The sequence below is a fragment of the Diadema antillarum genome, unplaced genomic scaffold (assembly GCF_040938485.1).
Source record: "Diadema antillarum isolate AM-2024a unplaced genomic scaffold, OU_Dant_1.0 seq00001005_RagTag, whole genome shotgun sequence".
In the NCBI taxonomy this organism is placed as follows: domain Eukaryota; kingdom Metazoa; phylum Echinodermata; class Echinoidea; order Diadematoida; family Diadematidae; genus Diadema; species Diadema antillarum.
In genome coordinates, this window is record NW_027271843.1 from 147,948 (window position 1) to 220,036 (window position 72,089).

Here is a 72,089-nt window from a genome sequence, read left to right on the forward strand (position 1 = left end):
TAGTTTAGTTAAGTTTTGTTTTTGTTTTATTTCATTTGGCGTTGATTTGGCTGGCCTTGTTTTGGTGGGAGTTTAAAACGATACGAAAAAAAAAATGTCTAAGAGAACTCGAATTAAGTGGTCAATGTCTACGGGAGAGACAGACTCATCATTCCAAGAAAGTATGGTTAGCATCCCACGACATTTTGGGCTTCTATAATTAATCAAATATTTAAGCTTTTTAGTCAAAATTGATAAAAAAGGCAGACCCTTTTTAAGGTTTCAAAAAATCAAACAAAGAACATTGTAAAAACAGCTTCCATCCATTACGACAGTATTTAAGTAATAAAAAGAAGTAGCATAAGCTTTAAAGGGTGTGTAAAGTTCTGGTCGAGGTGAGGATTTAGCTTTTAACGTTTTGCGAGATATTCAGAAACCACTCTATGAGATGTCAAAGAGCATGCAGTTCTAAGGGGTATCAAAAGTTTATTCGATGAAAATCGGTTTTGAAATGGCTGAGATATCCAAAAACAAGGTGAAACAAAGAGATCCTAATAAAGTTGTGGCATGTCGCCTTTTATTATTAGCACTTTTTTTGGATATCTCAGCCATTTGAAAACCAATTTTCATGAAATAAACGTTGAATCCTTCTTAAAATTATATGCTCTTTCATATTTCATAAGAGGCTTTTCATTATCTCACTTAGGAATGTTCAAAACATGAATCCCCACCTCAACCAGTACTGTACAGTCCCTTTAAGCTTTACTACATTAGATATCCCGAAAGTTGTGGAATGATGACTGTGGAACATGTGCCTTAATAGATGTCATATAGTTTTCATGTTATCAGGCTTGTGTGGTCGGAATCTGGGTCGAGGGTCAGGTTTATGTGTGTCAAAGCAGATTCACAACGACTCGATTTCTCGTATTATGGTTGTCTGCCCTAGCACAAAATGGTTTGGTAATTACAAACTGAATTTGGCCCCGAGTTCGCTGTTGCTTTCAAAAGGTTCCACATCGTCACTGTGCATCGAACCCTCGGTAGTACCGATATTTAAAGCGGGAGATATTTCTTCGTTGAATAACTACCGCCCCATCTCAATCTTACCAACAGTGAGTAAAATTATCGAAAGGGCCGTACATCAACAACTGAGCGAATTCATGAAGGCGAATGATTTACTACACCCTAATCAATCTGGTTTTAGACCATTTCATTCCACATCAACTGCTCTTGCAAAACTTGTGAATCAGTGGTCTTTGAATATAGATAATCAAATTTCTGGAGTTGCCTTCATAGATCTTCGGAAGGCATTTGACTCTAGATCATGACCTACTTTTACATAAATTAAAGTGTATAGGGTGTAGTAAGACGACTGTAGATTGGTTTAAATCCTATTTAAGTGACAGACAGCAAGTGACGCAATTCAAAGGAGCCAAGTCCCACCCTTCAACTATTAAATTGGGTGTACCTCAAGGGTCAATTCTTGGTCCCCTTTTATTTTCAATATATGTCAACAGTCTACCCGAGTGTACTTCAGAAGGTGTTATAGATATGTACGCTGACGATACGACCCTCACTGTCAGTGCTAATGACGCAACAGTTTTAGAAGAAAAGATAACTGTTGCACTAAATAAAGTAATGGGGTGGATTAAGAAAAATCGGCTCGTCCTTAACACTGACAAAACTTCTGTCATGATTATCGGCTCCCGTGCTAATCTCGGGAAAATTGAAAATTTCAGTATTTCATTAGATGGTAGTCGGATTAAAAGAGTTCAGTTCACTAAATGTTTAGGCGTTTTAATAGATGAAGAACTGAAATGGTCTAAACAAATCGAAAATGTATGTAAACGTACCCAAAAAAGTGTCTGCATGATAAAGAGAGCGAAGGCCTTTTTGCCCCAACAATCCCTAAAATTACTTTATAATAGTCTAGTGTTACCACAATTTGATTACTGTTCTGTTGTTTGGTCAAACAGATTTCAATACCATACAACTAAGCTAGAAAAAATTCAAAAGAGGGCAGCAAGAATAATTTTGGACAAAACATATGACACACCGTCGGCTGATTTATTCAAAAGTCTTAAATGGATGACACTAGACAAACGTTTTGATTTCAGCCGCGTTATGATGATATATAAATGCGTCCATAACTTAGCACCTTCGTACCTTCAGGTGCACTTAGTTAAGCCTAGTGATGTACATGAACATCATACAAGGCTAATAGACAGTGGAAATCTATGTGTGCCAAGATTTCGCTCTGATTGTCACAAGTGCAGCCCAATCGTATCCTCTGTACTTGAATGGAACAGGCTAGATCATTCAATTAGATCAGCTTCTTCCATATATTCATTTAAGAGATTGTTTAAGCAAAGTTGCTATTTGTAAGTAACACACGAAATTCATTCTGGGCTTTATCATTCCTGTATAATAGCGTTTTTAATTGTTATTTCGGCATTCTGGTGAACTCTTGCTGTGGCATGTACTTTTTATGTTACTTTGCAATGTACAGTATGCTGGTATGTATCTACACTGTATTATGTCATCTTCTGTATATACGTTTTGCTATTTAATGTACATATATGTTCATCAATATTATTCAGGGCTCCATGGAAGACCACTATTTATTGGTGAATGGACTACCCTGACAAAAGATTAGAAATAAATAAATAAATAAATAAAAATAAAAAAACCCTGATTAAGATAATAAGAAAATATGCGTATCAGGGTCTCATTGTCTACAACGCAGTGCGACACGCCTAAGTTGCTTTGGGTCGTACTTGTGTGTTTGTTTTGCAATAAGGACGTACCGTCGGTAGCCTGCGCGTCTGCCTCCTGGTCCAATGAACCCGGGGTCGATTCCCGAGTCTTACTGAGCAATGTTGGGTGTAATCATCCCGTCGGCTCTAGTAAGAGGCAAAACCGCTCTTATAGGACACAAAATTGAGGTCCCGTGTGTGTGTGTGAGAGAGAGTCACAACTCCTCGTATAAAAGATCCCGCCTCATTCATTCATCGCAAAGAGCGGGGTGCTGACCTGGTGAAGTGGCCACAAACCTACCCACCCACACAAAACTTTTTAATGCGTTTATCTTAAAATATGAAGCTTGCACTTTAATGGAAGAAGAAGAGGAAGAAGAGATGTTGTCCGATCTAGTAGTTGTTATTTTATGAAATAATGTACGAGACATGAACTAAACATGTGCAAAATATGGGGGTGATAGGGCGTGTTTTTCTTGAGTTATTGCAAAGAAAGTTGCAGAAAGAAAGAAATATCTCAATACATAGAAGATAAGCTTTAAATTCAACCAATTTTTTATCGTAATCCCGACATCGTATGAAAAAACGAAGGCAACAAAACGATAGCGCAAAGTCTCAGCTACAACATATTAAAATCTGGGAGAAATTCACGGAAGGGTAAGTGAGCTAGTGCTCGATAAAGACAAGCATGTCAATTTTCATATTAAAGAAAATTCCCTCCCATAGAGATAACACGTCATCACGAAGATACAAAAAGAAGTACATATAACCTTTGACCTCAATTTGCACAGACAAGATGGCATCTGAGTAAAAAGTAGTTATTTTGTGAAATGATCCTTGTAACATGGTCTTTGCATGTGCAAAATATGGGACAGATAGGACATGTATTTACTAAGATACAGGATGAAACACTTATGACCTTTGACCCTAATTTACATACCCAAGATGGTGTCTGATCAAGTAGTTGTTATTTTATGAAATAATTCACGTGACATGAACTAAACATGTGCAAAATATAGAAGTGATAGAGGCTGTTTTTCTTGAGTTATTGCAAAGAAAGTTGCAGAAAGAAAGAAATATCTCAATACATCGAAGATAAGCCTGAATTTCAACCCAATTTTTTGACGTGATTCTGACATCGTATGAAAAAACAAAGGGCACACTTACGGTAGCGTAAAGTCTCAGCTACAACATATTAAAATCTGGGAGAAATTTACTGAAGCTTAAGTGAGCTAGTGCTCGATAAAGATAGTCATGTCAATTTTCATTTCCAGAAAAACTGCACTCCCATAGAGATAACACGTAAACTGGTCAAATTTGACAAGATTACTTTCAATCCATTTTTACGAGGTGATACCGTTATCCAATCAAATTATTGTAACTTCATGTTTCAAAGAACATTAAATAAGCTACCTCATACTGAAATCTGGGTGAAAATTGACAAAGGACTAGTGAGATACGCTCGAATGAACTTGAAATTTGATGACGTCATTTTGAAAATTTACTTTTTTTACTTTATTAAGAAATTTGATATCTTTTAATCATTTTGTCAGCATTGCCACCCCATGAAATGACATGTACAACTCATCAGCTTTCAAAATATGTACAGAAAATGGGGGGTCACCGTCCATCCTGACGAGTAAAATCGGATTTAAGATTGTCATTTTTTTGGCATAGTTGCACTGTATATCGCCATTGACGCGCGCGCGGAATTTCAACTTTGACGGCCCCGTATGACGTCATATTGAGTCGGATTGACTTGAAACTTGGTAGACATATTCCTTGACATTTCAGGCAGCCGATAAGTGTGAAAAAACGGGAAATTTCTATTGCATATGAGCTGTGCGTGCGTATATGAGCGCGCGCGTACGCGTCCGTCAAGAAGAAGAAGGAGGAGGCGAAGGAGAAGAAGAACCAATCAAAACCCAGAATTATTTTCCTGTGGTGAAGTGCTGTAGCCGTTTACTGTAATTTCTTTACTATTCATTCATACTGTGTCACGCATGAGCAAGAGGAAAAAATTCTTTTATTGAGCCTTTTTTTTGTGTGTTTTTATAACATAACTGTTTGTTTTGGTTTACCGAATTTTCAAAAGTCTCTAAATCTATGACTGATTCGTAACTTGGAACCTCATTTTAGAGGATCAAAATTCATGTTTCAATCTCAGATTGAAATGAAATATCCTTCAGATTTTGCGCAGGGGCTCGTTTCATAAAGATTGATCGTGAGATTGATCTTACGATTGACACTGTTCGAAAAAGTTACGCTGGATCTGCCATTAGATTTGTGTTCTAAATCAAGCGTTTCTTTAAACTCCAAGTATCTTTATGAAACAGACTTGCGATCGGTATTGATCTCACGCTCGATTCACTAAGTTACGATCAATAAATCGAGCGTAAGATAAATCGTAAGTTTTTGTGAAACAGGCCCAAGATTGATCAACTATTTCTATTATCTGTGTGCAGTGAAATTAAGAATTTCCAATTGAATGAAGATAGGATAATGATTTCTGAAGAGCTGTATGTCTTAAGTTTGTTTAGGACCGTTTTCACCTAGTAATGGGATGCCAACCACGACCATTATTTCATCCTACTTGTGTTAAAACAAAATAAGGACAGAAAGACAAAAAAAAAAAAAAAACAAGAGAAAGAGAAAGACTAGAAATGGGGAAGGAAGAAGAAACCACGTCCCTTGAGATTCTGTCCAGGTGTTTATTGATATGCGTGCCTCATTAATCCGAAAAATGAAATGAGGTTCGTTGTTCCGAAGTTTCGTTACTCCGAAAATGAAACAAAGCTCGTTATTCCGAAGGTTCGTTACGGACCCTATTTATTTTTCGGATTAACGAACCTTCGGAATAACGAACCTTTGGAATAACACCACAAATAATGCTCGGATCAACGATATATATATCTATATCTATCTATATATATGTGTATATGTAAATGTATATACACAAGAACCCCCGGATAAGATGGTATTGACTGTATCTTAAGCAAAGCTATATTCAAAATATTGCTTTGTTATAGAATATTGTAGCCTTGAAAGCACGGCGATCCTATGTTCAAAGACTTGCTGAAAAATCTAGATCACACCATAATAACTAGCCTCAAGGAGCATGGAACGAGAGTAGTGTAGCCTGAGGGGTGGGGTCGGGGTGCGTGCCAATGGTTACCCCCTCCCCTCCCCCTTGCAGCCCCAACCCTATAGCTCTGAGTGGGATTGTTGTTTCTAAAAGTTGACATTTAAGCAGGGCTCACGGGCTCTAATATAAATCAATCATAGTCAAATACGTATATAAAAAGGCATGTTTTATGTGCACCATAGTCCGGTCATACACCATTGTTATATAATGAAAAAACCATCTTCTATAATAGATCACTCAATTTGCGCTTGATCCTTAAATTGGAGACATATTTTGGATGATTACGGCTAGCATTTGTCTAACTCAAAAAGGCAGAATTCTTATCGTCAGTGTTATTCATTTGTTTTTTTATTTTGTGGAGATTAAGCAATTTAACGAGTTTCATTTACTTTTCTTAAAGGATAGGTAGTGAAATTAAGAATTGGTACTTAACTGAGGACATGATGATGATCATTTCTGCAAAAAAAAAAAAAAAATCATCTGGAAACTTGATGGGATAAATGACTAGGGATGGTGAACATTTGACCCTGCGAGGGGCATGAAAAGGGACTTTTCCCCGTGGGTCGGTCAGCCATCAGCCCCCACCCCAGCAGTTATAATCAAAATAATACATTTCGTTCCGCGGCTCCTGCAGAAGAGAATTCATAGCAAAGGCTGGATTCCTTTAATGAACGCATACACGAGACAAAAACGTAATAATGGGAATAGAAAACGAAACACAATCATTGTGTTGGCAAAAATCTAAGCTATCCAAACAGTCGTTTTGTTATTCTTTCTTTTTTATGTGTAGAATGAGATCACACATTGACTACCAATTTAGCGCACATATATGAAAATAAGGAAGAGAAACATACGGAGATGAAGTAGAATTAATCAATCTGTCGTTCTCGTGACAACAGCGTTTAATTTCAAACCTGTTTACAATAATCCTGTATTCGATAGAGAGAAGCCAAAACGAATTGACATCGCATCAGTCAGTTTTGACGCTCTTAGGCTTCCATCCCATGTTTGGTCACAGCCTAGTGTAAAGTCAAGAAGTCGTCAGACTTTTCTCTGCAGATGTTTACATCCATGTCTTGATCTGATGTATGGAATGTCTACAAAGCCCTCACAATTAAATCTTCCGTCCTAGATCCCGTTTTGGGGCCTTCTTTGAACTCCATAAACTGCCTGATTCGTCCACTTATGAACATCATCTGTCCGTCTGAGTAGATATGTATCTTTCCTCAATCTCATAGACTTCGGGGCATATTTTCATCTGGTGTTTTGTCAGATATTTTGTTTTCTGACAAACTATTTTGAGCTATTGAAATCTTTGTATCTGATTTTGCGAAGAGCAAATTAGTCAGAGTGAGAGAGAAAAAAACTCTAATAAAACGCTTGATGAAATGCCCCCTCCGTCTGATCTAGATCAAACTACGATTTAGAACTTGCTCCTCAAATAACGAAACGTAAAGGAATCAAGTGATTAATGGCGACCTCAAAATATACTGTTTTCATGAAATGACCTTTGAATTAATTTTGTTTAAAGTTATAGTTTTACTGGTCACGCTGGCCATCTCTGTTGATAAACGACAAAAAACAACAACAACAACAACAAAACCAAACTAAACAGCAACACCAGTGTCAACTACTACAGTTTCATCCGAAACAAAAATGATACAAAAAAGACAATATATTATCGATCGGTAATTTTACTGTGTGATTACCCTTTGGCCATGTTGATTTCTCGATCCAGTGGTCGCCGTGAACTAATGAGAAGGGAGACACGTCTTTCAATTCTTTTCATCTTTCCTTCATATCTTAAAATAGAATGTGACGCTGAATTCAATTAAAAGAAGAATATGCAAATCTCATATCCGCATTAGCTGTGCTTACGTTGGCGAATTCCCAATATTGAAATGATGACTCGATTACTCTTTATACCCTAATTACCAATATACCGTCATTATGCTCCTCATTATTTTATTTGTGATTAAGTTTACTACAATGATAGAGCAATCTAAATTGACTCCATCAAGTCCATCAACATGATCAAGGCAAATGTATGTAAATACCAGCCAAACATTTTGACTTCCCCTTGAATAAAAGGGAATATGGCTTTAAGTAATTCTCGCATATGAGCTCCGACATGAACTTAAAAGATACGTCCCTGTTTGTGTGCCAATAGGTACATAGCGATATATCAATCCAACCTGGGAGTGTTTCATAAAGCTGTTTGTAAAGTTACGAACAACTTACGAGCGACTGGTGATCAGTTGTGATGTGCTATACTTACCAGAATTTCAATAATTCAGCACAAGAACTGATCACCAGTCGCTCGTAAGTCGTTCGTAACTTTACGAACAGCTTTACGAAACAGGGCCCTGGTATCCCAGAATATGTAAGGCGAATCCCTGCCGGAAAGAGAACAGGGTCCCACAGTATGAAACACAGTGTGAAATCTCTTCATACTATTGAATTCGAGTGTTTTAACATTGAAACAAATTGTAAAACATCGATTTCACTGTGTGAAATATGAACTGTTCCTTATCGTATATATTGCATTAATTCCATCTGGCATTGTTGTATATATATTTTTTTTTTACCCCCCATATGTATTCTTTCTAACGTATCCCAAAATGTGCATTAATGCGATGGAACAATTCATATGATTCATGGTAGGCGGTCAAATTTTGTTTTACATTGCATTTTAAAACAGAATACAGAAATAAACTGAACTGATCTGAACTGAAACCGAACATAACTATAGGGTAATACGTATGTGAACAGTATGTGGCAAACCACACCACATCAGTGTGAAATCATCTTCGTTTCATACTGTTAAACTCGAGCGTATACTCGCCATATTTACATAGCCGACTATGTAACAAATTGTGAACACACTGAGGGACATTGTGGTCTTTCCAGGGATGTTATTCGTCTGAGAAGGATCTTTATCAGGATTTCGGTCTGATAATCTATTCTGAAACTTAATCAATTACTTAATTTCGCAAATTTTACAATATAAAAAAGGAAAGATTTTGTACTAATCTGGCCATGACAACTTCCGCTGTCGCCCCCCCCCACCCCGAAAAAAAATACAATAACAGCGAAAGTTCTCACAATGTGCCAAAAACAAAGCTGGAGGTCATTAATCAAAATCATGCAACCGGCAGAGAATTTTTTTATGGCAAACGAAATTAAGCTGAGGTGCATTATTGCCACGGCGAAATCGTAATTTGCCTTCCGTATTATATGCACTTTTTTTTAAAGAAGAATCTTAGTTCGATTTCATCGCTCTATATCCTCGTGAATCTTTCAAAGACAGTATGCGGTGTATAGGGAAAGAGACCATGGAGAGGAAAGCAATTTGTGAAGGAGAAATAATTAATACCTTTCACCGAAGACTTATAGGATATCCTCGTCTAATAATCAGTTAATGGGGCTCGCAGCAGTCATCCGACTGGAGCAGACATATCACACTGGCTGCAACACAAGAGTTAAAAAGAAATAAAGATAAAATCCGAGCCGACAATATCACAGTTTTTTTCTTACTTTCAGTAGTGTATGGAATAAATTGATTCTACTACTTTGTGTCCGCGAGGGAGGGGCGGGGTTGGTGGAAGATGGAATGAGTTGCGACTTTAATACATCAATCTACTGATAACCATAATGACATAAAAGTGAAGGTAATATTGAAAATAGTGAAAAATGATAGTTGTGATAATTATGACAATATCTCGTGTGATAATGGTTATCGCAAAAACAGTGGTAACTCTTTATTTAGGCTAATAACAGTATGATATTCTTTAAGCGGGGTTCCCACTATCACGATTGGCGCCACGATTGAAATCGTGGTCTTAATCGTGAAGCAATCGTAGTGATCTTATCAGATTGTATCAGGTCTTGAGGTCAATCGTAGCAATCGCGTTAATCGTAGAAAATTTTTGGACGGTTCAAAAATTTTCTACGATTAACACGATTCATTTTTGATCGTAATCATCGCATCAGATTGTCTTGGATTGTATCAAAACGCAGGAAATCTTAACTTATCGTGCTTCTTAATCGTGTTAATCGGGATGGACTTTTTTACTTTCCTTGTGCTTATTTTTTTTTTTGCACATATATTTTGCCCCTTATTTTACCTGCAAATCGTATATATTTTGTATTCCTCGAGGTTGAATAAGGGAGGGGTGGGACAATGAAATATAAAATAACGACATCACTGAAACATCCACAAGAAGTAGAATGTTTCACATACCCCACAAAGGTGGGGCATGGTGCCCATTTGATGAGAAGTAGATTCTTTCCCCCTAGGGATGCTACCTGCCAACTTTTGTAAAAATTCATAATGGCATTTTCAAGAAAAACATGAAATTGTACAATTTGGGCCCTACAAGGACCCCTCCCCACCCCCTCCCCTGGGTCCCAAGGGGGCACCCCTGATTCCGTCATGAACAAACTTGAAACTATACAGTCATCAATGTACTAATTCATAGTATTAACTTAGCTCTTTCACTTCTGGTTCTAGAGAAGATTTTTTTTAAAAGATTCCTTAATTTGGGGGGGGGGGGTTTGGCCCCTCTTGGGGCCCCCCAGGTGGGGTATGGTCCCCACTTGAACAAATTGAGATCCTATCTCCCTAGGAATGCTACCTGCCAAGTTTGGTGAAAATCGGTCAAGGGGTTCCAGTCAAGAAGAAGATGAAAATGTAAAAGCTTACGCACGACGGACGACGCACGACGGACGACGGACGCCGGACGAAGAGCGATCGCAATAGCTCACTTGAGCCTTCGGCTCAGGTGAGCTAAAAATGCATACGATACATACTATGAGAATATGAAATCAGACACACAAGTAATACTATCAGTTCGGCCAACTTTCTTGTATTTAGCGTATATAACACATACGTGTATGTTATATCATATTTTCTTCATGTATTTCAAAGGAAGGTAAAAACATTTTGTCTAGATCTTTTTTTTTCTGGGAAAGAGGGGGCAATGTTCTGATCTTGTGTAATTTTTTTTCATGGTTGTTTTTTTTTTTGGGGGGGGGGGGAGGTGAGGGGAAGGGTGACCAGGTCGATTCAATAATTAGAAATTCTTCAGGTTAAATTAGAGTAGGGACTATCTGAGGTTGTGGCTGGCCTATCCCAATAGGTGATGCTTTCTCTCTTATAACATCGTAATTGTCATTCGCAATGCTGCAAATGTCACGTTGTCATCATTATCAACCTGTCAACCATTGCCATCATCAATGATTGAGGATAGTAGGCCTAATCACTCTGCAGAAGTTAAGAAAACGAAGAAATCCACTATCAGTCGGACTATAATTTCCCATTCGGGTCCAATCGCACCTCAAATGGGGGTCATTTTTGATCCCGATCGTGAAAAATATCGTATCTTATCTCAACAGTCCGCCTTGTTTCGCGGTATTCGTATTGGAACGTATCAAAACGTAGCTGCACGCACCAAGTCGGGGATACCGATCGTAATGATCGTGGTAGATCGGAACCAATCATGGACTCAATCGGAACAATCATATCGAATCGTATCTGAACGGGAGATCAGATCGTGACAGATCGTATTGCTTGAAACAGACCAATCGTGACCATGTCGCATCTAAGCGAACCAACACGTATTGACTCGCATAACCTCATATCCAAACGTGAAATTTTGAACGAGTTCAACGAATCTTCCACGATCAGTTACGAATGTCCAATCGTGGCGTTCGCAATAGATCGCACGATAGTGGGAACCCCGCTTTACCAAAGTAGCCTCTTTAAAGTGATCTCTGTTTAACCCTGATATCTCCGCCCATTTTAAGTGTATGCCACTAAAACCTATCCGCCTGGGTCAAAAGGGACACGGCAGCGGCTAAAAACGTCCTGTCTGTATAGGATTGGTATACTCTCAGGGCGGGACTTGAATCCACACGTTTTTTTTTTCTGTGTGTGTGTGTGTGTGTGTGTGTGTGTGTGTGTGCCTAGTTCAGAGCCTCATCCAACCTACAAAGCAGTTCTTCTGTAGTTATAAGAAACAAACCACCCCGTGAAGCTGCAGTATATATAAAATCTGGAGGATGTTTCGCAAAGAATTTAAGTCAACCTTAAGTTATTTTTTTTTAAAGATCAACTTAGAATTATGGTATTCCATTGCTTTTCCTATTTAGTCTAATTTAATATTTTCATGATTCACTTCAAATTGTGAAAAAATTTACAGAAAAATGATTTGTTCTTGATTTTATTTTGTACGCTTATGCCTGCACGACAAAGTATCCAAAATATTCGTCATCATTGAAGTCACACACAGCACACCATAATCTAAGTCGATCTTAGAATTTCAACTTCAATTCTTCGTGAAGCATGCACTCTCCTGAGTATATTCTTCATGCTTCGTCTTGGGTCATCCTCGATCTGGGCTAGTGTTATGCTTCTTCCCCTCCCCCTCCTTATTGTTTTTTTTTCATTTTTTAATCATTATTATTATTAACAAGTAAAGACAGAATAAACTGACCAGAAAGAATATAAATTATTAGTGGAAAGGTGAGCAAAGAAAATGGGATTCCATCGGGAGTCGAACCCGAGACCTCCGGATTGCTAGACCGGTGCTCTACTTTCTGGTCAGTTTATTCTGTCTTTACTTGTTACAAACTCAAAAAGCTGCATCACTTCGGTGATCCCTCGCATTTATCCCAATCAGGAATAGTGTTTGAAGGGAATGCACAGTACTGGTTGAGGTGAGGATTCAGCTTGTGACGTTTTGAGAGATATTCAGAAACCACTCTATGAAATGTCAAAGAGCATGCAGTTCTAAGGGGTATCAAAAGTTTATTCGATGAAAATCGGTTTTGAAATGGCTGAGATATCCAAAAACAAGGTGAAACAAAGAAATCCTAATAAAGTTGTGGCATGTCGCCTTTTATTATTCAATAGCACTCAATGACCGTAGCAACACGGTGCTCCTATCCATCAGAGTCCGTTATGATTTTTTTTTCTCCTCCATGTGGAGCTCTGTAAACTGTCGTTTGGACACGTTCTTCCAATGTCTGTAAATGCCTTTTTGACACTCATCGATTTTACCCTACAAAGTAAACAGCAAAAATAACTAAATATTATTATTATGATAATCACAAATCAAGAAGTATGCCGTTCTAAGTGCATTCAAATCATATGATTATGCCCATCAGTAAATGTGGGAATTCAGCTGGTAACCCTATTTAAGACGTAAAATTCCCCCATCTTCATATTTGCTCTCTTTTCATCTTACTTATCCTCTAAACTTTAATATCTTACTCTTAAAGATAAATGATACCAAAATATCATTACTTGAATTGAGTGCATGCGGCAATATTAGCAAAACACATGAGTACATTTTGAGGAAAACTGAACATCCGTTCAAAAATTATGGGTTTTTATACTTTCGGTGCCACCTTCGCTGGATGAGAAAACTGCAACAGTTCTTTCAGTCACTGCAGGACTATAACGGTGCTAAAGAGAATATAAAGAGATTTAGACATAACTTAATTCTTCTAACGTAATGAAAGAGCACTGGACTCACATCTTTCAGAGATCAGGGGGAATAGTATTGCCCAAACATGTGACTAACAAGTCGAGGGCAAATGTGCTTTCCATGAAAAAAGATGATAATAATAATAATGTGAAATTCTCTTACATTTTTTTCACATTAAACTTTTTGAAAATTCTCTGCCAAAGCTGGTCAACGAATCGTAAATGTATAAATGATTTACATGGCAAAATAAAATAACTTTTTTCTCCAGATTTTTTTTGGTTTTATTTCGATATCGTTTATTGCTGTACATTCCACTTGAATGCTTGAATAAACCAAAAGAATGTTCAAAACATATCTCCTGTCAAGGAGTACGCATATATAATTTTACCTAAATGTTCGAGTAGACACATATACAAAATATTCACATATACCAAACAATATATGTGTACATAATGTATCATCATACTCACAACATAATATCTCCACTCAACAAGTAGGCCCTACACAAACAAAAAACATAAATAAAACCCTTTGAATAAAAAAAAAAATCACATCTTCCCATCCCCCATAACACATACATAGATCTATCTCTCTTTATCATTAATTAATTAATCTGCCCTATATGTACCCCTCCAACCCAACATCCCTCCTTACCTTACCATTCACAATCAGGCACACATCTATACACACACAGCACACGCAAACACACACGCACACGTAAACGCACACGCACATGCACACATACACACGCCGACGGAACGAAGGTTGAATGTTTCATTGCAGAAAAATAATAATTTCATGATTGATAGATTGATAAATCGCAGTTTGGTTATTAGAGAGATGATTGCTCATTATGTCAGTTCCGTGTTCTTTGATTTTTGATGTCTGAAAATTGTCTTGATGAAGTTTTCACTTTCATTGTGTTTACACTGTTTCTGAGTCTTTGACGTTTGCCCTTGTGGTATAATAGTTGCGTCTTTTCGAATAAAGAGGCGGGCTTGATTACCGGTATGTATGCGACTACCAAGACTCTAACTGTTGACAAAGTGGCTCTGGGGAATTCTAAGGGAGTATGATTTGTCAAATTATGTTGACATCTCGTAGCATGGGCGCTCTAGGACCAACGAAAGAGAGACAAGACTACCACAGCGTCGTGTTTTGACGAGATCATGATTGACTGCCAGCCTTTTAGATGGCTTACATACTTGAAATTATATCCTGTAACCGCTCAATGTTTGATGTATGGGCGTGCGGGAATATCTGTGTACATAGTCAGTCCTATACATGATAACAGCTTTCATCGCTGTATGATAGATTCTTTCAGAAATATTTGCAACAAGCAGTTAACGGTCATCTTATACTTATGATCGGGGAAAATCAATGTGAAAATGATGATGCGAAACTGATGTAAAAAAAAGTGATGCGAACCGGTGTCGTCAGAGACTATCGTTGCTGTCAATGAATGCTTGATAACAGACAAACGAAAACTGTTGACAATAAACATAGTACAGAAAATTACAAAGATGCGTTAGTTCTCACTACTGCATACACGTGATGCATTTTAATTTAAAAACAAAAGAAAGTAGATTAGTGGTTGTGTCAGACGAGCACGAAAACAGAGTATCTTCCCATGGTAACCACCATATTCGATGAATACTCTGGAGAAGAAACTGCACATTAAAGCCTCAATTGTTATGACTTGTGAAACGGAAACTACTATTATATCAGATATTCATAACTTACGTTACATATAACAATAGAACTTCAAGCAATTGTAGATTACAGGTAACATTACTATCGCCTTAGATAAAACGAAACAATTAATTACTCTGACAAAAAAAAAAATATCCCTCATCGATCATTATCCATTCATTTCTTCTGTACACAGCTGACGTAATGCAGATGACGTCAACAATCCCGGAGCACGCCGCCACATGCACCTCCAGCGACCTTTCATATGGACCAGACGATCTGTGTGATGGTACCCGTACCTGCCCGTATGGTGACGACGAATTCCTATGCGGTGAGTTAAGCTCCATTTGATATAATTTCAGCTAATGAAGTGCGAAAGTGCCCTAATCGAAGTGCAGAACTGTAAAGAGCCCTGCAAAACTGATGTAATCAACAGTGGTGGATCCAGAGGGGGTGCACCAGGCGCGCGCCCTCCTTTATTTCTGTTAAAACAAAATAAATAAAAAAAAATGGGGGGGGGGGGAGTGGGTTTGCGCCACCCTTTAATTTTGTTAAGGTGCCTCTCCTTTACGAAATTCCCGGATCCGCCCCGATCAATAGGACCCTATTACCACGGATTCTGCTATGATAATGCCATCATTGCTCCATACTCCAGTCTAATGTCATGTGTCAAGGATATTATCACCGTCTCATTAGTGAGACGAACCTTTGTTTGTTAAAGAGATTGTATAGTATTGGTTGAGAGGGGGATTGAGCTTGAAACTTTTTGCGAGGCACTAAGAAACCACTTATGAAATGTTATAGAGCTTACAATTCTACGAGAAATTCAAAGCTTATTTGATAAAACTCGGTTTGGAAATGACCGAGATATCCAAAAAGAACGTAAACAAAGTGATCCTAATATAAAGTTGGGTCCCACCTTCTATTCGAATACCTTTGTTCTGGATATCTCAGCCATTTCAAAACCAATTTTCATCAAATAAACTTTGAATCCCATTTAGAGTTACATGCTCTTTCATAATTCATATGAGGTTTCTCATTATCCCACAAAAAGGTTGGAAACCTAAAGCACCTTTTCAACCAAAACTATACCATCTCTTTAAATATGCCTACTGGTCTTTGCATCATAAATCTATATGACATTTATTTAGTCTGGATTTACATTACGGGGGGAAATCACTGGAGATAAAATTTATGTCCCATTGTGTATGGTAGGATATTGAACTTTGACATGGGAAATATCTTTGTCTCAATTCTGAGGAAATGCAACATTACAAAGCTATGAACGTTATTTGGGAATTGTTCGTACACAGAACATGTTGGATATCCTCGGAGCTTTGCGCGTACATTTTGGATAGACAAGTTAGTCTATGATGGAATCTCTGTTGACATTGGTTGATGTAAAGCGAAAACTCTGATGTTGAAATACGCCTGCATCAGCAACGAGGAATTACACCTCCCTCGTCACTGATCTCAAAGCAAAGCGAATTAACGCTATTTATGCTTCATTTGAAACTGGTCTCCATAATAACTTGTGACAAGTGATTTTCCTGCCATGACTGGGTGGTTGAATGGATCTACAGCGCTTGCAGTATCTGCCATTTTCATTATGTATGTATCTTTCTTTCTCTCTGTCTCTCTGTCTCTGTCTCTCTCTCTCTCTCTCTCTCTTTATATATATATATATAATGTTCTCATGTCAGAATACCACACAGTTTCGAGCAGTACACTTAAAAATGTAATGGCAAAAGTATTTGGAACATTGTTCATTCAGTTGATACAAGTATGTGATAAGTAGTTGAATATTGTGCAACCCTACAATTTGAAGAAGAGAGTCTTGTAAGGAAAATCGACTCAATTCAACTTTTAAATATACAAATTAACCTTCTTTACGTCCTCATTTACACCGATGAAAGTTAATTTGTCAATTAGTTGCAATAAAAGAACAACTCGACTCAAGAATTCATCAATTTGAAAAATTTCCTTGCGCAGTACCCGCTACATGCTATAAGGATTAGAATCAGGACGAGTTGATGAACGGAAGCTAGGTGGTCCAGTGGATACGAACCTGTCCGGTAATCAGGAGATCCTTAGTTCGAATCCAGCAAGAGTATGATTGTATGCCCATGTTTGTTTGTTTTTTTTTTTCATCATTGCTACTTCTAAAATACCGATTTGTCGGTGCCTATTTACGTTGTTAATCATTTGCAATATAAAAAGATTAAGTCTTTCTCTGAGAAAAAAGTCTTGAAAATTGTCAAGACGTAGAATGTATAAGCATAAACTTTGCTACTGGTTCTCTAGTTTCGAAAGCTAGCACTAAATGGGAGACTTCATTTGATACAGTCTGTATGGGCGTCAACCTCGTTGACAAGTAAAAGCAACAAAATGAATCAAATAAATCAAAATCGCTTGCATGAATGAAAGTAGCCAGCGTCCACTGAAAAATTTTGCCTAAAAAACAACAACAGGCGACTGTAATAAAGGGTAGTATATATAATGTATAATATATACATATATATTTATTTATTCATTTGTCGTAGAGTGACTGCACGTTGATTCGAGCTCAGGTAATTTTAACTACAAAAACACAAAAGATTATTGGCTGAACCCACACGTTCGGCTGTGACTGACCGATTATAGGTCAAATTAAATTAAAGATCTGAAAATGTCAGTTATCGCGTTTTGCGGTTGACAGTCGTGCAGGAAACCACAAATCCGGCTAAAGAGTGACAGCCCCTTTGATTTTATATACATATGTATATATATATATTTTTTTTTTTTTTTGGGGGGGGGAGGGGGGGGGGGGGTCACGAAGGCCAAACTCTCCCCGTGTGCAGACTATTTGGGATTTATAGACGAAAATAAATATGCATAACTTCAACAATTATGACGCGCTCATTTTCCTTTTTAAATTATGACAATGACAATTTAAATTTTCACTTAACATATTACCTAAATGTTAACGGCGAATATCAACTTGACTTTCCTTGAAATAACTTCTTTTTTTATGCAGTGCTGTAGGCCAACGTATTCTAAGGTATCATATCTACACAAACTGCCGTAAAACACAATAATTAAAAATTGTTTTAAAAGCAACGTTTTTTGCTCAGTCTCTAAAAATGATTATTCAAGCTGGATGAGCGTTCGTTTTATCACAATCAATGGAAATTACCTTTACTTGATAAGACTTTCGCCTGCTGGCTCTGCAGGCTTCTTCAGATCGAGCGTTGTGAGAAGGACTTCCCACAAGCCGACGTAGCTGGCGCACACCGATCTGAGAGAATGGGATCGTATATTGAGGAAAGTGAATATTGTCCGAGGTCTCGGTTGAAGGTTCTCCCTTGTTGTTTCCGAATGTGAATTGCTTCCCTTATCCAGCGTGAGGTTTTTCCAGAGTCTCTGGCTAGGATGGAACACTTCTTCCAGTTGATGTGGTGGTTTTCACTGGCCACATGGTCGCTGATGGCTGACTTGTGCATGTGGGAGGTGGATTCCTTCTTTTTCCCTCTTGTGTAGTAGGACGCACTAACTGTGTCTACCTCTAGTTTGTGTTCATTTTTCCTGGTGCCAAATTTTCTAGCTGTTTCTCCAATGTAGCTTCTTTCACAGTTACCACATGGAATCTGGTAAACTACCCCCGCTTGGTCATCGATGGATCGTTTGTCTTTTGGGTGGACTAGGATGTTCCTGAGTTTCTTGTGTGGCCTGAATGCTGTGGAGATGTGGTATTTCTGGTAAATCCTTTGCAATGCTTCCGAGGTACCCTTTACATATGGGATGGTTACCAATTTCCTCCTCTGATTGGTTGGTTTGGTCTGTGAGTTCTTCTTGGTTTGATTATCCCCCTTTTCTTTTTGGCTTTCTTGAAAGACCAGCCAGGGTATCCACACTTCCTGAGAGAGGACTGGATGTAATCTTCCTCTTCCTTCAGGTCTGCTTCCTCCGTGACGATGCTGTGTGCTCTGTCCATGAGTGTATGGATGACCCCTAGTTTTTGATGGAGTGGATGGTGGGATTGGAAATTCAGGTACTGTCCTGTGTGTGTCTTTTTCCTGTAGACGACCATCTTGGTTGTGCCATCCGGTCTTTTTGTGATCTTGGTGTCCAGGAAAGGGATGGAATTATCAACCTCCAGCTCATGGGTGAATTTGATACTGCCTGTGTCATCGACTTGGTCTAGGTGTGCCTTGAGTCTGTCGACTGTGTCCGCCTTTACGATGGCAAGGATGTCATCCACATAACGCTTCCAAACTCTGGGTTTGATGTCATCATGAGCGGAGGCAATGGCTTCTTCTTCCAAGTATTCCATGTAGATGTTTGCGACAATGGGTGACACTGGGCTGCCCATAGCTGTTCCATATTTTTGGCGGTATATCTTGCCGTCAAAGCTGAAGTAGGTGGTCGACAAGATAAATTCGAGAAGCTTTATGATGTCGTCCACTGTGAGATTGGTCCTCTTGTGTAGTTCGGAGTCTTTCTGGAGTCTGTCCCTGACGATCTGAATGGATTGGTCGATTGGGGTGTTGGTGAAAAGGCTCACGACGTCGAACGAGACCAGAACTTCATGTTCCTCGAGTGTGATGTCCTTAAACTCTTCTGCCAAGTCCTTGGAATTGAGTACATGGTGATCTGTCTTCCCTACCACCGGAGACAATATGTCTGCTAATGACCTTGAGGTATTGTAACCGATGGATCCAATGTAATCCACTATGGGGCGGAGGGGAAAGCCTTCTTTGTGAGTCTTAGGGGTGCAATACAGACGTGGTACATTCTCGGCCGTTGGATAGAGGTAGTCGTACTGTTTGGAAGTGATCTCAGATCGGCGTGCGCCAGCTACGTCGGCTTGTGGAAGTCCTTCTCACAACGCTCGATCTGAAGAAGCCTGCAGAGCCAGCAGGCGAAAGTCTTATCAAGTAAAGGTAATTTCCATTGATTGTGATAAAACGAACGCTCATCCAGTTGATTTTCCAATCAGATGAACCTTTTCAGCGAGATTATTCAAGCTTTTGTTCATCATTTTTATGATGAAATGAGTACATTTTCAATAATTTCTCGGCTGAAATTCTGAAGCATTTTACTCAGTACGGTAACAGCCGAAAGAAACATTAATGGGTGTGCAGCTGTGATAATGATAAAAAATCTTATAAACATGAAATCGGTATCTGGTGCGATTCAATACTATGGCCTTTATTGTCAATGTTTTTAATATTGTACCTATCTTCCCTCCGACAATTACATCTACCAAAAGTTATATTCGATGTGAAATCTTGAAATCAGCCTAGTTCTACTGACATTCAGACTGATTATGAATCCATAAATGTTTATAGTTTGAATAACAGTCAAGATTGAAACTTTTGCGCTAAAGGAACTAAAATACTAGTAACACAATTATAATTATGAAATTAGTGACAGGTAAAAAGGTCATGCATTTCATCGTGAAAAGTCAAAACGGCACTTTTACTTAGTATCTCGCCTGTTTCAGGAAGGAAATAGGACGAACCGATTTAGTCATCTGAAAATATCATCTTTGCCATCAACCACTTGAAATTTAAAGTGAAGAAGCGCCATTCGTATATTATATTATAAATAAAATAGTGTACGTGTAATCAAACATCAAAACGTAAGACTTCAGCATGAAAAAAGTGTGTTGTTTGCAATAACCCAATCAACGCTGATTTTTTTTGGGGGGAAACGAGTTGTAAATTCATCTATTATCAGATACGCTTCTTTTCTGATTTTTATCTTTAAAAAAATATGGAAGAATTGAAATTTGATAGCATCATCACTTCAGCTATGAATAGTCCCATATCATGTGGTTACGACCAATATCGCTAGTTTGAACAGAAACGTAAGTTTTGATGATTCCGTAACTTTCTGGTTTTATATTCTACCTTCACAAATCTTCCACCATTTTTAAAGCTGATTCAATTCTACAAGTGACTAAACTTAATGGCCCGAATTCACGAAGGTGGTACAAATTAAACCATGGTTTAAACCAAGGACAAAAACCATGGAGCGCCAAGTGTCGCACGGAATATTTCGTTACGAAATTGTTCATTTCGCCGACAAAACGACCGTTTCGTTAAACGAAATTATCATTTAGTTGCAAAATGTTGTCATTTCGTTACAAAATAGTCATTTCATGGACGAAATTACTGATTTCGTAACGAAATATTCCATGCGACACTTGGCGCTCCATGGTTTTTGTCCATGGTTTAAACCATGGTTTCATTTGTACCATCTTCGTGAATTCGGACCTCTGTGAACATTGTGTGGAATTGCACATTGAGGCATAATTCTACCAGCACAAATGCAAACAGACATCACTACTAATGAAGACGTAATCTGTAGTTACATGTTTGTATTCACAACTGTTTTTTCCTTCTCCTTTTGCTTTCCCCAGATGATGAAGGGACCTGTAAAACACCAGACAATGGTCGTTGTATGAACACAACGGGGACATGTTTTCCTCTTTCTTCACTCTGTGATGGGACTGCCGAATGTGCCGACTCCACTGACCAGCGATTTTGTGGTGAGCAGAATCAGTGTTCCCTCCATCGTACAGTGTGCCTTCAATTTGACATCGTTTTATTTATTTTTTTATTTTTTTCCTTCATAATTATTATAATTCATTGCAGATCATTGTCAGATTTTTGTTATATATTGTCTTGAAAACAGATTGTAGGAAAACACTGAACTGAAGTGAATTCAACAGCGTTACATATGTGTTTGCAAACATTCATAATTATATTCATTCTATGGTATCAAGATCCATTGTAAACCCATCATATATATATATATATTTATATTTATTTATTTATTTATTTATACATGTATATACAGTGTATATATATATATATATATATGTATATATATATGTATATATATATATATGTATATATATTTATTTATATATACAATATATTTGCAAACTTATTCATCTACTCGTCCTAGATTATCAATATCCATAGTCAGCCCCATCAGTGGTTTTGATACCGCTGTATATTGCTGTATCCATACAGCAAAGCAGGGAGGTCACCTCCCTGAGCAAAGCGAGCAAAACACAAAACATACGAAAAATTAATCAAATAATTAACAGCAACAAATGCAGGTCAGCGTGATGTCCAATAAGAAATCCCATGGAACGAACAAAACGAAAAGAATGTTCCTCAAGTCAAATGCTCTGAAATCTGAAATCATTTAATGTTATATTGTACCTCATCAAAGCCGCTACTCTGTGCAAGCAAAGGTTGAGTGACAGATCGATTGATATATTGTTATTATTGTTATTATTATTATTATTATTATTATTATTACTACTACTACTATTATTATTATCATTATCATTATTGTTATAATTATTTTCATTACTATCATTTTGCTCTCTCATTCTGAAAGACCCTGGAAAATGCGACGATTCCTGCACGTCTTGCTGGGCGAGTGGCGCCGTCTGTGATATCGGGACGCGGGACAACTCGCTGGCACTGCAGCTACCACCAACCGTGCGATTCTTGTACGTATACTTCTTTGTTTGTTTTTTCACTCTAGAGAGTCTTAACCCGATAGTGACTTGTGACATAAACGATAATAATTGCCTGATTATCTCATAATCAGGCAATTCTTATCGTTTATTTCACAAGTCTGGAGAGAATATTATTTAATACGTGTGGGTGATTGATCCCCAATGATGGATTAATGATGGTGTGTGAATTGAACGCCTAGGTCTGATAGAGATAAAGGGTTCCGAACAAACGCTATCAAGTTGAAGATATTTGAGGTAAACACCTAACCACTTTGCAAAGTAAATTATCAATCCCTGTAACTCATTAGAATTCATGTTCTTACTATGTAGCCTTTAATATTTTAACTATAAGCAGTCTCACAGTTTTTTTCCCCTCAGGAAAAGGTCCTGTCGAATTTGATTGATCTCGCGCTAATGGGTCGATCAAAAGAAGCAGAAAGATTAAATCATAGCCATCGCTTAATGTTATCTGGTATTCAATCGTAATACTTCTCCGAGCACTAGTCAGGGCGAGTATTTGCATTTCGCAGATCACGTGTGCTATCTCGAGAGCTCGCTAAGTAGAAGTTATCACTTACCTGTAGAGTAAACGGTTAGTCGGCATTTTATTGTAATATACCAGTCGCATAGTCTTTACGTTTAGATGAGTTGCATATATATGAAATAAACACACATGTATTTATATTCACATGAAATTACATATTACGTGTCTATATATATATATATATATATATTATATATGTCAAAAAAGTTCTGCGTCGGTGTGTGATAAATAGATATCAAGAGTAAAAACAGCGGTGTTTATACGACTGTTATATATATATATATATATATATATATATATATATATATATATATGTGTGTGTGTGTGTGTGTGTTTGTACATGTACATAATATTATAAACGTATCTGTGCGTGAATATAATGTGAGTGTATGTTAAAACACAGCATCTTCATAAGATGTGGAAGTAGTTCTTGCAGTGGTATACTTTACACCCGCTTGCACCAATTTATGTATCATACAATTAAACATTGATATGATGGGTGTATGTAAGACCAAAATACGTGTGCCTTCCCTTCCCTCGTGTGGGAATTCTACAGCAATGTAAATTGTCCAAATGATAATGATTAATTTCTTTTGCTTATATTTCATGCTTCAGGAAGCTGTCTACCGCAAAAAATCTTTCTGCAGGCATTCCAGCTTCTTCTCACACGTATCAGTTCCTGTCTAGGCTGTGAGTATATTTTCATTAACCTTTTCCCTCTTTTCTTTTTTTTGTTGGGGTGGGACTAGGTGTGTTCCTCCCGCTTTCCAAATCCATTTACAATCAGGATACAAAGTATCCAAATGTAACAAAAGACATCTAATATTTAGAATTGTCAGTCCTTTTATCAGACAGCTTATGGCTTTTTGTCACATGAAAAGGCAGCAGCATGTTATAAATTGATCACGTGTTCTGCGAAAGTGCCTGTGTGTAGGGGGGGGGGGGGGGGGGGGGACTTAACAAAAATACCATCTCACCGGCTACGAGTCTGACGCACTGCGCCTCATTTATCAAATTCATCGTATAAATTGAACTCGAATAATTCATAGCCTCCCCATGAGCTGTGTGCTACGAAACCAGAACAGTGCTGTTATGATTTTGATTTTTTTTGAGTATATCAAGTGCTCGTGGCTTATGTTAATACATGTACATTTGAAACATATACGTGTGTATTTATGGGTGAACTCGCATTTTAAATAGTGATCAACGTGAAAATGACTTGAGAGTGATAGCATTCACATTTCAAAAATTTGACAGAATAATAATAATGAAAATAATAAGGTCTTATTTACCCAGGGTATGGCCTTTTCAGTGTTGCCACTACTCTACCAGAGGACCCTGCCATCATTTATTATCCTAGCGTATCCAGGTACCCATTTATACACCTGGGTCAAGAGGGACACGGTGGGTAAAAACATCTTGTCCCAGGACGTAAGCACTAGGCCGGATTCGAACTCGGGTCCTCCGACCGGGAGTCGAGAGTCTTATCCACTATGCCACAGCGCCCCCACAAGCAAACATAACTTGGTAGAACAAACAATGGCGCCATGAATTACTAAGTATTGTTAGTTTTAGACTGTCAAATAAAATCAAAAAACAAAAAACAAAAAACCAATGACTGCAAGTCCAGAGAGACCAACCCAAGAGTTCAGATCAAATCAAAGGGATGGAACAGTTTTAGTTGAAATGGGGCTTCAGGTTTCCAACATTTTTTGATGATGATTGTTTTTTTCTTAGGTAATGAAAGACCTTTTATGAAATACTGAAAAGCGTATAATTCTAATAGAAATTAAAAGTTTATTTGAGGAAATGTGGTTTTGAAATGGCTGAGATATCGCAAACAAAGTGCTCCCAATAGAAGGTGTGACCCACCTTTTACTATAATATCGCTTTGTTTTACTCTGTTTCTAGATATCTCAGCCATTTCAAGACCGATTTTTATCAAACAATATTAAGTCCCCTTGAAACTGTATGCTTTTTAACGTTTCGCAAAAAAAGTTAAAGGCTGAATCCTCACCTCAACCAATACTCTGTCACCCTTTAAGGCATTGGAATATATGTGTTCTTATTCGTTAATTTGTTCAATTTCATGTGCAAACATGGAATTATGCCGCATTATGCACCATTTCCTTTTTAATCAAGAGAAAGTATAAATCTGTATAGTTTCAGCTGAGCTTTTTGTGTAGTTTTCTGCACTCTAAGCACCATCAATGACATGTCATGTATACATAATTTGCAATATCGCGGAAGGCTAAACCGGATTGAAATTACTGAGACTACAAATTTACCGCCTTACACAGCAGCCTCTGTATTATAGAATAGGTGGACGCGAACACCCGTGCTCATCACAGTCTCCCGCATTTTTGTTCTGTTTTTCCATCTGAATAATTGCATGAACTTTTTGGATCATTTGCTGTTGTGTCATAAATGTCCGTATGTGGGGTGTAATCAGAATCTTTGCTTAAGTTAATCAAATCGCAATAACAAAATGTGAAATCGTTGTTCACTCGCATCCAACCAACTTCAATATCGGTTTTATACAAGCATTGGGCAGAGTATAGTAGCATAGCAACAGTTTATTGTCGGTTTCATTATGTAGGTATTAAAACCAAAATGCACTGTCCATGAATATGATTGGAACAAAATATGTTTGTATTTTATTTTTTTTAATCATGTTTTTGAGTTTCAGTGAGATGGTCTTTTCATTACAAACCTTGGAACAAAGTCATAAACTTATTTGAGGTTCATTAGTAAGCCTCCGCATCATGCCTAATTGGTAACATCGGCGGATAGTCACATCCAACTTAATGATAATCCGTGCCATCCACTGCAGCTGTAACAGTGTCTGGCAGTCACAGAAAAAGAAATAAAATAGCTGATATTAGGTATTAAATTTTGATATTTCGATCGTTGTCTCAATAGTGCACACATTTCGTAGAGGCCGTTTGGTCGCGATGTGATGAACAGGAAGCGACAAAGTAGCAGCAAAAGCGGATTGAGAACAATGCTTACAATTTGTTTCAGTGGTAATTCCAAAGGAAAATTCTAGCATTTGAGAGCTTAAATTGCTCTATACCATGGTTTACATTCTGACTTTTAGCAGTTTTTGTCAGTTAATTGTGTGTGTGTGTGTGTGTGTGTGTGTGTGTGTGTGTGTGTGCCCTCGGTGGAAATGCAAAAAATTATCAAAGGAAAGAGTCCTGGGTTCCGTGCTCTTTGCTCAACAACTGCTGATGGGGGTGGAAGTGAGAGTGTCATGAAACCACCATAATTCCTAGACGAGCAATTTGTCCTAATTGCGTTGGTTGATCAAATTTGGATATTCACACCATAAGCTGCGACCTTCGGCACCCTAATTGCCTTCTAAACAAAAGTGGTGATAATATCTTTTTATTTTCTTTAAGTGTTTCCGGTTGCCAAAGGCAAATCCATTTTCATCAACTCACTTGTTTAAAGCCTCAATTTGACTACTCATTACATGTATTTGATATTTGTATGTCCTTTATCTCCTTCACTTTCTCTTCCTTCCGCGCCTAGAGCACTCTGCAGAGTGGATTTGGCGCTATATAAATCATATCAATTATTATTATTATTATTAACTCCTTACGACAAAGACATCATGTGCAACGCAGTCGTTTTTCATCGCATTCGTTGGCGTGACATCGTTTTACTTATAAAGTTCTATAATATCGCGAGTTCGTTTTATATCACATTTTGATTTTGTTTCATTTGTTTGATTCTCTGTCTTTCCCCGTGTACAATATCTTTACAGACTGCTGTCATCTAATAACATTTCCGACGTGGGATTATTTACTTTCATCAATTCGACTTCCCTACGAACTCTGTAAGCTCAATACTTTATTATCGATGTGTTTGTTCTTCTGAACTTATGAATATAAATACTTCAATTTGCACGGACATATTGTAGTTGCTTTTGCCATTAACAAGGACGATCATTCGCGTCAATATAAGCAAGTACAAAAAAAAATGCTATGTACAAATGCTATGTACAAATGACTCTACAAGTATTGTTAATTGATGAAATTACACGCAACAAATCCGATTGATATCTAATATCATCCCCCTACCTAATCCATCGCCTCCTGTAGGAATTTTGGTTTAAAAATGTCATTTTTCATCAGACGATTAACATCTCTGAATTTCACTGTAAGTCTTGCACTGGAGAAAGGTGGAACTCGTTAGCTTTATTCCATCTGCAAGGATTCTGAAAGAATTTGAGGAGTCAGGAACTTTTATCCTCTCCCAGTTGCCAATTTAGGGATCAGGTGTAAATGTTGCAATTTAGAGGCTTCTGAAATTCAAGAAAGAGAAAGAAAGAGAGAGAGAGAAACCATACGTCAACAGAAATTCTTCCTTCTGAAACATAAACAAGAAGTACTAAATGATTATCAGAATTGAAGCACTAAACCACAGGAATCATTTCCAGGGGATAGATGGTTTAAAGGGATCGTATATTTTTGGTTGAGACCCAATTTCAGGTTTCTAACATTATTTAGTGAGATAATGAGAAACCTCTTATGAAATATGAAAGAGCATGTAATTCTATGAGGAATTCAATGTTTATTTGATGAAAATTGGTTTTGAAATGGCTGAGATATCCAAAAAAGAGCAATTTTAACAAAGTGTAATACCCACACTCCATTACGATCGCTTTGTTTTACTTTGTTTTGGATGTTTCTGTCATTCCAAATCTGATTTTTATCAAATAAACTTTGAATTCCTCTTAAAATGGTATGCTCTGTACTATATCATAAGTGTTTTCTTCGTATCTCGCAAAAAGTTAAAAGCGCAATTCTCATCTCTACCAATACTGTACCATCCCTTTAATAAGCTTATCTAAGAATGTAGCAGTCTCAATGTCAGTTAAATGAAAGACCCCCCCCCCCAAAAAAAAGATATATATATATATATATATATATATATATGAAATGCATTTCATTGTATCATGACTGATAAGAATAGATCGATTACGATTTGAGCAATGGCATAACCTTGAAATACCTGTTTGTCAAGCCAGCCAAATGTCCCCACTTTTATACTCGGAAACAAAATTTTGTGAACGAGTTTTGAACTTTTTTTTGGTCCCAAATTGTCCCACGTGGGAGATAAGGTCTTATACATTTCATGTTGTATATACCACTTGGAGTCAGTTACTGTAATTTGGGATAGTTATTGACATAACTTACGATCAATGAAAATTATATAAGTAGAGAAAGTATATATGCTGTGCTTTAAACATTTCTTTTAAAAAAAGTACATTGATTATGACGATACCGACGCATATGTAGAAACCTGTACTTACGACTGCATATAGGAGGGAGCGATACAAATCTGACCAATAGCGCCAGAATAGAAAACCACTTAAAAGATTGACAAATATCTTTCACATAGTATGAGGAGAGGCGAATAAGATAAAGGCTTGAGATAAACCACGAAAAATATCAGAAACATAAAATCTTTAATTATGATTAATATAAGAAAAAGAAAACGCAATTCTCTGTAGTCAACTCAGGATTCTATCAATTTTAAGAAGTAGTAGAATAGATGTTATCAAGAAAGTAAATGCATGCCGCCAAAAAATGACAATTAAGTCGCGTGATTTGTGTGTATAAGCGCATAACATTATGTGAGTCTGGTGCAAATTTACAGTATACCTTCTTAATTGGCCGAGTCCCCGGTCAAATTAATACTACAACTTCGTTTGTACACACAAACGTATGGACTCCTGCCCCAGCGTTTCGTGCGTATTGTTCATATGTTGCTAGAGACATTATCATTTTTCCATACTTTATTTCTTTCCCAGGGATTTGTCCTACAATCGCATCAATCGAATCGAAAGTGACAGCTTTGCTGGGCTGGGAAACCTGCTCAGACTGTGAGTGAAAAAGAAGTGAAGTTGCATGATATCAATTCAAGATTGCTTTTGAAATATTTAAACACAATAGAATACTTTCCAGGAGTCCCATTAACTTTTCATATGAATAGAATTACAACCTCTTTAGGTTAATTCTTCTTTTATTTGCTTCTGGCGGTATTTTTTCCCCACAAGGACTGAGTAGAATTTATATTCAATGGAGGTTGTCCATTAGGCATTTGACAAAGTTTCCTTTACATTTTAAAGTCTTCCTCTTTAGAATTAATTTCAATTGAAATCATAGATAAAATTGTCATAATATACAACTTTCCATTTCCTGAGACTGATATACTTTTTTTAAATAATATGAATTACCTTTTACATGAAGCCTTATTGACGTGAAATCATCATCGTCAATTATCCTCGGACAAGTGAAGAATCACTTAAGAGGTTTTCCTCCAGCGAATTTTCCGCCTCAAAATCCCTTCTCTGTATTGAATGGAGAGGACGTGATCTAATGACTCTTTTCAGTTTTTCAGATTCCACTGATTTTTATTTTTGCTAGTTCTTACAAATCGTACTTCTAGCTATGCATTCATCGATGGAAAGATTGAGTATGTCAGTTGGAATGAAATGAGTATATGAATATAAGAACGACCCAAGTCCAATTTTTGGCCAAATTCAGTTTGACATGGGAAATTGTAGCTTGTGCATGGACTCATCTTGTGTATAAATGATAAATCCTAATTACCCCCGGAAGTGCCTGAAATAAATGAGTTAAATCTTATATGAATGTAAGAATGAAGGACTTGGGTCATTCTTACATTCATATTATAGCGCCCTCTCTCGTCCTCTCATCTCTATAGCAGAATTTCATGTATATGAATGAAAGAACGACCCAAGTCCATATGAATCAAAGAACGACCCAAGTCCATCACACAAAATGGCGTCTCTACAATTAATGTTAATGTTAATTGTCATAATGATATATGTTCTAATTTGTATATACAATGTTGCCTTCCCATCACAGTTAAATAGAATATTATTGGACAAACAAAAAAGATATGAAGTTTTTTTTAGTTTACTCGAAATGGTCTTCCATGGACTTGGGTCGTTCTTATATTCATATACTCAAATATATGAAGTTATACATCTATATCGTTTTTAGATATATTATGAAACCTGATTAAGTTTTTAGGTATTTTTAGGGAAAAGCATATTAACAGACAATAATGGTGTTTTCGCTATAAAATGTATTCAGATATTTCTTCCTGGGAATGACTTTTGATTTCAGTTCATTTTAATGATAATATTTGCAATAATATATTCTTCTTCAACATTATTATCGGTTGATTGGACAAAATTTATTCCACATTTGCTCTATTTATCCCCTGGTGCTCAAACTAAACAATTGAGTATTTACGTTATTTCTGTCCCCCCCCCCAAAAAAAAAAAAAAAATTCATTCATAGCAACAATATCAAATGCAACTAATGACTAAGGATATATTGTTGAAGAAGCTTGCCCCTATGAAGGTCTATAGTTCAACAGTTTTGCTTCTCTTTTCCATTTCCAGGGCACTATCGTATAACGATATATACACGCTTCCAGAGAAAGTATTTTTGCATCTGACTTCGCTGCAGAACTTGTAAGTTCAGTAAAAAAAAAAAAAAATATATATATATATATATATATATAACTATATATAAATTTGAGTAATATTTCTATAATTTATATAAATTTGATTTGTATGAAATATACTTATGTATATGAAAGGAGTCCTATACAATATAATGTGTTATTTCATAAATTCATGATTATATAAAATGTACTGCTTGTATGTATTGTATGCAATGTACTGTTAAGTATTTTTGTAATGCGGTGCAGTTTGAACATGAAAGGTTACCTTAATGATTACTTTTTTAATGTTTAGATATAATGCAATTTAGTAAACAATGGTGTGTTTTTACGTAGTCAAGTACGTAGTCAAGTATTCAAATAGTGAATAACGTGATAAATACTGACTAATTAATGCTTACATGTATGCATCATGACATCGTGTTGGAGGCAATAAATTTCTGGTATGGAATAGATTCCTTACTTTTATTTATTTTTTCTTAACACAATGTAAACAACGCTACCTACATGTACATAATGCAGGCCTACCTAGAAATCTTGAGACCTATCTTAAGAAAAAGAATTCAATTTATTTGCATTAAGGAAATATGCATTGCATATTTATATAAAATTATACAATAATTCTGTCTGTGGCGTAGACCGATGTGGTTAACGATGACGAAGAGTTTAAGGATGTGAAATTATTCGGTCAACAAGCTGATTGTTTGGCTCCAATAACAAAAGTTCAAGAGTTTATCCATTTCCCTGAGATCTTAACAATAGGTGTGGATGGAGGTTTGTCTGAGACTTAAGGGATAGAGTATATTTGGTATAGTACCCGACTTTATACTCTAAGGCCACATTTTGTATCATACTTATGATTATATTACTATAAACGTATCATACAAGAGGTTTACTGCTTGTTACTGTACAGTTGGACCGCTTGAATTCCAAACTCTTAAGAGCAATACAAAACGCTGTTTAACTTTATCTATGTTCTTTATGTCTTTCTATTTCTTTCTTTGCAGAGATTTGAGTAATAACCACCTAACAGCAGTTCAGGCCCATGTGTACACCGCTCTGCCAAGATTACAAATTTTGTAAGCCTTATATTCATAATACACAGACATCGTCTATCAAACCAGAGTAACTTGTTAGAAATATGGACATGTTATATTGTTGCTTTTTGAAATACAAATTGCGTTGTATTGCGAGAAATTTTACAAGAAGGATTGTAAATTTGAGATACATTAAACTTTAAATTTACAATTTTCCCATTAACTGTTTGAGGTGTGAATCACTGTACGTATGTTCCATGTATCATGTTCCTTAGTCTCTATATACTATTTATGCATACTTCTATTTACACTGAATAGCTGAATGACTTGCTGCTATTGGGTAATAGCTTCGAATAGTAAACTGTCACGTTATATCACATGAATGAACAGTCCCCGGCATTGATATACCACCCCATACATGCTATACACGTGAGACACAAACAAACAATAAAACAAAACAAGCATCGATTCACATTTGCACTATAAAGCAAGCACTGATTGTTTCTTATCAGGACCCTTAAACGCAATTACATCGCTGCCATAGAGCCGGGTGCCCTGAACGGATTGCACGAACTTGCAGAACTGTAAGTAAAATTACATGATCGGTATATCAAACTCCATCAAATGCATGTCGCAGATCAAATTTCATTAGATAAGTGAAATATATCTTTGTGATGCTGTTCAAGTATTTCGTGTAGATTTCATGCTACTGAATGAAAGTTTGATAGAGAAGACGGACAATATTTCAGCTTCTCATGAGAAACCGTTGCCGTGCAGTCATTATAATCGATCTACGTTACTCGCTATTAAAATGTACCGCCTGTTTGACATTGTGCTTTCCTTGTCTTGTACGTTTTCTCTAGATAGTCTGCTATTTTGGGCAACAATTATCTATTTACGTCTTAACGTTAGATAGTTCAGGTATTTGGTAGAACATTTTGTTTGTTTTACCATATCACATTCTTGTCTTCACGATGTACGAATATATCTATGATATCATTCATCACTTGTATTCATCTCAATCTCTTTCATGAACTGCCTTCATACCTTAAGAAAACAATTCTCTTTCCTCCAGAGGGTGAGCACTTATGCTGCCTTGATTTATGTTCTTGTTTATTTTTTCTGGTTTTGAGACGATGGGGAAAAATCATTTCATTAGTGGCCTGTATATCCATGCCTATAACTTTAATGCATCCATTTTTCTTCCTTTAAATTTCATTCGGGGTTTACTTTTCTAATTAGAGTGTCCTCTCGTATCACTTCCTATTCCTATTTTTTTTTTAGATATTTGGACTTTAATATCATCGAAGATGTGAACAGACCTATGTTCTCCGATTTACCCAATCTCGTGTGGCTGTAAGTTTGGACTTTCACTTTTGAGCGCTCATTATGACATCACGCTATAGACATGGTGACACTGAATTGCACTCTCTCTATATTATACGCCGGTCATTGCCTAGCGCTGATATCAGTAATTACGTTCGGCTATCAAATTAGCATGCTAGCATATAGCGAGGTCTCGGCTCATTCATGAACAGTAGTCATGTGACTCATGTCTGATATTAAACATCGTGAAAGGATACCCCATAGTTAACAAACACACACATACACACACACATCCACAAGCACTTAAACGCAACCTCACATAGACGACTGTTGATCATCCCTATTCTTTACTATTTTGAATGCTTCTCATTCTAAGTGGTCGGTTATTTGACAAAACCCTGCCGGGCAATACCCATCAGCCGTAGCTCAACAAGACAATATACGTATAAATCACCACTAGTCGAAGGCGTACACTGAGATGAGAATCACTTTCCAATGAGCATATAATCAGATATTGACCACCATTTTAAGCTGCTGCCGAGCCTAATTTAACTTGAAAAGGCGCGTTTGCATTGATCGCTCTCATAGGGTTCCCATTTGTGCAAACCTTAAAAACAAATTTGTAGGGACGTTGACTGTCGGAGTTAATTGCTACTTTTACTTTTTGTTGTTTTAGTCTCTTTCTCTCGTTCCGTATTATGCCATTTTGTATATATATATATATATATATATATATATATATATATTTATATATCTACAATGCATGAAGAGTTCATACTGCATGTTTTACCCCAGCCATAATGGACCATTGCTTATAGATATGAAAAGACGTTTAGATGTTGCTTAGCATGTTAGGTTTGATAAGTAGTGACTTGTTAAAAAAAAAAAAACTGTTAGTTTCGTTAGATATTCAGAGTAGTTTTATCATTTATAATCACAAATTTCACTCTTTGCTATAGTCGAATTTGTGTTAAAATTGTTTTCTGATGCGTGTGGAAAGTAAAATGCATGCGATGATTAATTCCGAGTGGGGAAATAAGTAAATGTATAGAATAAATTCTAAAGTGGGTTTTATACATTGGTTGATGTATAACATAGGAAATCTCCTGCCCTAAAAGAAGGAATGTTTGTACTGAAATTTTTTGTACCTCTGCTGTCGATAGGAGCTTCTCAACGTTTTCCACCTTTGATAAGAGGTATTGATATAGCGTATAGACTCTGTATACCTCTTCCATGTGCCCAGCCGGTCCTTATCACATTTTATATTATAAAAGAGATGTAATCAGACATAAGTCAGGTATCGGCCCATGAGAATTGAGCAATCAATGATTTATGTTTGATTTTTTTTTTTTTTTATTTTTGATCTCAACATTTATGCAATAGGGCCCAGATGTGAGCAAGTGCACCTTTATAGGCATTTGAATAAAACAGTGTGTGTACTTCGCATGATTGTGGGGACTTCACATGAGCGGAATGCTCCCCAGAAAAGCAGCGCCAGTGCACAGCTGGTGTATAGCTGTTCCCTCCTATTTAGTTATTCTTTTGTTTGTGTGTTTGTTTTTTATCTCATGCGCTATCTAACAGGGGCCTTGATTCCAACAACATTGAGATCCTTCGGAATGGAACCTTTCAGGACCTGATAAGCCTAACTGATCTGTAAGTAAATGGAATGAGAGGAACATAATGACGATATCATGATTCAGGGATATCTTTCCGTTCCAAAACACGTGAAAAGATCTATTTGCTATTCACATGCAACTCAAAAGTGTCACCCATTGAGAATGTTTACTTGAGCATGCTACCAACGACAACAACAAAAACAAAAACAAAACAACAAAGAAACAGTAAACTTCATTTGAATCGATGGCAGTGAAAGCATACTCCAACTTTACAATTTCAAGTATTGTATGTATACGTAAGCCCCCCCCCCCCCATGCTGAAAAAAAAACCAGTGTCCCACAGTGTGTTCACAGTGTGTTTACATAGTTGACTATGTGAAAATGCTCGAATTTAACAGTGTGAAGATGATTTCACACTGTGGGGCAGTATTCACAGAGTGTTCACATAGTAATGCTTGATTTCACACTGTGACATGATGACTCACATTGTGTTCACACTGTTAAAACGCTGGAAGCTAACAGTGTGAAGAGATTTCACACTGTGTTCATACTGTGTTTCTCACACTGTGGGACACTGTGTTCTTTCCAGCAGCCCCCATCCCCCCCAAAAAAAAACACATAAACAACACAAAACAATAAGGACAGCAATATATATGTAAATGTAAGATCACGTAATTCTAGAAAAGACAACGAAAACTAGAAGCTATGACATACAGATAGCATTACACACATTATTTGTCGCAAGTAATAGTTACTGTAAGTTGAACACAATGTCTGTTATGTGAGTGCGAAAAGAATACAGCAGGTATTATTGTATACAGGAATTAGAATATATTATAACAGTGCATTGGTGATGGATATAGGCCTGTATCGTTTCACGGCAGCAAAACATTGATGATGTCGATGGTTGTTATACTGATGGTAGAATTGACAACAATCCCCGTTGTATCGTGGTATAAGTCGTAGTATCCCCCTATACAAATAAGATATTGCCAGTGAAAGCAGAGTCTAGTTCCAGAAAATGCAGTTCTGGGATTGGTGTTACATTTTCTTATATCTTTATTCTTTTCTGTGTTAGTATTCAATAACAAATTACGTAGAATAATCAATTATCTTTATTTGGGAACTTTTACGTTCATACGAATCGTTTTCGCTTTGGTTGCAGAATTTCCTAAAAGCCTCAAAAGTGTTAAAGGTGCATAGTCCCGGTAGTGTAGAGGGCGCTGTTGATGATACTGCCGAACACCGTTAGCATTGATACGCAGATTGCCGAAGTTGAGCTGTCATCAAGAGTAAAGCGCATAGGTGATGCTCAGTAACGTTTGCCTTCGTTGTCTTCTCTGCGCATCGCGCAGTCTGTAGTAATGCCAGAGTGTATACATATGTGCTTGTTATTATGGCATCACAAAAGAAGTTTGCTAAAGCTGCCATCCCCCTCAGCCGAATCATGAGCCGAACTGTGATCGGACCACTGACTACAGTGAATCGGACTTCTTTGAACTCGGGGAAGTGGGCCACAGCGTAAGCGCTAAAGAGGAGTCGATAGCGTAGGTCTCTATAGGAAACTTGCGCCGTGCGCCCGCGTACGCATTCTTGACTAAAACACCGGGACCATGTACTTTTAAAACATTAACTAATCTGAAATTGGCAACACATTTAAGAAGGCCGAAGTTGTTGTTTTTCTCTCAAACCGAGATGTTTTGTTTTGTTTTTTTATCTCTACTTTTGTACATGTGTAATAAGGTTTCTTGTAATCTCTCTCCAATGATATTTTTCAGCAGTGCTTTGAAATCAGATGTGCCAATGCCATGGTGACAAAGGAATCCTGCATATTCCAATAACTTCTCCAGGCACATGATGGGTAACATTTTGACATTTCTGCAGGACTTCACAATGAAACACAATTCTACCTCTTATTTGTCCACATAGAATCCTTCGAAGGAACCACATTAGTTACATTGAGGCTGGGGCAATGCGAGGGCTAGACAAGATAAAAGGGGTGTAAGTATTAATGCTTTTGCGTATCTTTCTTTCCTTTGATATTTTACATCACATATTTCATTCCCATAGTCACCAAGAAGTTTAACTATATGTCACCAATACTCCTTGAGCTTCATTGGCTGCCTGTGCAACGCAGAGTGCAGTATAAGATCTTACTGCTTACTAGTACTTATAAGGCTGTCCATAACTTGTCTCCTGGCTACGTGTCTGCGCTTATCAGTGTACGTCAGCGACGACCAGGACTACGTTGTACTGGACTGACTCTCCATGTTCCCAATACCCGCCTAAAGATGTATGGGGATAGAGCCTTCTCTTCTGTTGCGCCCCGTCTGTGGAACTCTCTACCAATCCCACTTCGGAATTGTAACAGCCTCAGTACCTTCAAATCTGAACTGAACACCTATTTTTTCCAGCAACTTTGTAAATGATGTGTTACACATTGTGAAAATAGCGCCCGAAGATCAATAAACAAGATAAACATGTTTACATTTATGGCCGTATACGCAGGCATTTCTTATTTTGCTGTCAGCGGGTGGGGGAGAAACAAGCGAGAGAATGCAGCGACCGAGCGAGGGTAGTGTGAGGGAGTATCTCCAAGTCGGGGAAGCTTGTGCATTATTTTTGGAATCTAAATTCAAAGATCTCATTGCCCACTTTTGGTGGAAAATGTTGAAAATTTTCAATAGAAATGCAAAAAAAAAAAATAATATTCAGGGCAGTGTAAATGGCTAAACCGTAGTATCCGTTACCTTTTGGTCCGCGTGTGCGTCTTCACTGTGTACTAGTAGTCTATGGTAAGTAGACCGAAGGGGCATGATGTGGAATATTTGTGAATTTTTCAATAAAAAATTAAGAAAAATTAAAAGTCATACAGGACAATTTGAATGGCTAAATCGTCGTATCTATCACTTGTTGTTTTGCGTTGTTTCCTTTTTTTTAGTATTCTTGCCACAAGTTTCTCTTTTTTTTTTTGCATTTTGGAATTGAAATTCGACAATCTGGTGCACACTTTTGGTGTAATACATGGAAATATATCAATGATCATAGAAGAAGAAAAAATCCACCACATTAACCATTTCATTAGATTCGTTGGTTGAGGGGTGGGGTGGAGACACATCCCCTGTAAATAACGCCCGGATCGCCGCCTATGTCTGTACTAATGTTCCGTACAGATACAGTGCACTCCCGTTACAACGAACACGGTTATAACGAAATTTCGTCATAACGAAGTAAATATTCTGGTCCCAAAATTATCACCATTAAAGTCTATGGTACAAAATTCGCTTATAACGAACACGGTTACAGCGAAATTTCCGTTATAACGAAGTCTTTTCCGAGCGCCACAGACAAAGAAAAACAAAAGAAATGTGCTCGGTTATAACGAAATGCGAATTGCTTTCCAAAATACGTAGCGGAACAAGCATTTATAGCGTCTCTGCATGGGTGAACGCTTCACACCACTGTGTGTTCGCTCCTTGTGTCACGCACAGTTTCTGAGGGGAACTTGCGTTTATTATTGTAATACAGTTATCCCATCACATTTCACATAGCTTTCCAGTGTATGATGAGTATTCAGCAAACATAATATGATATATATATACGTGGTTCCTTGTTTTCGTTATATATTGTATTTGTTCGGTTATAACGAAATTTCGTTATAACGAAAGAAAACTGCCGGTCCCGAGCATCTTGTTATAACGGGAGTGCACTGTAGTGACATTTCAGAAATATGCCATTAAACTTGATGTAAACTTTTAATTTGTTTGATATGAAAACATGTGTGGAATTACTCGCAATTTGAGAAATATCCTTTAAATATCCTCGTGCAGTTCTTTCACCGGGAATGCGATCACCGAACTCCGTAGAGGCATGCTCGACGGACTATCGGCAGTTGCGTGGATGTAAGCACAACGTATGAATTAGTGTGTGTATGTGTGTATGGACGTGTCTGTGTGTGCTTGTTACAATAATGTATAATTGTTTCTAAACGAATATGAAATGAATGTTTATATATACACACAAGCATTTTTCAACAGGAATTCAATTGCTAACTCTCTTGGATTAGTCTGCGCCTTTGAATGTTTCTACAACAGATATATGGCACTATACAAATGCTGTGGATCATCATTATCATCATCATCACAAGCACACACACACACACATACATGTATACATATATATACATATATATGTATATATATATACATACGTATACAGTTATATATATATATATATATATATATATATATATATACACATATACATATATACATACATAGTTATATGCTAAGACTTTAAATGTAAAAACCGACATATCCATTTTTATCGACTTGGGATATTTGAGATTGAAGCTGCTAAAAAACAAAGGAAATAATTAGAATATATGTGATAATTTTGATAACTCAAAAAAATGTCTTGTTATATAACGAGTACAGTATCATCGAAAGATTAATTTTTTCTCTGTTTGATGACCTTATTTCAAAACTTTGAAAATCTGTAGGGTTTTTTGCGTTCAAAAGTCTTTATGTATTTTTATATGTATATGCATATATGTATATGATATGTATATTTGTGTATATAGGCCTATATATGTATATCTATATATACATCATATATATGTGACCGTGCACCTCAAAACGAACATAAAGTCGCACACACTGATTTTGCGTGAGGACTGAAAATACGTGAAATGGGTCAACCTAGCCGAACTTGACTTTTTCATATTTTCTGAAAGAGCGGGTCTTCTTTTACATTATGCTAAAATTTGGTATCACAAAACGGGCAGGAAAGTGTGTTTTTTTAGCAGTTTATCTCGAACATTTTTGGTAGAATAGTGTGATAAGGTGTGTCTATAGAATCCCTTTTTCATTTCTGAAAAACCTTGTCCACACTCTTCACTTTCAACTCTAATGACTTTTGAAAAGACAGTGCTACTGCTTTGAAAGTTGGCATTAATTATGGACAGAATGTGTGACTGAGGCATTTTAATTTCAGTTTAATCTGATAATCCCTTCATTGTTGTTACTCTGGTGGTTTACTTCCTGTTTTTTGTTCCATTCATCGCACAGCCAGCACGGTTTGGTACAGATTAAGCGCTTGAATAGACACTGTACTTCAGAGCCTCTTTTCTCAGTTCACACTTTTTCTGAGTTTGTGCTTTCTTTCCAATAGTTAGATAGGTTAGGAGAGTCCATTTGATTTGAGTCATACATCATTTTAAAGCTTAAAATCTGTTCTTTCAGAATATAGTCTTAACTAAAAATTCATGTCTGGCGATTTTTTGTTTGTTTTGAGGTGCAGGGTCACATATATATATATTATGTATATCTATATATACATCATATATATATATATATATATATATATATATATATACTTACATACCCAATATACGCTTTATTTTATCAGAGCTTGTGTCAGTGCATAAAGCGGAAGGGAGTGCAATAAACCATTATTGTGTTGTTTTGGTCATGCATGCTTGTGTATATTGTATGTTAACAACGTGATGGCTATACACTACAATCAGTATGCTTGGTGAGCTGAATTTAAAGAAAAAAAAAGAACTTTTGATATACTTGAATGTTGATCGATGGTTAACCGAGTAATAAAAGAATAAGGAGAAATACGGAATGCGACACTGCCACTATAAGACGGAACAGAGAAATACACATGGTGAAAAGAGTCTAGTGTCAGTTTAACGCAAGTCATCGAAACGTTTTCTCTTGTCTGTTCAACAGTTCATTCCAGCGGAATCCACTCGCCTACATCGAGCCGGGGACCTTCGATAATACACCGGAAATAACACATCTGTAAGTTCTGTCGGAGCACATGACTGAATAGTATATTAAAGGGAGTTCGTCTGTACAAGTTTAGCAGGGTAATATCTGGAAAAAACAAACAACAACAACAGGTAGTTACTGGAGACAAAAAGTGGAGTTTAAAGAACGTTAACAGTTCTAGAACGCATCACTTTTAAGAAGCAAAAAAAAGTTTTTGAATTGGCAGTGAACTTCTCAGAAAAGCAATTACATAAGAAACAGTATTTTCCCGGAAGGCTGGCTATGGGTATATTGATTATATCAGCAATCAAACTTCTGTGCCTAAGGACATTATTAATCTCGGAGATGTTATTGATGCTTATTCTAGAACTTTATAGGACAGTTCTAATCCATTGACCTCTATTGTTTGGGTATTGATTGATATCAATTGGCCTATTAAATTTACGCTAAGTTCGGTTAATCTTTCTCAACGGCAACATAGTACATTGTTAGCAGACTTTTGTTTTTACAACGCATAAAAATCTGAGCCGAGTTACAGCATTATTTGCTCCGGGTTCCTTAGAAATCATGAGAACACGTAGACAATTTGTGGTTGATTTGTTATGTGGCTGAATATGATTCTCACACGTGACTTTTCACTCGCGTTTGGCCTCTAAAGCATGCAGGGAATAACGTTAACCCTTTAGCAACTGAAGATTCCGTACACAATGGCCTATTGCTGTACTTGGAAGGTACAGCAATATAATTACTCTCATTTTGACAACTTTCTAAATTATTGAAAATAGATCACTGCTTGTTTATTTTTGTCTATTATAGGTTATGTTTACTTGAAAGCCTATTAAGACTTTACCAAGAGACTTGTGTGTCAAAGAAATAATTCTGATCTACTTTTGTTGACCTTTGACCTCTTTCAAATTACGTAATTATATATTCTACATGAAAAAAAATAGTGAAACATAAAACTACAAAAGTGCTGACGGGAGGTTTCGGGCGGTTTAGGGAGTAATCTGACGGACGGTTTCGGGCGGTTCAGTTACTAATGTCCCTGTTGCCATGAACCACGACGATCTCTACATGACTATACGTCACGTGACTCTCTCTGTGTTATTCTTCACCCCAGGAGTCTGATCGAGACGGAGCTGGACCACCTGGAGCCCGATATGTTCAGAGGAATAACAAAACTCAAAAGACTGTGAGTACAATCTGTTTTCCTCTCCTTTTTTGTGCCTCAGTAGTTCAAAATCGATCAGAGGGTGTACGACGTACCAAAATGAGAGTGTGAAGTGTTTGCAGGTAATAATCTCCAAAGCACTAAAATAAAGGTAAATTGACACATTGTGTGTGAGGAGTAGGACAAAAGAAGATGCCAGTGAAGGAATATATACGAATCGAGCGAGTATGAATGATATGTTAAAAAAAGAAGTCAGTGTTGTCTTCCTGGTTACCCATATATCAAAGTAGTAATGAACGACGAGTGATAAGTTTTACTTATTCGGGTCACTTCATTCATTTCAGTTATTAGCTTTCCCCTTTTTTTTTCTTCTCTCGCTGTCTCTCTGTTTGAATAATGTGTGAGACACTATTATAAGGAAATTTACTTCTTATCAGTTCATGCGTCTCCCATGAAAATGGATGGTGAATGTAATTTCCATCCTATTAAACATTCCATTGTAACAACTGGAACTGGAAAAGCCTGAAACTGAAAAATTCGAGGTACATCAAAACTTTACATTGCGCCGTATGAGTCTTAATTTTGCAAGATTCAGTGAGGTATGTAATACATGTATGTCAAGTTCTGCCGACGAAAGTCCACAATCAGAACTTGCGTAGAGTCAGTAGCATTTTATTTGTTCTTTTCCCTCAAAGAAAGTTGAAGGGGTATTGCATGCTTAATCACAATCACGAATCGGAGCAAAAAATGAATCGCCCGCTCTGTTTCATACAACACAGGTCGACAGACGACTACCGTCTTTGCTGCCTATTCAGTAACACCACCGTGTGCTCTGCCGGGAGCCGTTCGGCCCTGGATTCCTGTCACAGGCTCATGCCTAACACTGTCTTACGGATTGCTATGTGGATACTGGGTTTCAGTGCCCTCATTGGTAACTCGATGGTCCTATTCATCAGATGCAACAACAAACGAGATAAGCGGCTGCACGAGCAGCCATTCTTCATCACAAACCTTGCCATAGCCGACTTGATGATGGGTGTCTTCATGATCATTGTAGCTTCAGCTGACTTGTACTACGGACACTACTATTACCTCAGGGCTTCGGCATGGCGAGAGTCCGGTCTCTGTGCATTCGCCAGTCTTTTGGCAGTCTTGTCGAGCGAGAGTTCGGTGTTCCTGCTCGCAATAATCACGTTCGACCGGTTCGTCAGTGTCGTCTCTCCCTTTGGAAGACTTAGATGCCACAGTTCGTCTGCTCGTGTGTGCGTCATAGTCACGTGGATAATCACCCTCATTCTCAGCACAGTGCCAATCATTGTAGGGTTCTTTCTCCCAAACTTCTACGGCTTGTCGGATGTCTGCATCGGACTGCCACTCAGTACCGACGAATCTCGGGAAGGGACTTTGGAGTGGTCACATGAGCAAGGCCTCACCATCTACGTACCGTCTGAGGGAGGAACCATGCAACCAGCGTGGATCTACTCCATCGTTCTATTCCTTGGGATCAACCTTATCCTGTTCCTTTTCATCCTGGTGTGTTACGTCATCATATTCGTCAACGTCCGCAGATCTACCAAGGCAATTGGGGCCTCGAGTCACGTGAGTTCCTCGCGGGATCAGGAGATCAAACTGGCTGCCAAGATGGCTGTGATCGTCGGGACGGACTTCTGTTGCTGGATGCCGGTCATCATCATGGGTATCCTAAGCCAGACTGGCCTCGTCGAGTTGCCTGTCGCCCTCTACGCCTGGTGCGCCGTCTTCATCCTCCCAATCAACGCCTCTTTGAATCCTTACCTCTACACTTTCGTGGAGTACTTTGGAAAGAACAAGTCGAAGACGCAGCAGTCGTCGATTACCACCTGTTCAACCATCGACCATGAGACGCGACACGACCAGAGTACAAATATGTGAGGACTGTATGCATGGGATGTGGTGATTACGAAAATGCACTAGGCCTAAATGTTTTGAACCACTTCACCACTACATATCCTCACTTGTCTCACCACCCCATCCCCTCCCTCTACAAAAAAAAAGGAAAAGAAAAAAGAGATAGGCACTGCTAATACCATGTGTATTTCTCTGTAGCAAAGTAATAACCAGGTACAGAAAATCTAGAAGTATGAAAAGACCGAGAAGGCCGAAGTTTTGACCCTTTGAAGACTTTCAAGCACTATACTAATAAATTGTAAAATGGCGAAAAGTGTCCTCATAACGAATTTATTACATCCGTCCTTTTATTGAATGCACTACAACTTACAAACGCCTTGAAACGAGATACATAGCACAACTGTAATGCGGAGGTTTATAGTGCCCAAACACTTTTCTTGTTCGTGATTGTGATAAAAGGACTGTATCCAGATAGGATGGAAAGGGAGCGGTTCTTGTGACTTTTATGATACATTCCGATTCTCATACAGAGAGGGAATATGCACTTGTTATTGTCTGGGCTTTATAGTGGCTTAAGCTATGTTTTATTGCAACTGATTGACAAATTGCCCCACATCGACGTCGATTTAGGGTAATTTGTCAATCAGTTGTAATGAAAATAAGTAGATGTAAGAATTTCATTAATTTCAATAAGTTATATTTTATTCGATTTGTAAATACATTTTTTCACATACATCAGTTTTACTCTTACGAAGCTCTTTCCGAATTTTCCGTTTGGTGTATTTTTTTTTCAAAAAAATGTGTCATGTTCTAAACCTCCCGTTTTTTTACATAATGCCTGACTGAATGTTCAGTTCAGTTCAGTTCAGTTTTTATTTCTGCATTTCAAAATCAATACAAATCAACAAATCAACAAAATACTTACATAGTCATTTACACAGCTAATATTCGTAACGTTTGGATCTTACATACATTTTCTTTTTTTTTTCAAGAACGAATATCATATATGAAAGGAAGCAATAGGAAATGATAAAAATGAAATGCAGGGGACCATCATCATAAGCTAAGCTTGACGAGGAAGATGGCCCCAGGTAAAGAGATACATAAAGAAAATCTTGCCACTCACTGAGTGGGGGGTAATTGTGCAAAGGGCACAACGAAGAGATACATAAAGAAAATCTTGCCACTCACTGAGTGGGAAGTAATTGTGCGAAGGAAGTGCGGTGCATTGCGGTGTGCATTGTGTTGAGATGAATCTTGGTTTGTACGTTGAGTGTTATTTTGTGTATCAGTGTGATGAGGTGAATGTTACTTCAGTTATGGCCGTGAACTCATTGTTTAGGGTGTTTGTTGACCAGGTGGTATGAATATTTATGTGTCAGAAGTATACTGGATTATGAGGGTGTTTTTTAGTTCTCGTTTGAAAATGTTCAACGACGTACATTGTTTTAAATTAGGGGGTAAAGAATTCCAAATATCTGGTCCATTGTGTTTTAATGATTTTTGAGCTAAAATGATTCTGGGGTTTTCGAGATGGTAATCGGACGACTGACGTGTTGGATATGAATGAACGGTGGAATTTGGAGTGAAGAAGCCATCAAAAAATTTTGGAAGACAAATAAATGTATATTTATACATAAAAACAGCAGTTTGAAAGGTGTGAAGATCCTCAATTTTCAATGTTTTTAGTTGACGAAATAGGGGATTGGATATGGATAAGTAACGGGAATTGGTAATCAAACGTACAGCACGTTTTTGGAGAGTAAAAATTGGATTAATTTTAGTTGAGCCACAGTTTCCCCAAAGGATATTGCAGTATGTGATATGTGGTAAGATCAATGCATTGTATAGAATAGTCAGGGAATTTTGAGAAATGAAGTTTTTCAGTCGATATAAAATTCCTACAGTTCTTGAGACAGACGTGTGGATATTATGAATGTGATCGTTCCAAGTTAAACTCGAGTCAATTGTGATTCCTAAAAATTTAGTAAATCTTACTTCAGTTAAGGATAATCCATCAATATCAATATTATAACTGCTGTTAATGTTCTGTGAAGCAGTAGGTTTAAAACGTATAAAATTAGTTTTAGAGACATTAAGGGATAATTTATTACATATAAACCATTGGGAGACTTTGTCTATTTCCGTGTTCAGAGTATTAAACAGTGTTTCGAGGTTCTCATGGGAGTAAAAAATATTAGTATCATCCGCAAAAAGTATAAATTTAAGAATTTTTGATGTATTTATTATATCATTAATATATACAAGGAACAGTAGGGGGCCAAGAATTGATCCCTGGGGAACACCACATACAATATTAGAATTCGGAGATTTAGATGACTTAAATAGTACATATTGCTTTCTGTTGGATAAATAATCAATAATCCAAGAAAGTGCTAAACCACGAATACCATATCTTTTTAATTTGTAAATTAATATATCATGATCTGTGGTATCAAAAGCCTTTGATAAATCCATGAAAATTCCTATAAAATGTTTTTTATTTGCAAAAGATTCAGTAATCTTATCTTATCTTATCTTATCTTATCTAATCTTATCTTATCTTATGTTCGTTGACTCTGCTACTTTATTACCCATTAAAACTAACTGCAGTTGCAGTGAGAGAGAGAGAGAAAGAGAGAGTATACCCATTCAACGTGTTCAAAGAAATTAGTTCACCTCCCAATAAATATGGTCTTCTATTCATCGCTGCATTATGGCTTACAAATTATGTAAAGTGTGCTGTATATTGTGTGTGCATGATCCTATCAATGCCTGTGTATAGGTGTATAGCCACAACTTTACTTTGTAAGTAGTTGCAAAGCATATGATTTCTTGAAGGGTTAAATATATTATAACAGATGAAAGGATATTGTATGTGGCCTTGAGTAGTTTGCACGAAAACTACTCTGATGAAATGATGTGCAATGTTACATCTGTTCTTCTTTCTTTCTTTCTATTTTCAATAAAACTCCCAAATAACATTATCTTGAGCGATGGTTTCAGGTGAATATACACAGTTGACTTGAAACTACATCGTATATAGATAGATAATAATGATGTCGATGATAATTCATAATATTGGCAGATCCTTTTGCAGACAGCTCAAGACTTCTTAGGCACTAAATAGATAATAGAAATATTAGTCTTGCTTGAAGACCTCTATATTTCATCAAATCAATATTGTGCACAAATTAATTCGAGCTCTGTTACTGTATGCTAAGGAATACGTGTTTTTTCTGTCCATTCGATAATCATCAGTTATATGCAAGTTTGTCAACCACCTTGCACTGATCTGGTCCCGTTTTATTGCGCGGGTGTAGAAGAACTTCGACTTTCAATGATTTCAGTTTTAAAAACCATCAGTCATTAGACACATACAACGTGTTCAGATATTACTGTGGAAAACTGTAAGCATTGTAAATTGTATTGTCTGCAAACCTTTGAAAGAAACGTACTGTTGAATCGGGTGTGCAGGAACAGATCACGTTATTGTGTAACGTGATCGTGGAAAATGTATGCACTATATATTGTATGATTTATCAGTAAAGAATTGGGCACTGATCCACTCTTGTAATGCGCCTCATTTCCATGCATGTCTGGCCTAAGAGTGTATGACATGTATGCTTTTGTACGTGTACGTATGCATTTGTGTGGATGTGTGTGTGTGTGCGTGCGTGCGTGTGTGTGTGTGTGAGTGCGTGCATGCGTTCTTAAAGTTGCTTAGTTTGTCGTTCATGAGAGTAACAGGAACTCATAAACAAATACAAAAAAAAACAACAAACAAATATAGTGTGATCTCATTGACAAATTCGTAGACGTTCAAGTTTCACTCTGCAGTCATAAAACAGTCAGGCGCATGCGTACCGTCATTCTTCCTTTGGCTGAATTATGTGTACAGTAAGAATAGGTAAATTGTGTTATGTGGTTTAATTTGGTCATGACGTTTCATCCTTAATAACTTAGAAGCGATGTTGAAATTTCCTTCGAAACAGTTCCAACGTAGCCATGCGTTACAACACCATGGCACAATGCGGTATTAAGCAACAACAAAACACGCACAAACATACACACAAACGAAATCGCTCCTGTCCAAATTCTTTGAAACTGGTCACATCACCCCGTATTATCTTGTGTGTTGGAAGAGGAAATCCGAAATCTGCTATAAATAATAGGAACACGATAGGAAAGGGTTTAACCTATTAACTACACGACATGAAAGAAAAAAAAAAATCAAAATTTAGCAAAGGACTTGTGAAAGAGTAGTCTGCCTGGGTGCCGAAGTAAAATTTTGGGCATAACCTCGTTTTACCGTCCGCCCAACGTTTTTTGATGGTTTTATCCTATTTCAAAGGTGCTAAATCCAAATCTGTATGATACAACTCTAGCATCCTTAAAAGGGCATTTTACCGGCTTTTTATTTTTTTATATGTTGTTCTTTTAATTCTAAAAGACCCAGCGGTGCAAACAGAATCAAAATTTCATAACGATTAAGCCCGTAATTTAATGTTAAAAATGGAACTTTTTAGGTAAGAATTATGCTAATGAGCTGACGAGCCCGGATGTTATGATGTCACAGGTGCTCTCACTATTACTGATTACAAGTGCTCGCATACGCGTGCGTTAGTTCGTATCGAGTAGCAGACGACGCTTAGGCCTAATTTAGCTAGCAGGCGGCGCTTGTGTACTGTTCTATCCATGTAGATATCTCAAATTTCACTAAACCAAATCGCACCAAAATTACAGGATATACTTCATAGCATATTTCAAAGTATTCTCTTATATTTGAACGAAATCAGTAATCGAGAAGTATCAATATTGACGTCGAGTTTGAAGTCGTCACTCAAAAAAGAAAAACTCACTCTTCGCGAGAGATCTTGGCGAACGCAAGATGCACAATCTAGAACTGAAGTTAGCCGACTAGTACTGTGCGAACGGGGAATTTACGCGAGAACTAAACTCAAAAGTGTAATGATTTTTGCAACTTGTGTGATATAGGAACTACATTTTTCATTCAACTTACCACAAATAATTTGTAAATTCATTCATTGCCCCCGATTACTTGAAAGATTTGTCTCATGATATTTAATGGCTAACTTCAGTCTGTGCGTGCGCAGCAGGTAGGTAGGGCCTGGCCGCAATCACTCGTGTTAGTCGTAGAGCAGATTATTTTTAGCGACGCCGACAGGAAAGTCGACATCTACACTTACGCTTCCCGACATGTGGTTTGTTTCCAATTAACGTGAGCAGTTGGATATGAATCATAAAGCATTTCCTGTGAGTTTGGTGCCATTTGGCAAGGTGAATTTTGAGATATCTACATGGATACGGAAGTACGCTAGCACTATACCTACACCAGCGCTGGGATCGCGAAGCGGCGACACTGTGTTAGAATCTACATGGTCACGCCACTCTTCCGAGATATGGGTCCTAGTACGTAGGCCTACTGAAACAAACTGTTAGATCTAACATTAGTCCTTGGTGTAAATAACACCACTATGAGATTTATCTCGACTACAAAACATCGGAAATCCATAAAGCAGATACCTTACCTGAAAAATCCAGCACAGGAACAACAGTGCCTGCAGGACAAGGGTCAAGATCTAGATCTGGAGTCTGGACTTTCGTCTGGACTTTCGTCAAGTTCTGGCAGCAGGGGTATGTAACGTTACGCTGTGCCCTATTAGCGGTGTGCACTTAGGGCCTACAGCTGCAATGTCGACGGTGAGTGAGTGTAGGGCCTACTCATCAAAACTTGGACTGCCACGTAGAACCTACTCCTTGACTGCTCAGTAGTCCTAGTCCTAGTTCTAGTATTTCAGAGTCTATGTGTACTGGGTACCGTTTTCATCTCACTAAGTGTAAATCGTGCGTGCCGTTGAAGAGAGTATATCTACATTTGGATTTAGATTCACTCAGCCCTCATCTACGTTAGATAGTTTGAACTGGCGAACCATCGCTCGATCATGATCATCAATGCGTAACGTTACTTACACACAGTCTTCTATGGGCAGCACGTTCGGATAACGATGCCAATTTCATTTTGCATATCTGGAATTTCCCCACAAGTTTTATCTAAATAAAAAGCTGTTGAAGAGATTGCTTTTAAAGATTAATAGATATTATTTAACATGTTTATTATAGCTCCATATTGCAATTATACTAAATAACAGCTTTTGCAGTACTTCGTGTGAGATTTCATCAGTAAATTGGCATTATTTAGTTCGTCTTGCTAATGTCGGAGTTGTGCACCAAGAGCATCTGTGACGTAGGCCAAATTGTGTGGATCGTTCCATGGCTTGCCCGTTTTTATTTTTTTCAAAAAATCATTACAGGCTTATCCTGGGTTTTACAATCCTCTCTTTCCAGTAGTAGGCATCAAAAAATTTAGATTAGAATTATCAGACAATTAGAAAATGTCAGTACAATTTTCTTTTAAGGTTTTGCGATATTCATGATGGCAGCCAATATGGCCGCCACAATCTGAAATTCCTATATGTTTCCTTACAATTGGTGAAAATTTAAAAGATTTGATGGTTTTACCCCTGCTGGAAAGAACACAGTATCCAACAGTGTGAATCACAAAGTGAAACACAGTGTGAACACATTATGAACACAGTGTGAAATCACTTCACACTGTTTAATTCGAGCGTTTTAACATCATGAACACATTGTGAATCATAAATTCACAGTGTGAAACAGACCATCACAGTGTGAAACATAACATTACTATGTGAACTCTCCATGAAAAACCAAACCACAGTGTGAAATCATTTTCACACTCTTAAATTCGACCGTTTTTACATAGTCGGCAATGTGAACACATTGTAAACACACTGTGGGACACTGTGTTCTTTCCAGCAAGGAAAGAACACAGTGAAGGTGCTGAATCCGAATTTGGCTGATGGAACTCTTCCACCCCTGAGGGGTTTTAAGATATCCAAAATGGCCGCCAAAATCCAAAAATGGTAAATTAACTGAAAAGAAATTGATGGGTTTACCCCATATTCCTGATGGTCTCGAATATGCCCGCCAAAATCAGAAATTGTATACGTTTCCTTACAATTTGCGAACATTTTGAAAGAAAAGATATGGCTTAACCTATTTTGAGGGTGCTGAATATGAATCTGGTTGATGCAACTGTTACACCCCTGAGGGTTTTGAGATATTCAAAATTTTTAGTGGCCATTCAGGCGGCAATCTCGTTCTTCCCCCAAATACAAGTAGCACTGAAAAGAGACTTTAAAAAAAGGTTGCTGCTACAACTGGGTCAGCCTTGAACAGCTCACCACTCAAGCCACCACCTCAAGGAATTTAGTTGTTCTTCAATGTCTTAATGGCTGCAATGCTCTACTTGGCGGTTAAGTGCTAATGTCCAAATTATTTTCTGCTGTTTCTATTTGGTGTTTCTTCAGTCGTCGCTCTATTTAAGAGTTCTCTGAGATGTTCCGTCCATCTTCCCATCCTCTGTTTGTCTTTCTATGGTGAGGATCTTACCCTGTTTATCCCTGACTGGACCATTTCCATGGGTTTTTTTTTCTTTTTTTTTTTACTTACCGCATATCTGCTTAGTGATTCTCTGGAGTTCTCCCTGCTACCCTCTCATGTGCTGCAGCTTCTGCTTCTGGTGCCAGATTGTCCAAATACTCCCTTTTATCCTTCCTGACTAATATTCTCACTTTCCTGTTTATTTCATTGTATTCCTGCTGATAGCTATCCTTCAGTCGAAATGATTTGGCGTCCATCATTTTCTTCTTCTTCTTGCTTCTTTTCTCCCCCATAGTTTTCCTTTGTTCTCACTGCGTCTTTATTTTATCAACATTTGCCGATTTCTTTTAAATATATTTTTTCCACCCCAAGGGGATTGCATGAATAACTGAAAAATATTCCAAAAAGTTACAACAAACACCGTATCTAGCCCGAAACCGTTCAAAACCTAAAAAATATGAACCATCATCACTCAATAATTGTTTAATCTCAAATATACCTCTTATTATCCACACGAATTAATGAATTAAACCAGATTACCTGGTTCTTCACTTGTCACAGGTATAAACCAGGGGAAAAATTAAATTCACACCAAGCCTTAAAAATTTCCTGTATAAAACTGCAATGAATCAAATTGATTTTCCTTTCTGTTCCGGCCATACCACAGCACCAAATTATATCATCCCCAGAGATAATGCCTGCCAAGTTTGGTGACAAATTTAGCCATGTATTTTGAAGAACATGAAAACGTGGAAATTAGTCCCCAATTGGTTCCTATCCCTCTAGGGATGCTACTTGCCAAATGTGGTGAACATCCGTCACCTGAGCCTTTGGCTCAGATGAGCTAAAAGGCATGACCTACAAACATCTTACCGCAAAATAATGATAATAATAATATGAATAGAATAAATACAACAAACTGATACTGAAAATGGTGTTTAGCAGCAATAGAAATGATGAGAAAATGAAATCGTTACCTCCGAGATTAGGCAATTTCCCATAGATTTTAAACACGTTGTGACCGTTCATGTAAGCAACCTGTGAATAAGTTGGTAAAAATAAGATTGAGGAAAAGCACAAAATCACACATATGAACAAATAAAGCACTCATTCGCCAATCGACAAAATGTAACATACGTGTAGGTACAACAGATAACCCGGCTTAAGGCTAGCATTTCTTCGCTGAGGCCCCTTTCGACTTAAATTTCAGTGTAAATTACAAGATTAGCTCATTCTCATCTTGCTCGTGATTACATTTTTTGTTTTGTTGTGTTTCAATGAAAACTGCCGGAATCTGTTGAATTATTCTCTGCTATACTCGCTTAGTGAACGTCTTTCTTTCTCTCTCTCTCTCTCTCTCTCTCGCTTATGTTGTGTTTTTCCGAAAAAAATATATCTGGCAGCATAAGTGTGTATTTCATTGGTCTGGAGACTGGATGGCAACCTGGTGGTGACGCGAGTCTCCGCGACGTCTGCGGGTCTCCGGGGAGTCGCGGGAGCATCGAACATGCTCAATATTTCCAATAGGCAGAGCTTTGGAGATTTTTTTCTTTTCTTTTTTACATGTTATGAACAAACTGCTGAACTGTCAAAGGTCAGAAGTGATCCAGTCCATATGCACACACTAAAAAGATATGTAATGTGGAAGTTTTGAAATAAAGCAATGCAGACGCACGCAAAGTATAAAACAAAATGACTGCTCTTAAAAACAGCTTGTCCACATTGATACAAACTGACGTGTGATAACATTCAGCATACCATACACTCTTAATCTTATACGCCTGCCTTTCTGTCTTTCTCTTTCTCTCTTTGATACAAACTGCAATGTAGCTAATAAGAAATGAGCGTATACACACACAACCATAAGAACAAAATGAACAAATATCTCGTTCGTCATTTTAGCATTTTAATAAAGCCCTCTAAGTCATTCCATTTACAATATCATTAGCATGATTTGCGAGTAAGTATATAAGTAAAAGTAAGATACAGTACATTCTTCGAGCTTCAATTTCAATACACACCAAACTACTTTGTTTTGCTGATTACAAATGAGGTATAAAAGGCATTATTATAGTTAAAGTCGTCTTGTTTTGCGAATACACTTTGTTTCTATATCAAAACAAACAAATGGGAGCGAACATAAGCAAGAGACCAAGTGGCTCTAGTGCTCACCTAAAGTATCGCACTTGTAGACTTTTCACTACAAATCAAAACATAGTAAAAATAACAAAAAGAAGATCAAAATGTGATAACCGGCCCCCAATTTGGTCCCGGACCCACGATTGCCACCCCTGGCCCTGGCCCTACTTGAAATTACACTCACTAATGTTCATCGTGTTTAATACGAGAATTTCTGGTTTTGTAGAAGACACTTTTTTTTTCTAAGATTCTCTAATCATGGGGATCTTGGCCCCTTGAGGGACACGTTAATGTGGAGCACGGTGCTCATTTGTGCCAATACATTCTATCATCCAGCGTTAATACGTGCCAAGTTTAGGTGGAAATGTGACCATTTTTTTAAAGAATACAAGAATGAGAAATTTGGCGCCCAACTTTGTTCGTTCCCCTATTGTGTGCTCGTGTGTGTGTGTGTGTGTGGGTGTGTGTTTGTGTATGTATGTGAAGGGAACACCCCCTGATCCGCTATGAACCACGAACAAACAGTCACAAATGTACTTACTCATAATATATCGCAAGTTTGGCTCCATCACTTCTGGTTCGAGAGATGATTCTTAAAGATTTATAAATTTTAAGGGAATGTCATGGTGCTCATGTAAACAAATTAAAATCATATTACCCTTAGGATGCTACTTGACAAGTTTGGTGATAATCCGTCATCATAGAGGGTTTTGAAGAGGGTTTATGTAAGGCCCCATCATATTTCTGACATTTATACTTGTGACATCCTCAGATGATAATTACCATATACATTTGTGTGTAAGTATGTTGTTATTTTTTTTGCTTCTCCAATCAAAAGATATGGTTGTATATATTTGTATTCTTGTTTTACTGTCACCCATTTTGTAATCCAATCACTGAGAAAGTGGAAATATGAAAATAAACTTGAACTTGAACTTGAAGAAAAAAAAATGAGAATGTGCAAACTTTACGCAAGACGCACGACGGACGAGAAATGATCGAACAGCTCACTTGGCTCAGGACGAACTAAAAAGTTGCTATAGGATGTAATGAAATATGATAAATCTGATAAATATGGTAACGAGATATGATGAATAGGCTATCCAAAATTCGACCTAATATCCTGTCAATTACCAGCATACAGATATGTTCGCCATTTGCCAACTATAACCATTTCTTTAATTAAGATAATACTTCTACTACTGCTACATTTATACTATATTCGGGAGAGAGAAAAAGGTGTTGCGTCTCAGACCAAACAAAAGAAATCAGTGAACTCCTCTCAGCTTGTACTAAAAAAAGAAACGTATACTACACATTGGAACTATGTATAAACCAATGCATTGTCCGATGATCTAAGAGAAATTCTTGTCTTCAATGGTTTAATCATCCCACAAAAAGAAAGTATTCTCGCAACGTATAACTCGAATTCGCATTCTTGCTCACTGATTAATTATACTCATAACCATAAGAACAATCATAACTATACTCTTTCAACCGCCTAATTCTTCACTTTTATAGGCTGAAGATACAAATTCTTACGTAAAGTAATTTGTGTGGTGTACATGATAAGAATAGCTTAAAACTACTTAACACTGTTAATATCTGCCTAATACTATCTTGCTTTCACTGTAACTATGGTTACTATCTCTTCTCTTTTGTTTTTGCGTACATGATCATAATATAGTTGTACACCATCAACAGCATTACTATCTCTGCAATTCTCTCTTTGGGCACTTGATTATATAGCTCCAAAATACCAAACACTGCTGTCATGTCTTCTATATTCTCTTCGAGGACATTATCATGATATAGCTCTAGTAAAACACATTAAAATAGAATTTGAATTCTGTGTACATGATAACAATATATCTCCAAACACCACAACACCGTAAATATAATAATGTCTTTCCTCTGCTCTTTGTTTGCATGATTGTAGCCCCAAACTTCCAAACACTGTTACTGTCTCTTTTATTCGCTCAATACTTGAGTTGAAGTTTTAAGAATTATTATGTTTTTCAATAAAATTGGTCATTTTTATTTTGAAAATCAGTATCGTTGTAGCTGGTGAAATATGCTTATATCTCAATTGTAAGAAAGAGAGTTGTGTCACATACTATCTCTGTATGTTCACTTTACTAGTAGTCTACTTGAACACTCTTTTCTGTGTAACTGTTAGAGGGTGATGCAGTTACAAGATAATTCTTTAACCACATGATAGAAAAAGAATAAAAGGTGGTTGCTTTAAAGAAATTGATCAAAACTGTTAATTAGTCTTGAAAATGATGGATGTGGAATAATGTCAGTTACCAAAAACAGGGAATTTTTAACTTTAACTTTATTCAAAGAAAGTGAGTTGTATGATGTAAGTTGGGTTTTTTAGTGCCTCATGTCTGCATGTCTTTCTTTCAACACCAGAAATAAGAATGCTTGTCATAATGGCGAGTCTAAATGAAGAGTTCAAAATGTGCAACATCAGTTACTGAAACGTCACTGGTACGTAATGTTAGTTATAAAGACAATAATTATAACTGCTCAAAGGTTATTATTATTTTTTTTTACTATTGGCAATCTCAATGTATCGGGTAAGTTAAAGGTTATCAACAAAGAACAGGAATTGCTTAGATAGGGAATGATGTTGTCACTATGGTGTGTCCACAGATATATATTTTTTTCATTTCATTTCATTTCTTTGTATTTATTCATATTCAATATCATCTTTCTTTTTCTTTTTTTTGAATGAGCTGTTGATTTTTGGTTCAGCATTTAAGTTTAAGGTGAAATTATCTGGTAGTTTCGGTTTACGACATGCAATATATCTACTCTACTGTATACAATACTTGTAACGTCCTATGGGATGACAAAGTTACTCAAGTTTGTTGTCTTATAGTCCATGCGCCACGCCAGTAATTGGTACCACCCGGGGTGTCAAAACATTTTGGTGTCATTTTATTTGTCGGGCATAGTATATGCTTATCAAGCTATGATAGCATTTCCAAATGAGTAGCTTAGTCATGATAAATGAATTTTTAACCAACTTGGTCTTGTTATATACCGTACCTATACTTCTGAATCGAAACTAACCGCTATCCAAAGAAGAGCACTGTCTTCTATGCTCACAGGTGTTCTGTTGTAAACACAGTGCACTTACGGTGTAGTCTTTATTCAAGGCAGCGAAGGGAGTATCTAAAAGTTATGACCTCCACAGCACTTAGTCTTTATTGAAGACGGTGAAGGGAATATCCAAAGCTTATAATGCAGTTTATATCCTTTTATCTAAAAACAACAACAACAAAAATTAATTCCTCGTGAATTTTACTGTATTTTTCAATTTATCATGTTCCGGTGAAAACGCTACGGTCAAAATGCTAATAGTAAATACCACGCCAATGTCGCTTTATTTCTATCCAACAATGAAAGATAATACAAAATCAACGTACTGGTACACTACAATACATTATAATAAATAATATTTTACATGAAGAGAGTGATTTTTGTTTAAAACTAATGTATTTGTTGAGAAGGTAGTATAAAAACAGTATATGGTAGATAATCCCTTTTATTAGGAACTTTAGATATGATAACGATACATTGTTCTGGAGAAAGACTAAGCTCACCGCTGACAGCTGCAGACATCATAACCCTTTGGATATTCCCTTCGCTGCATTGAATAAAGACTAAGCGCACTGCGTTTACAACAGAACACCTGTGGATATACAGAAGACGGTGGTCTTCTTTGAATAGCGGTTAGTTTCGATTCAGAGGTATAGGGGTATAAAAAGCAGACCAAATTGGTTTAAAATTCATTCATTTTGAGTAAGCTACTCATTTGGAAATGCTATCATAGCTTGATAAGCATATGTGAGACAAACAAAATGACGCCAAAAAGGTTTTGCCACCTCAGGTGGTACCAATAACTCATTTTTGGGGTCTCAGTCAGGTACCGTGGAATTGCCCATTAGTAATTACGGACGAAAAACAAAAATCTATTCGATTACAATACTCAGAGCAATGTTATCTTCTGTAACTTTGTACAAGATCTTGGCTGGTAGTGGGACGTTTGCGTCAAAGTGGATGTTTTCAGGTATCTCGAGCATTCCCCCGCTCTCAAGGATCGCGTGTATTGGGTAACTGGAAGAAAAAATAGAAATATAAAGGGTCATAAGTTCTTCACATTTAATATGTTAAAATGGTGAAAGACAGAAAAATGAATGCACGCGTAGATATTAATACAGGGCCCCGTTGCTAGAAACTTTGCGTTTAAACGCGACTTGCAACTGATTGTCACTGGCTAATCAAAATCATTGTTGCATGCATACGTCTTCTTAATAGGGCCAATCAGAATGGTTGTTTCAAAATTAGCAATTATTTGCAATTGATTGCAACTTTCTTGCAACGGGGCACTGGTGTAGTTGTCATGAAAATTAGTTCATTTATTAGATAATTGGCAATTAAGATAACTGTGCCAAGTCTGTGGAATTAAGACATCATGCACAGCAACATACATGCCAAAATATTCACATGCTTATATTTTTGTGCTAGTTTCTAGTTGTGCGAAAATTTCCACTTTTACAGTACGTGTATATGAATTTGGAGTTTTAAAGAACTGTATAGAAAAAAAGATACTACTTCTCATAGTGACATATCCTTGCTGGAGTGAGAAGACCTTGTACGTGAAATTTTGGTGAAAATGCCTGATTTGTGGTGAAATAATAATTGCTTTAGTGAAGTTCTGTTGAAATCTGAAATGTGTCTTTATCAAAAAAATGACACCACCACAGCATGTGAAAGAAATGGCTATCCCATTCGCTATAGTGCTTCAGCTGGCATGTTTTTATGGCTGTCATGAACGTTTGACATTTTATACGACGTCTTGTTACTCCAGTGATGATATGTAACTATAAGAGAGATTATGTTGTATTCCAATCCAATGTAATTGATTCCCCTCACCACACTGCCCCCATTGTTTTACCTGAGAAGTGGATTGCTGTAAAAGAATAATGATACAAGACATACAATTTCAACACTTTCCAAAAAAATACATTAAAAAAATCAATGCTGTAGCTATGCTTCTTTCGTACATGCAATTGCTCAAATTTATTTAGATAGGTATGAGAAAGAATTTTCTTTTACATTTTTTTTTTTTCATGATGTGATGTAAAGTGTTACTTGGTTTTTATTGTAAATAATATTGATCTAAGACTGTAGACATTTCTTCTTACCCATCGTCATCGTCCAGGCCAATTATTACCCCTCTCATTTCTGTTGATGGAGCCGATGTAGTCTGGAATAAAACATGAAAATGATATTTTTCAATATTGATATATTGATGTAAGTAGGTTGAGAGTCATACAATTTGTAATTATTGACATGATGAGTAAAAATGTTTGCAAAATTGTGACCCGCTACAACAAAAGAATCTGACATTCGGGGGAGGACAATTTTCTGAAATTAGCATGACATAACTCCCTTACTCTTCTACTTTAATATCATATACATGTATAACGCAACTCATAAAAGTACTCGGTTGCGGAGATATCAGTGACTTTATTAGTGGATGTCAAGTGGTTGAGGAAATCAGAATTTCTAGAAAAACGCCTTCAAGTTTTCCTTCTGACACTATCATGATCGACGGGAGGCGAGACACTTTTCACTGCTTGACAATAGAAGGTAGTGCTCCTAGTGACCTCCGCGATGTTCATTCAATCTTAGCGCCAGCGATCTAGTGTGACTAACGAGTATTGAGGGTGCCACACACTGACCAATAAGATCACTCCCTTGTAGGAGCGGAGTCTAGCTGTGGCACTACAGTTTGTAAATCAAAATCTTCGGACACATTTCTGTTATGTTGAAAGTCAAAACATTAAGGCTCAGGAAGATGCTGATTTCTTGCCTTTCCTTTCATCATTTACAGGTAGCTTTGAAATTTTGGCAGATAGTAGACGAAACATTACACTACAACATTATGCCAAACTGTAACGTTACTAACAATGCTGTTGGTGGTTTAGCTGATAAATCATCAGTCAAACTGCTAAGAAATATTTGCGTGAACATTTGTCATGGTGCAATAATTGAAATTAATGTAACATTTTGTTTGAATTAAGTTTAATTTTTGCACACTTTTTGCTACAAGACAGTGATTTTTGGTTATGTCATTTTTTTTTGTAATGTCACGAACCAGCTGTTTTAGTTGCCATAGCAATTGTAATATTTATTGGATTGTAAATTCATTTTTTTTCTATATCATAAACCTGGGAAGGACAAACATGTTTTTAACATGATTTTAACTGGAAATGAACAAATGGTGATTTAGTTGTAAAAATAATGTCTAAATTTGTTTAAATGTAACATTACTAACTGCAGAATTGTCCAGAAACATATATGCTCTGTACAATTTCATGGTTTCTTGGCATGAGATGTAATGTTAAACTAGTGGTGGGCTATAGAGGGTGACATTTTCAGAACATGCTCATCACACTTTACAAATAGTTTGATGACTTTATGCCTACTGACACGATTTTTGAAAAAAAGAATGAAAAAATGTGAAATCCAGGGTGCCCCGGCTGAAATCGTTAAAAATCCAAGATGACTGCCGTTTCGGCTTAAAAAAGACATTTTTAGCTAATATAACTCGGCTATTTTTTGGTCTATTGTGATGGTTTTGATGTCTGACCCCATGTTTTAGGCGTCAAGGAAATGGAATATAATGGTAATTTTAGTGTAAAACCAGATCTTCTACATGATACTAATCTTTTTCCCATATTTAGGGTTGAATTTTCAAACTAAGGTGTGATGAGCATGTTCTGAAAATGTGACCAAAGACTGACCCTCTATAGCCCACCTCTATTAAAACCTTTTTTTTTTTAAATATTCACTAATACTATAATTTCTGTATAATGTTAAAAAATCTTTTAATAGATTTTGTTTAGCACATACTTCAACAACAGTCAAGGACGTCGAGTTAATTTGGTTGTTGCCTTTTGTGAGGCATGTGATCTTAATGGATGATCCCATTGCTGCTTTTTGAGATTGGACGGCAGCATTATTCCAGAGCACAATGTTCACGCTGTCATTCACATTCGACAGTTCAAGTCGTCGTCTTGTGTAGCGGTCCGTTTGAACGCAGTCATTCATCTGTATGACAAATAATTCAGTGAAATTACATGTCAGAATAAAGGGGACTTCTTTTCATACAAATTTGTGCTTTGTAATATACAATGAATAATTTAGATCATTTTTATAACTCAGAATTTACATACATAGCACATTGACGGTAATGAAGTATGGTATTCACAAAACTTGGTATTTCTTATTGAGTTCAGTTGGCAGGAATTCAAGTACAATGTACTGTAGGTGCTATTATGATTGGCAAGCTTTGTGGTGGTTAAAGGATCAATGGTCTTTCATACATGTATATTGTACATGTGAATCGAGTAAATTTACAAAAACTTTAGTATAATAGATGAGAGAATTGTCAGAAAATGGGACAACATTGTTCAAAGTTATAAAATTCCAAAGTTGTACACAGTCACTGGTACATTTGTAGATGAGAAAACAAATATAAATAATATAAAATGAAGTCATATACCTAAAATTATAAAAGGACAAATATTAACAGGATTTTGGAAAAAACAATTTGTGAAAGAGTGCTTATTTCCTTGACTTAAAACATCTATGCTTGTTATCTGTCTGTTTATATAATTGTGTGTAGAGAGTTTATAGCAATTCTTAATTGGAGTGATTGCTTCTTCATTCAACTCGTTTTGTTACAATTTGTCTATGATTTAAACCATAATTTGAATCGTGTCACCTTTGTGAATTTTGGCCACTGTGTACAATGTATATTTTTAAAGGATTTTTGTTACTATTGACTGAATTAATGAACACTTTTCCTTTTTTTTTGTGGGGGGGGGGGGGGGGAGGACTTGTTGCAATGTACCTGTGTAATTTTTCCCTGAAGGGAGAATCTTGATAGGCTGTCACTTCTTCTCCCTTTGGCGTCGGCGATGGTGATGAATTCCGGCTTGAGGAAAGCGTTGACAATATCTTCATTGACTTCAAATTTTTCAGTTTTTGTGATGATCTGTATAAATTGAAATTGATGAATTAATTTCATTAAAATGAATTCAATGCTCATTGTTTTCAGGTGGAAAGCTCAGTAATGCACAGTTTTTAGAAAGCTCGTTGGGAGCTTTCACTACACGTCGAGAAGACTGACAGTGTGGGGAAGCAATCAGCTGTGATAATCAAGACAGTTGGACACCTGTCTTTATCATGGATGTACAAAACGATTTCCCTGTATTCAAGAAGTATTGCTTTCCTATGTGGATGAAGTCGGGGCTATACAAGATCGCTGATTGGGTAAGTGGCAAGGTGCTTCCATTTTTTTCCATTATGAGAACTAAATTGTCACTTGGAAATAAAATGGAATGTCCCTGATATCAATGTACAATGTATATTTTCGTGCTAAAAAGTCTCATGGTTTCATACAAAATCTAAGTATAGTGCTGAGGGACTATTGAATGGGTCTGATGCAGCATAAATTGAACAAACGTTGAAGAGGAAGGACATAACATTTCTTTAAAAGGAAAAGAGAGCAGAGTGAAATGAACAGGATGATTTTTGTGAGGAAATATCAAGAATTTAAGAGAAGAACCATACACAATGTGATAGAAGTCATTATTTGATATCCACTGAATGTGACACCTTTGATATTTCTGAATGCTAAAGGCTTTATTACTATAGATTACCAAGTCAATAGTCTGACCTTTTATTGAACATGTCCCGTTTTCATCCTCAAGTCCTTTATCTTTAAAGGGATGGTACAGTATTGGTGGAGATGAGAATTGCGCTTATAACTTTTTGCGAGTACCAAGAAAGCACTTATGAAATAGTACAGAGCATACCATTTTAAGAGGAATTCGAAGTTTATTTGATGAAAATTGGGTTTGGAATGACTGAAACATCAAAAAAACAAAGTAATACAAAGTGATCGTAATAAAGTTAGTTGTTTTGGATATCTCAGCCATTTCAAAAAGAATTTTCATCAAATAAATGTTGAATTCCTCATAGAATTGCATGCTCTTTCATATTTCATGAGAAGTTTCTCATTATCTCACCAAAAAATGTTAGAAACCTGAAATAAGGTCTCAACCAAAACTATACAATCGCTTTAGTAGTAAGTGTATGACTGTGACCTTCTTTCATCTGTTTCCTAGATCTTTACGCCACAGAGACATGGGCAGTTCCAGCGTTACGGACATTACATTTCAGACAAAATTTGCAACTTCAAAAGTTCATTAAGATAACAATGTTTTCATTCTGAACTCGTACAATGGAATCATTCACATATGAGGCTATACGAAAAACAGTGAAAATTTCAATCCATTTCACCACATTATATGGCACTTACTGCATAAAATGTTTGCCGTTACGCACATTACATTTTTTGGACATGAGTTTTTGTATGTCTATACAATCATTGAAAAGTCTGTGAGTTTAAACACATAATTAGACCAATGTAGGAATAAATTGAAAGGTAAAGAAATGTTTAAAGAAAATAAAATCAAATTTATTGAAATAGATGGCACATGTACCTCCTAGAGCTATAATTGTGGCATTACAGACATTACATTCTAAGCATTATGGATATTACATATTTGTCCACTTTCATTAAGTGGGAAGAGTCACATGCAAGTATTAATATTTTTTATCCTTTTCTTTTGGATGGTAATCGATACACATTTGACAATGTTGCCATAGCGCTTTCATGACATTGTATATTTCAGGAGTTGCCAATTTGACAACTATTTGTTTAGTATGGAGCTCTACTTTAACAATTTGTTGACTTTTCTATCATATTGGAATTTAAGCAACTTATTTAATGCCTGCAATACAGTTTGTGATCTATAAATAACATATAGATCAGCCTTTTAACTTTCTATTATGATATTCAAACTTTTAATTACTCAAAATGTAATTTCAAACAAATGTTACAGACATTACACTTTTTATTCACATCTACGTAGCAATCACTGAGCATAACTGTGCACGAATAAACAACTTTTATTTTAATCAAAACTAATGCATAATCAAAATAAAATGAAATAATGGTTCAAAAAATGCTCCGTTTTAGACTATGAATGTTTACATGGATGTAGTTTTCCTTTCTTTTATTCCCCTACAGTTTGTTGAAGTACAACAGTCTTTTCCCAGGTCAGAAAAGTCTGTTTTGGAGAACATTGTTTATTCTGCTTCCAAATCACCTTGGCAGCTAGAAAGGTGTTCTTGACCAATTGTTCGAGAGGGTCTGATACTATGATTCCATCCTGCTCTAAAAATGACTCTCCTTCACTACACTGAAAGAAATTTTCATGGATCCTTGTCTTTTTAGAAATCGTCATTACAGAAAGTCCAACCTCAGTTATCCACCAATCACTTTTCTGGATTGCTGTATTATTCAGATATGGTCTGGCACATATTTTCTTTGCATAATTCAGTGCAAAATATGACTACAACTGTGAAACACTTTTTTATTCTTTACAAAGTAATTGTGATTCAGGACAGCGTTAATCGCTATGGTACATTATATTTCTACCAACCAAAATACTGTTGCTAGAAGGAATAATGAGGAAGTGTACTTCATTCACGTAATCACATTCTGTTTGATTTCCACATTATTGAAAAGTGAAACATGAAATTTTAATTTATGTAAACTATAATATTAAATACCGGTAGTCAATTAATAATATCAAACACAATTTGATTACAAGTGTCATGCGTGAGCATATAGTCAAGGCGCTAATTCGTGTAAGGGGCTTAACCCTAACTAGCCCGGGGGGGGGGGGGGGGGTCTCTGAGGCCCCCTTTCGACGTTCCGTGCATTGTATCGCAATTGCAAAAAGCTATCGCCGCGACGTTTCATGACTTTTTTCTTTCGAGTCTCCCGCATCTTTTGACACCAAATTTGCGACGCCCAGGCGCGCAGTTCCGAAGTTACGCATAAATATGTACATGCATGTCAGACCAAAAATTGCTCAAAAACGTTAATTCGTGTACAATTTCAATGCAAACTGTGCTTACTGGCAAATTTCATAAAAGCATGATTATTTTGGTGTTTTATTGATTAAAATCAAATGAATAACGTATTTTCTTGTTCGCAGCGACGTCGCGGACAAATTTCATCGAAAAAACAATGAAAAACATAAAGTTGAAAAAACAAAGAAATACATTCAAAAAACAATAAAATACTTAAGAATTGTTTCTGAAATCAAATTTTTTTAATTACATTTGCTAAGGACACTAAAAAGAATATTTACACAAAAAATGTGCCTGTTTTGAGCTTTTTGTGTGCTTTATACCAAATAGTCTGATTTTATGCATCATCATGCATAAATTAGCATAATTTAGCATAAATGATGATTTCTTGAAAAATTAACTTCATGGTATTTTAGATTACATCATAGGCAATGTATCTGCCAATTTTCGTTGCGATCGCGCGGTCAATGGCCGAGATCTGGAGGGGGGCCTGGGAGGCCCCCCCCCCCCGGCTCTATCAACTACCTAAATAGCTCGTTCAACCCACCCCGCAGAAAAGGTTTGACCAGACAGGGTGGAAGATGGGTTCCAAATTGTGGTGTCAGTAGAATTTTACTGGCCACTTTTCATCATGATTTGTTGGAACAAACGTAAAAGAGTATGTGCACGCCAAGACTATTACATGTACCACTAGCACTGCTACTATGGCGGGCGAGGGGAGTCAAAATTAGTACAACTATGCAACTATACAGCCATGGAATGGATGTCAGGTTTTAGCCAATCAGAACGCAAGAAACCGTACAACTATGCAACTGTGCAACTATGCAACTGTGCAACTGTACAGCCCTAGAATGCCTGTATGGTTGTCACTCGCACGGGCCGAAGTGCCATTAACCGAACAACCATACGTCCCTGCATCCCATTACGGAACGCCTGTCGGGTTTTAGCCAATCAGGACGCGAAAAACCCGACAGACATACATAAATACATGAGAATAGGAACGGCTGTAGGGTTTTAGCCAATAAGGACGCGAAAAACCCGACAGACATACATAAATACATGAGTGTAGGAACGGCTGCCGGGTTTTAGGCAATCAGGACGTGAAAAACCCGACAGACATACATAAATACATGAGTGTAGGAACGGCTGTAGGGTTTTAGCCAATCTGGACGCGAAAAACCCAACAGACATACATGCATGAATGTGGGAATGGCTGTAGGGTTTTAGGACACCAGAATGCAATAAACTCGACAGATATACACACATGTATAGTGTCATTCTCTCGAATCACCTCCCTGAGTATACGTCCACAGCTGCCTTAGGGGGCAGGTCATGAACCCTTGATGTGGAAAGGAATGGAGACCATTGCACCAACGGTACAATAAATCTGTCAGGGGATTTCAGTGGTTAGCAGAGCCCCAAGGCTAATTACGTGCAGAGGGAAAGGCTGAATGGTTAAAACCCCAACAGCCGTCCCTCACTAATGCATGTATGTATGTCTGTCGAATTTATTGTATTCTGGTGTGCTAAAACCCTACAGTCTTTCCCACACCCATGCATGTATGTCCGTCGGGTTTTTTCGAGATTTTCCCGATTGGCTAAAACACTACAGCCGTTCCTACATTCATGTATTTATGTATGTCTGTCGAGTTTTTCACGTCCTGGTTGGCTAAAACCCGACAGGCGTTCCGTAATGCATGCAGGGACGTATGGTTGTTCGGTTAATGGCACTTCGGCCCGTGCGAGTGACAACCATACAGGCATTCTAGGGCTGTACAGTTGTACAGTTGCATAGTTGCACAGTTGCATAGTTGTACGGTTTCTTGCGTTCTGATTGGTTAAAACCTGACATCCATTCCATGGCTGTATAGTTGTAGGGTTGTGTTGAATTTCGTCACTCCACGCCCGTCATATGCTACAGGCGCCAGTGCCAGTGCTGCGTGTAGTAGTCTTAGCGCACACATACTTTTTCTTCGAAAAACAAGAGTTTTGCCTGCAAAGTAACTTTTCACGCCAAGCTGTGGTCGGTGTAGTGTATAGTTTCTAGCTGTTTTTATTTCGTCTTCATTTCTCCGAGTTCAAGCAAGCCGAGTGAGAGCACATACCTGGTGTTTGCGACGACCGAATCGCAATCACTAGGTAGGCCTATGTGCCCTCACTCGGCTTAGCGCAATACAGCGGGCTTCTGCATAATACACAAGCTGCAACTCAGAGAAATAAAGACGAAATGAAAACGGCTAGTTATTACGACTAGGGTCGGTAAAGCTTGTCGCTATTGGGGCACTGAAAACGACAAACTTACACAGTTTTTGCATTCATTTCAAGAAGAATACATCAAAACTGCATAAAACTATATATGTAGATGTTGCTAGAGATGTCGGTCAAAAAGTGGGATTGATTGTAAATTATAATATTGTGCATGGTTACCATGGTAATCGGATGCCTGAAGGTGATTCGTAACCCCCAAAATGCCTCCTACTGCTGCAAACTTTGGATTTCTTTTTCATCTTATAGATACAATTTAAAAAGAAATATACAGCACTTTTTTATTGAGTATCATAACAGAAGGTTTTTTCCTGTTGCCATGGCAACGAGTATTATCCAATCAGGATTCAGCTGTCAATAACTAAAGCCCATAATTTCAAAAAGCTCAATAAGCATGCCATTCCTTCTGCATAAGTGTACGACATTATACGTGAAGGATATTTTGAAGCATTCTCAAGTTACAGCAAAACTTGTAAGCAAAGGCATAATAAACGGTTATTGAAAGAAAGATATAATTTTCAAATTGTAAAATGCATGAAAAAAGTTGCATCTGTCGTACTTTCAAAACAAATTTGACTTCAAAGTATAGGCAAATAGTTTTTAACAATGTATGGACACAAATTTCCCTTAAAAATATAGGTTAATACAGAGAGCAAAGCCAATATTCTATTGTAAGCTCTTTGGAGTATTTACAGAGTGATGGTTATTCAAAACAATCTTGGAAAAGAGCAAAGGAAATTGATTGTTTATGTTCTTAAAGAAAGTTTTAAAAAAATGCCAATAAATTCCTTTCCAAAGAAGGAATATACACGTGCGCTGGATTATCCATCAAAGAATTGAGCATACTCTTGTGTTCGTTAGCTATTGTAATATAAAATATAGAATAAAATGAAATATCATGATATGTAAACTTGTATCAAAACGTGCAGTAATGAATTAAGGCTAAGGAGAGAATGAGGGAAAAATCTTGGGTGTCTTTTCTCTTTTATCCAGGCTAATTTACAGTGTAGAGGTAGGTACTTTAAGATCAGATCTACAATGGGTGATGTGCACGAAAGGGAAGAGAAACAAACCTGTCTAAATTCCAGATATTTTAGGGGGGGGGGTACCAATCACCTGTAGGCATCCGGTTACCATGGTAACAATGCACAATATTAGACTTTACAATGTATCCCATTGTATTGCTGACATCTCTAGCAACATGCACATAATAATAATATAGTTTGAAGGCGTTTTGATGAATTCTTCGTGAAATAAATGCAAAAACTGTGATAATTTTGTCATTTTCGATGCCCCAATAGCGATAAGCGTCACCGACCCTAGTCTTAATTTCTAGTCGTTTTTATTTCGTCTTCATTTCTCTCAGTTGCAGCTTGTGTATTGTGCGGAAGCCCATTGTATTGCGCTAAGCTGAGTGAAGGCGCATACCCAGTGATTGCCCCCAAAATTGGTTTGGGCGTCACAATCACTAGGTATGCGCTCTCACTCGGCTTGGCTCAACTCGGAGAAATAAAGACGAAATAAAAACGTCTGGAAACTACACTACGCCGACCTCAGCTTAGCGTGAAAAGTTAGTTTGCAGGCAAAAACCCATGTTTGTCGCAGAAAAAGTCTGTGTGTGCTAAGACTACTACACACACCACTGGCATTGGCGCCTGTAGCAGTGCTAGTGGTACGTGTAGTAGTCTTGGCGTACGCACTCTCTCTCTCGAAGAATGTGGTCTTGTCGCAACTAAAGTGGCCTGTAAAATTTTATTGATACCACAATTTGGAATCACGTACTACCTAGGGGTGTTCCAGAGGGTCCAACTGACCACCCCATGCAGTCAGACCTTTTCTGCGGGGTGGGTTGAACGAAGTCATTTTTTTTTTTTTTTTTTTGGGGGGGGGGGGGTCCCTGCGCCTGGACTAATAGATGTATCTGCCTTATCCAGCAATATCATTTTGTCCAGATATGGCTACTGTTCGAACGACATGGTTACATGATATTATTGAGGTTGGACTGTATTTCCTTAAAGATAACATAAAGTTTTGGTACCTCAAAAGTTTCCCTGAATTTCCTTGTCTTAGTTTGTGTTTCAGTTTAAAGTACCTTTGATATAACTAACACTGTGAGACTTACTCGCCCCAAAGTGCTTTCATGTCGTAGTGATCATGCAATTAAAGGACAAGTCCACCTTCATATACATGTGGATTGAGTGAAGGCAACAATATCAGAACACATCGGTGAATGTTTGGGGAAAATCGGACACTCCGTTGAAAAGTATCTGCGCAATCACTGCTGGATGAGAAGACTACTACAGTGTATGATGTCATATGCGTACAACGATATAAGGAAAATAAAAAGAGAATTTCAAAAAACTTTACTTTTTGAATAATCTGCACATTTCTTCGAATTATTGCTGACATGTTAAGGGTAATATTAATCTCCTTGTTTTCTGAAAGAGAGAAGTTGAGTGTTCTTTTGTTATGCGAGAAAAGTGAAAATGTGTTGAATTTTCTTTATTCTTTCTTTATATTGTTGTACACATGTGACATCACAAGCTATAGTAGTCTTCTCATCCAGTCGTGACTGAGCAGAAACTTCAAAAATTCGTAACTTTTGAACAGATTGTCCGATTTTCCTCAAACTCTTACTGATGTGTTCGACTAATATTGCTGCATTCACAAAATCCACATGTCTATGAAGGTGAACTTGTCCTTTAACTGCGACCAGCAGCCTCTACGCATAGCGTAATGGGGCTGCGCATTCTAGCATTCAGGAGCATGACAGACCGAGTATCGCGGGTAAATATCAACTTAAAATCCAAAAATTTCTTCAATTTGAAGAGTTACCAGTTAAGTTGAAGTACATTGTATTGAAAACAGGCTTCGGGCAACGTTTGGTTCTGCCAATAGTCCCTTTCTGTTCGAATTGATGACTGAATGTTTACTGTATGTGACTCGTTCGAGAGGACCTCGGGAGAGCTAACAGTCAACGCAAATTTCAAATCCATGAACGGATCCGGATAAGATGTCTGTGTGCGCAGGCGCTGGCCGTCGATTCAGTGTAGCTTTCCCAAGGTCCTCTCGACCGAGTCACATTCAGTCATGAATTCGAACAGAAAGGGACTACAGGTGTATTAGCAGAACCAAACGTCACCATGACGATTATCCGCCTTTTTCGGGACGGGTGCTCGTAAAAATAATACGGATAATTTTCAGAGTTTGTGAACGCATTTTTATTGAATTGTCCGCATTATTCTTATGCGGATAATTGGAGGATGAGTTTATGAAAGGGGTATAAGTGTTAATTTAGTTCATGCTTGCTCGTACTCTTGTTACGTTGAAGAAAGTGTAGGTATTGGAGTGAGAAAGGATGAGTTTTAGGACGCACTAATATGTAATTTATGTTTCTATAACCTGGAAAAAACCCCGAAATGCTCGTTATTGCTGATTTTGATTGAAATACTTTAATTGTATATCGTAGAATCGTAATTTTTATGAAAATAGAGTTAGTCTAGTATTTCGATAATACTCAAGCGCATGACGTTCATTTTGTTTGATTTTTGTCATGCTCATTCATAATTTGTGATTCATTTCTAAGTATAAACGTGCTGAGAGTAATTGATAATTATGTACAACATACCTTTGAACTGTTTGTCAGCCGTAAGTTTTTTTCAGTTCTTATCACCGAAGTGACAATGACACGTTGGTTCACCTGAAGTTTCTTGAGCTTCTCTTCGAGTGGAGTGCCTGCGTGATTATAGTATACCGGTAGAATTGACGCCGATTCCGCCTTCACGTCAACAGCCATTCCTGCCACGTATTTGCGCCCCTCGGATGTGTTCCTTAATTGGAACGCCTCTAAAATATACAGTTTTCCAGTAGCCATTTCGTACGTTGTAAGGTAATTTCGAATGTAACCTAAGCTTTTATACCTCATGCCAAATTCATTTCGCCGCGTAACATCTGTAATATACGAATAACATGCGTTTAATATTACGAGTCCGTTTTACGTGTGCGCTATATTTAAATTAGATGATTACTAATGGTCTTTCATGGACTTGGGTCGTTTTTATATTCAGATACTCAAATAGATGCTTCCACATAGGGTTGTTTGACGGACCATTCTGGTCACCTGGTCTCGCTGTGCAAGATCATTTTTGTTTAACACGAATTCCATAGCTAGCATTGTTACTGGTACATTGGTCGTAACTGTAAGTTGCCTTCCACTAATGTGCATTTATAATGAGTAAGCGAATGTAATGTTCAATTTGGGAAGTATTTCATGAAATTCAAATCGGTAATGAAAACTTTCCTACTTGTTGGTTTGATATACATTTTTGGGTAGGGCGTGTTCATAAGGCTGCGTTCACATAGAAGTATACTATTCGGGTATTCCGGCTCGTTTTTCGAGGGCACGGGAATAGCTTGAATCGAACGATAGGATTTCCTCACACCGGTTCACATAGGAGGGCACTATTCGAAAGTACCGAATAGCTGCGAAAAGTATAGGAAAGTGGGAATCGAGCTTGTTCGATTTTCTTGCAGCGTATACCGTCTCTCGCTTATGAAATAATGACAATTTTGGTCTGGATTTGCCCTTTAGCAAAAATAAGCATGTTGACTGACATTCTGATCCAGTTTAAAAATTGTTGATAAGATTTGCTGGGATGTAGGAGGAAGAAATCCTCACTGCATGGGATGGCGAGTTGACGGTGCGGGTGATGGTGTACTCGGTGCCCGAATACTGAATACCGAATACTTCTATGTGAACGCAGCCTAATTGAGATGATAATTACAGTAGTACTGGTAATTGCAGTCCCAGCAACATGCCTCTTGCACTAGAATTAAAATGTGCATTTATAATGATTAAGCGGATGTTATGTGCAATTCGGGAAGTATTTCATGAAATCCATATCACTAATGAAAACATCCGTACTTGTTTGTTGAGTGAGGGAGGTGTTAGAAAAGGAGAGACAACTCTTCGTAATTCATGCAAACACGTGTTTTGGTTCAAAGCGTTACAATGAGATGTCTAGCATTCCAATTTACGCTTTCAAGTCATGCTGTGGACCGCTCTTGTTGCAAGGCGAAATTACGAGACGAAGAACGCATTTCACCTTTCGTTGAATTGCAAGCTTTATTGCTCTGTAGAATTTAAAATGAAATACTCGAATTGATTAAGAGTAGTTTAGGAAAGAATGCAAGCGCTGTCTAATGAGAGAGCTTACTCTTGAGATTGCATGGTTTCAAGCTGATCAGCACCGAGATTGATGTATATTTTACTGGTTCCTGACCGGTTTAAACACCAAATTATCAAGATATTTACATGGATAGAAAGATTAAGAGATAGACTACCAAATAATGGTATTCTTTTGACGTCTTGAACGTGTACTGCGCGAATTACTTTTTTCATCATTTTTCAAGCTCAAATTACGCTATGATATTTTTCATGTACAATAATTTGAGTACTCTCTAAAAAAATCGAGTGAGAATTTTCACTCTAAAAAGAGTGAATACAAAAAAGAGTGAATTTCGAGTGAAATTGGAGTGAATTTTGAGTGAAAATGCTCATTTTCACTCATTTGGGAGTGACGTCAGGGATCATTCGAAGATTTTGGAGTGCTCCCTGACGTCACTCCAAAATGAGTGAAAATGAACATTTTCACTCAAAATTCACTCCAATTTCACTCGAAATTCACTCTTTTT

General features: G+C 37.2%; 1 protein-coding gene across 1 annotated transcript; it reads left to right on the top strand.

Annotated features, from left to right (window-relative positions):
• Positions 1-15,269: 15,269 nt before the first annotated feature.
• Positions 15,270-43,490, top strand: LOC139742556 (uncharacterized). Its single transcript, XM_071653088.1, has 13 exons — positions 15,270-15,396; positions 21,472-21,600; positions 22,467-22,581; positions 23,750-23,824; positions 26,907-26,978; positions 31,654-31,725; positions 32,968-33,039; positions 34,594-34,665; positions 36,558-36,629; positions 38,459-38,530; positions 40,367-40,438; positions 41,529-41,600; positions 42,359-43,490. Exons 1-13 carry the CDS (start codon positions 15,270-15,272, stop codon positions 43,488-43,490), a joined length of 2,154 nt encoding a protein of 717 aa, XP_071509189.1.
• Positions 43,491-72,089: the final 28,599 nt, after the last annotated feature.

Bases quoted from the DNA above. Each gene is read 5' to 3' on its own strand.
- LOC139742556 (XM_071653088.1), top strand. From the start codon at position 15,270: ATGCAGATGACGTCAACAATCCCGGAGCACGCCGCCACATGCACCTCC. The intron at 21,601-22,466 runs GTGAGCAGAATC...TCATTCTGAAAG, and splicing joins CACTGACCAGCGATTTTGTG to ACCCTGGAAAATGCGACGAT. The intron at 40,439-41,528 runs GTAAGTTCTGTC...TCTTCACCCCAG, and splicing joins ACACCGGAAATAACACATCT to GAGTCTGATCGAGACGGAGC.